Source organism: Oncorhynchus masou, chromosome 23 (genome assembly GCF_036934945.1).
Source record: "Oncorhynchus masou masou isolate Uvic2021 chromosome 23, UVic_Omas_1.1, whole genome shotgun sequence".
NCBI classification, from domain to species: domain Eukaryota; kingdom Metazoa; phylum Chordata; class Actinopteri; order Salmoniformes; family Salmonidae; genus Oncorhynchus; species Oncorhynchus masou.
In genome coordinates this window covers 27,216,834-27,288,922 of record NC_088234.1, presented here as the reverse complement: position 1 = coordinate 27,288,922, position 72,089 = coordinate 27,216,834, and the positions used below count along the sequence as shown (strand labels likewise).

The following is a 72,089-nucleotide window of genomic DNA, read 5'->3' as shown; positions in this document are numbered from 1 at the left end:
CTTTTTTTTCTTCCAATTTTCGCCTAAAATGACATACCCAAATCTAACTGCCTGTAGCTCAGGACCTGAAGCAAGGATATGCGTATTCTTGATATCATTTGGAAACAAAACGCGTTGATGTTTTTGGAAATTTGAAATTAATGTAGGAGAATATAACACATCAGATCTGGTGAAATGATAATACAAAGAAAAAGCATGAGTTTTTTATTGATTTAAAAAATATATATTTGACCATCTTTGAAATGCAAGAGAAAGGCCACAATGTATTATTCCAGTTTAGCCGCAATTTAGATGGCCACTAGATGGCAGCAGTGTGTGTGCAAAGTTTAAACTGATCCAGTGAACCATTACATTACTGTTCAAAATGTTGTATCAAGTCTGCCCAAATGTGCTTAATTGGTTTATCGATACATTTCCAAGTACATAACTGTGCACTCTCCTCAAACAATAGCATGGTATTATTTCACTGTAATAGCAACTGTAAATTGGATAGTGCAGTTAGATTAACAAGAATTTAAGCTTTCTGCCCATATCAGATATGTCTATGTCTTGGGAAATTTTCTTGGTACTTACAATGTCACGCTAATCACATCAGCGCAAGTTTGCTCAACCGGACACGCCCCACCGTGTTTTATTGTACCTGTACGTACAAAGGTAATAAACCCTTGCAAACACTAATTGTAACATTGCACTTACGGCTTTAGCCCTAACACAAATACAGTGTAAGGCTTAACAATACTTGTTACACTGTACTTACAGGGCTAATTATAGAACAATAACAATACTGTTAAGTGTGACGGTACCACATTGACCAAGATACTTGCGGATCTAAGCCTTAGGGGGATACCTAGTCAGTTGTACAACAGAACGCATTCAACTGAAATGTGTCTTCTGGATTTAACCCAACCCCTCTGAATCAGAGAGGTGCGGGGGGGCTGCCATAATCGACATATTCGTTTATACAAACATATACAAACACATATTTTTAGAAATTATTTGATAAATATTGTATTTTGCCAATAGAAATGCATTGAATAACACATTCATAAATGGCAAAACACACTGCTGCTGAGCGATTAGCGCTTTTTTAGGTTGGTTTTTGAAATGTTTGCAAATGTATTCAAAATAAAACACAGAAATACCTTATTTACATAAGTATTCAGACCCTTGTCTATGAGACTCGAAATTGAGCTCAGATGCATCCTGTTTCCATTGATCATCCTTGAGATATTTATACAACTTGTTTAGAGTCCACCTGTGGTAAATTCAATTGATTTGGAAAGGCGTGCACCTGTCTATATAAGGTCCCATAGTTGACAGTGCAAAACCAAGCCATGAGGTCGAAGGAATTGTCTGTAGAGCTACGAGACAGGATTGTGTCGAGGTACAGATCTGTGGAAGGGTACAAAAAATGTCTGTATCATTGAAGGTCCCCAAGGACACAGTGGCCTCCATCATTCTTAAATGGAAGAAGTTTGGAACCACCAAAACTCTTTCTAGAGCGGGCCGTCAGGCCAAACTGAGCAATTGGGGGAGAAGGGCCTTGGTCAGGGGGGTGACCAAGAACCCGATGGTCAATCTGACAGAGCTCTAGAGTTCCTCTGTGGAGATGGGAGATCCTTCCAGAAGGACAATCTCTGCAGCACTCCACCAATCAGGCCTTTATGGTAGAGTGGCCAGACGGAAGCCACTCCTCAGTAAAAGGCACATGACAGCCCGCTTGGAGTTTGCCAAAAGAAACAAGATTCTCTGGTCTGATGAAACCAAGATTGAACTCTTTGGCCTGAATGCCAAGCGTCACGTCTGGAGGAAACCTGGCACCATCCCTACGAAGCATGGTGGTGGCAGCATAATGCTGTGGGGATGTTTTTCAGCTGCAGGGACTGGGAGACTAGTCAGGATCAAGGCAAAGATGAACGGAAAAAAGTACAGAGAGATCCTTAATGAAAGCCTGCTCCAAAATGCTCCGGACCTCAGACTGGGATGAAGGTTCACCTTCCAACAGGACTAGAACCCTAAGCACACAGCCAAGACAATGCAGGAGTGGCTTCGTGACAAGTCTCTGAATGTCTGAGTCCGAACTTGAACCCGATCGAACATCTCTCGAGAGACCTGAAAATAGCTGTGCAACGTTGCTCCCCATCCAACCTGACAGAGCTTGAGAGGATCTGCAGTGAAGAATGGGAGAAACTCCCCAAATACAGGTGTGCCAAGCTTGTAGAGTCATACCCAAGAAGACTTGATGCTGTAACCACTGCCAAAGGTGCTTCAACAAAATACTGAGTAAAAGGTCTGAATACTTATGTAAATGTGATATTTCAGATTTTATTTTTAACAAATTAGCAAAAATGTCTAAAAACCTGTTTTTGCTTTATCATTATGGGTATTGTGTGTAGTTTGATGAGGAGATAAAAAAATAACAATTTAATCAATTTTAGAATAAGTCTATAACGTAACATAATATGGAAAAAGTCAAGTGGTCTGAATACTTTCCAAAGGCACTGTATGCTGTCTGACAAAATCACTATTTTTTTTAGTTCCTCAAAGTAAATAAGGCATACTTTTATGACTACTGAATACCAACTATCAATCACTTAGTGTATGTCTTCTCAGGTAGAGATATCTGGCGAAGCAACAGCTGCTCTTCAAATCCCCTCACGATCATGCATTCTTCTGCCTCTCCATAGCAGGCATAAAAAAATACAGACCGGACAAGTAGATGTGCAATGGATTATGGACCATGTTTAATACGCCAAACTATGTAGAATATTGGCCTGTTGGAAACGATAACTCCCTACTACATCACACAGTTCAGGCTGGATCTGATTTATGTTAGAGAAAATGTGCAATGTGCACATTGAGCGCACAGAAAAATAACGTGCTAAATGGAATTCAAATAATTGAACTGATGCCGGTCAATTCATTGTTTAAAAAACGAAAATTAACCGACATTTCTATATCTAGGAGATTAGAAAGCTCAGGTAATATTTTAGTTTTTTTGGACACACCTTTTTTTGTTGGCACCCTCATTCTGCCATATTTAAACAAAAAAAATGTACCTCCAAACGAGTTCTGTGACAGTTGTGGGGTTTGTAGAACCAAATGGATAACATCATCATGTTCGGGAGAGTCTCCCCTTTCCACAGTGGGGTCATATTAGTTTGTAGCCCAAACGGTTCGGAAGTTACAAACAGAACTTGGGATGTCTCCTCGTCTGACAAACAGTGGTGTAGCTGTGCCACTTTCCACCGCAGATGCGGAAGGCTGAAATACAATAGGTGGATGCGGTGTATTGACACGCAGAAAACAGATATCTCTTGCTTAATTAAACTGACAGATTTGGATTGGGATGTTTGTATTATGTTAATTCCATTGACGCACAGGTGTGTCAGTGAACTCTTAAGGTTATTAAATCTGCTCTCAGGCCGCAATTGGCCCGTGGGCCTGTAGTTTGAGACCCCTGCTTTATAATTTGTCTCATATGTGTCAGAATGATATACCATTATGTGAGTAGTTTGCATACAGTTATAGTAACATGGCTTAACGGGTGAGGACTTGCCTTTTGAATATAGGGCTACTGCTGAAATAACTGTGCTGATTCTCAATGTCTCAGTTCCGATGCATTTATAAACGTGACAAGCACAACAATCCCTAATTGCTGGTTGCTTTATCAATTTCACTCCACCCAAAGGCTGCTCTGTGCACTACTAATTAGTGGTAATTATATATCCCATACTAGAATGCACACAGAGGGCTTTATGGCAACACTGGCATGAGAATAGTGCCTTCATCACTGAAGTGTGAAAAAAGATGAATGGCACATTAGGTTAATTGAGCATCTGGTAAAACTCTAATCGCCTGTTGACAACAAAGCAATTGATAAGACTTGACATGGAATCCTTGATCCAAGCTGTCCCTCTTAGGTAATACAAATGTGATTTAGTATGACAACATTGAGTCAGGTACCTCTGAGATGGAAATGAACAAACTGTGAGACTTCATAACGAATTGATTTCTGTAGAAACAAGGAAACCCAGTGAGCGCAATGTCGACAACGCAGAAATACATTCACGCACGCATATGCAAACACACACGCACACACACATACTGAGTTGTCCTGTGTTTTAGATCAGTATAATCGTGTACACCCCTTGGCTACACTGGCATCCATTGCCCACTTAGTGTTTTCAAGGTGATTCAACCTGACTTCTCCGATCTTCACAGGAATATGGAACCATTGCATTGAGAAACGGTGATGTTAACCAATATGGCCAAAGCAGTTGAACGGTGCTGTGTGTTTCTGTTTAAGCTACAACAGAGAAGTATTAGCATTTTAGTGGCATGAGAAGGGCTCACTCCACAAGGGTTCAACGTGACCACATTATCACTCGCAATTCGGGATCAATGATCTCACGAAATGTAGTGAAAAATAAGACATTTTAACACCGAATCAGAAACATGTGCTCTGTGGAGTACTCATGGTCAGATTTGAGAGAAGTGCTGACTGTTCTGGAAAGTCTTGAGCTGTAGTACAGCCCGGAAATGTCTCCAAACCAAACTCACAGTGCTGTTTCTCCATAGAAAACCCTCCTTTGTAAGCCACGGCTGGCAGGAAGTCAATAGAATGTATTAAACTACCCATAATGCTCTCCAGTCATCGATAGCCCTAAGTGAGTGCATATGGTGTCTCGACATTGGATTCTTTTGATCAGGTTGAGATTTTTAATGGATTTTTAGCCGCCTCTGACTGACAAGTCTGTGGATTGCAGCCCGGCTCAGGGAAGACTACAGGCAGCCAAAGGGTCATCTGAACCTTGTGGTTTGGGCTCAGAGTGCTTAGACACAGAGAGCGAACGCTGCGTTCGCAACCGTCGGACACTGGGAGAGTCAGGAAGTCTGGCGACTGTAACCCCCCCCCTCCGCTTAAACATACACACACTCTCAGACTCATCACCCCACCCCAAATGTGCACGCGCACACAGACAATCGGGATCATATTACTACATTTGTGCATAAAACTTGCACTTTTGTTTTTGAATGCATGTGCCGTGTCAATCTGTCAATATTAGATAGCATTGATCATATTTATCCTAATTCATTAACCAAGACACTAAAATGTCTACTTTTCTTTTTTCTGTTGTTAAATGATGTTGATTATATCCCGGATTAAATGACAATATATTGCTTTAATCCACACATAAAAACAGCTGTGCTATTATAGCACAACTAATCTGAGTGTAACTAATCTGAGTACGGTACTAGTAGTTAGAGTTCTACTAGTACTATTCTGAGTTGGATTAGTAGAATAAAAATGTCTCCTGTTGGGTAAAGAGAAACTAAAATCCAATCTACCAGATTGGCTCCAACTGGATCAAGGAGCTATGACATGATTGGTATGGGATTCTGTTGAATGACTGAATGTGAGACTTGTGACATACAGCGTGGCAAAGCAATTCACTTTTTGTCCTGAATTCAAAGTGTTATGTATAGGGCAAATCTAATACAACACAATTCTGAGTACCACTCTCCATATTTTCAAGCATAGTGGTGGCTGCATCATGTTATGGGTATACTTGTCATCATTAAGGACTGGGGAGTTTTTCAGGATAGAAAAAGTAATGGAATAGAGCTAAGCACAGGCAGAATCCTAGAGGAAAACCTGGTTGAGTCTGCTTTCCACCAGACACTGGGAGATAAATTCACCATTCAGCAGGACAATAACCTAAAACACAAGGCCAAATGTACACTGGAGTTGCTTACCAAGAAGACAGTGAATGTTCCTGAGTTAGCTAACTACAGTTTTGACTTAAATCTGCTTGGCAAGATCTATGGCAAGACCATGGCAATGATCAAAAACCAGTATGACAGAGCTTGAATAATTTAAAAAAAAATAATGGGCAAATGTTGCACAATCCAGGTGTGGAAACTCTTAGAGACTTACCCAGAAAGACTCACAGCTGTATTTGCTGCCAAATGTGCTTCTACAAAGTATTCACTCTTATGTAAATGAAATATTTCTGTATGCAATTTCAATAAATTTTCAAACATTAAAAAAGCAAAACATGTTTTCACTTTGTTATTATGGGATATTGTGTAAAACATCTATTTAATCCATTTTGAATTCAGGCTGTATCACAACAAAATGTGGAATAAGTCAAGAGGTGTGAGTATTTTCAGAAGGCACTGTAGGCACAGACTCGTCTCTTATGTATTTATACACAGGGAACATGCATAAGGGAACTCTGCACTCATAAGGTCATTGGAAAACGTTCCACATTTTGACCTGCCCAATGAAAAAGCTTTCAAGTCGAAAGGGCAACAAATGATTTGTTATGTGCTAGTTTTGAGTTTAAAGATCCGTATTTAATCATGTGTAGACTGTTTTAGCACGGTGAAAGTGCTACATTGAAATAAAGTCCATTTGGTATTGGTATATGTGTTGCTCATGTTCACCCACAAAACACTGCAGATATTGTATTTACAGATTTCAACCTAATTCTCGGTCATAGGTCTGCACACACAACCTTAATTCATAGTATTATTTTTTACAATAAAAAGGCACTATAAAGTACTGGGAATTGTGTCTAAATATATCATTGAGGTTCACCCACTGATAATCCCAGTGTTCATGGTTGCAATAATGGGTGCAAGATAGGACAAATCCTATTAAATAGATGTTCCATTCAAACACAATGGTAATAAACAACCTTGTCAAGGTTTTCTTTTCATTTCACTTTCCATTTCACTTCGTATTTATTCACAATTTCAAAAGGGCCAACGTGCTGTTGGATTTCATATGTAGATATGTACAGTGTACAGTCTTTGTAAAGGGACGAGAGACGGGAATTTGATAGAGAAAACAACTGATTTGAGTGCAGACTAAGTGGTTGAGTGAACAGGTTAACGGTAGCAGGGCTGTGAGTGGCTGTGACAGGGAGAAAGCAGCGCGAGGCCCTACCACTGAAGGGGGAACTGACCCGGAAACACTGTGGAAGTGCAGCCAGCGTGGCCCTTTAGGAAAAATCTCTCCACAGGCATCTATTGCTGTTCCGAATGTAAATATGCATGCACCATATCTTTCCTTTTACTTTCTCTTTTTCGTTGTGTCTTTCTTTCCCTCACACACATGCAAGCACATAATACATACATACATGCACCGTTACACACACACACACACACACACACACACACACACACACACACACACACACAGAGAATCACAAGCAGGCAGAACATATTTAACATAGATCCTCATAAAAGCGCCAACACACACACACACACAGAATCACAAGCAGGCAGGACATATTTAACATAGATCCTCATAAAAGCGCCAACACACACACACACACACGACGAAATACACAAGGTTGCACATGAATTAAACATCATGTGTGTCTCCAATTCTGTCCTATATTGCAATAAAAAAAAAACTGCTTGGTTTTTGGGTAGTTCACAGACCTTCAAGTCAATTCCTGTCACTTCTCTTACCATTTAAGTCCAACTTGCTTATAGTAGTACTTAAATATAAGCATTAGAGCCCCACTCAATAGAGCTTGTCAGCTTGTAGTCCAAAAATACGCAAATGAATTTCCGCTGGTTTGTTCAGCCATTCCTATGGTGGAAAATAATGGGGGAAAGAATGGGGTTTTGGAATAAATGCCAAAAATAAGGTCTGACTTTAACACAGGCTTAGGAGATCTTATACATTTTGTTATATGGGATAGCATCAGTCAGTTAACATGACCTTTATGAATTATGAAGCCTTTATGTGCTTTATGTGCTTGTTTTGATTACATAAATGCTGCAAAATTCACAAAAAGTGACATTAGTTGATGAAAATTATCTTAGATCAAAACGTATAGGATCTCATAAGCCTGTGTTTACCACAGACTTTATTTTCTGTGTTTATCCCGAAAACCCTACAAACAAAATACAAAAAACATACATATCCCCGTAGGTTTTGGCCAACGAGCCATGGCAGAGTTAATTGCCTACAAAAAGACGCCATTACTATTTCCTCTCTATTGAAGCATAATATTACATAGGCAAGTAAACTGCAAAGTACATACATTGCTATGCTTACAACTGTTTTATCTGTTTGCTGCTGGCACAATTTTAAATATTTGCAAATAAACTGCTACTGGAGGTAAAATCATAACCTTAAGCAATAATGGTTGAGTAGGTGAACAGAATTAATTAAATGTTCCTTGATAATGCAATGAGCATAAAGATGTATATGTTTATATGTGTAACCACACAAACTGCAGACAGGAATCACAGCTGTACCTTCAAAATAAAGTTGGACCGAATTATCAAAAAAAAAAAACATTCAACGTGAATACTTATTGAAGCTTGCTGTATGAATGTTGAATACCTGATATAATATCCTGTAGCCTAGCATTATTATAGTCAAGACGTAATTCAACAAACTCAGTGATCGCAAATATTACAACATTTTATTGCATATTATCATCTTCATGATATAAGTCAACAGCTTTACAATCTGTCCTTTAAAATGCTATTAGATAATGAGATATAAAAAAAAGAGAGAGTATAAATGAACATGGAACTCCAAAAGTAAGGCCATATAAATTAAACTCCAATTAGACTGCACAGAGAGAAAGATATGTCAACAATGTAAGACTATAGCTACAATACTTAGAACATGTTACATGGAACTATATAGGAAGCAAGCAACAACTACTGGTGTGATAACAAACGTGGGCCTAATAAAGTGAACCAAAAGGTCAAAGATCAAATCCCAAACACAACATTAACATACATTCATTCAAATGTCATTACTGTACAAAATAAAATGGATCAAATAACAATAATGCATGCATAGATCATACTTTGGTATGGTGCGTAATCATTGATGAAATAGCTGTGGGAAAAGTAGAAATAATCATTATAATATACTTTATAATAATATAAAAAATAATAATAATAATAATAACGTGTAGGCTACACCGACTATATAGGCTCCCCTTGGGCCCTAATCTTTATTTCAACTCACCCAAAACCATATAACTTTGTATTAACTTAATTGTTTGAAATTGTGAAAGCCAGCATAAACTGAATAGCCCTATTATCTATGTATACGGAAGAAATGTGGCATATTCAGTGATGCTGAATTTGTATTAACATTCTTCAAAAATGACATTTATAAAAGTAAAACGTTATTACCATGTGTCAGTGGGTTCATCCATGGCAATCAAACGTTTTGGATTGCCATGGATGTCGACTGGGTAGCGCATTCCAGAGTAGGCTACATCCCTAAAAGTCATCCGTCTGCATCGAAAAGGCTAAAATATTTACCAGCATTTGAAAAATAAATGTAAGGCGCGCTGTTTCCTGGATACATAACAGGGAAAGGCATTGGTAGCAAACATCCGCCCAATATGTTGCTATCTTTGTAAAGAGTTGGTAATTGCACATTTTTCCCGACATCTGAAAAGTGGTCGACTGGAACTGGTCCTTCAATGTCCGTGGATAACTGTCGCTTCAATTTATTCCGACGATTCTGGAACCAAATTTTCACTTGGGTCTCGGTAAGTTGTAATGAATTCGCCAGACACCCGCGTTCTGCACTGCTCAGGTACCTTTTCATGTCAAAGGTAGATTCCAGCTGAAAAATTTGCCTCTTGGAGAATATAGTGCGTGTTTTCTTCTTTGCCATTGCTTTGGTTTTCGAGTTGCCTTTATGTTGCTCAGGTACATCGTCGCAGCTGCTAGTGCTCTCCGTCCTTGGACAAGTGTCAATCATCTTCGTCGCCTTGACGTCCTCCCCGCAGACAGAAAGCGCACGAGTGGAGGGATCGTGGCGGGTGCTGTTTGTTTGCGCTGTGAAATGAAGCGATAAAACTTGTTTTGATGCAATGGTGACAACAACTCGTATATCATCTGTCACACCCACTGGACCACAGTAAGTGTTATATGAAAAATGATATAACCCAGAGTTTGAAGTAGCCTAGGCTGGATAGTATTTTAATTGCTCAGCTGTTATAGTTTACCATAAATGAACACATGCAAAACCTAAATGGGCGATTTTAAGACAACCAAATAAGGGCTCACCTGTCTCGGCGTGTGTGTAGTTTGACTCATGCCTTCTTTCCACGTCGTAGTGCTCATATCGGTGGGTAAAAATATTTGTACAGCCGGCGTCGCTCTGCACTTTTGAGTCGTATGCATCCAAGTTGCTGTTGTTGTTTTGCTTCAGACTAAGAATATTGTCAATTGTGAATTTCAATGAAGCAGTCCGACAGGGAATAACCTCCTTGTTCATATTCCCCGACATTTGCAGTTTTTCTTGTGTTCTGAATGGTGAATTGAGGACCCCAAAACATCGAAGACTCCAGATACTCCAAGCACCATTGCTCCTCGATTGCAACTACACCAGGACGTAGGGTATCGTTTATTCAATGAACCGGAAGTATGTGGTTTAGCTGCTTTTGATTGGTGAGATTGTGAGGCAGCGTGAAGACAATAGGTGACGCCTATCAGATGAGAGCGGGAAGCATATTTAGGCAAGACTGAAGTTAACCTCCTTGATTGTTTCCTCGTGTTTTCTTGGGAATATTCACTTTATAGTTAATAGTGCCCAAACTATTTTGTAGATGTTCCAATTCTTTACACAATTAGGCTACATAAATAATTGGCATATAGCTAAAATAGGCTATATAGGTATTCCACTCCATATATGCCTAAGTGATGTCACATTCAAACAGTTGAGACTGATATTAACCAGTATCACTTTTTTTGCTCCCATTAATCATATTAATTGAAACGTTAAGGTGGGCACTGATATTACCTCTCCAACAGATTAGTCATAATGTCGTTTTGGAATTTCATTTGATTTTCAGTGTTACTCATTAGACAGCTATAGGGATATTGAGGTTTTAGAAATGTAGGCTATTAGGCTGATAAATTATGACAGTATATGAGGCCTAGCCTATATTCTAGACATTCTATTAAAATATTCTAATTTGACGAAATCAGTTTCCATTATGTCTAATGTAGTTAATTTCAACAATTTCATTTAATTAACCATTTTAAACAGCTTAATTAACGATTTCATTCAATTCAAAGTGTTAAAAAATGGAAATCTTTATTTACCCATGCCCCTATCCTGAGCTTTAACAAATAACCTGTTGAATAAGAAGAAATATATTTTCAGTCATCCCTTTAAATGTCTGCATCTTCTAAACGGTGGTGTGGAATTTCTAAAATAATTGTTCCTTAACTTTTTGAATTGCCTACCAAATAAGGCCTAAATGCGGGGGTATACATAGTTTGCTGGTCGTGAAAATATCCTGGTGAATGTTCAGGAATTTTGAAATGTAAAATGCGTATTGCTCGGGTTGGATTGGGCTTTCAGTGTTATTTTCGATGGCTGTAGGCCGAGGCCTAGCCACTGGTCAGATAGAGCCTTACCGAGACTGGCTTTCAACATAACAACAATTCGTGCTATAAATACAAAGCAGGCCTTTTAATCAACACAATAAACATCAAACATGGTGTGCACTTCATACATTTTTATTTACATTGATCGGACAACTCGTGTACAAAATGTCATATGAAACCCACTTTAAATAGCCTAAGAAATTAAAATAATACAGTCCCCGTAACTCCATGCTCGTAAAAAGTCTATCTACAGGTTACAAATGTTGTCATTTAAAAAGAATACAAACACACAAACTGGTTGACTAACCCTTGACAATATTCCATCCAGTTTCCATGTAAATAATTATATAAATCTAATGATATATGCTTAAGTTAACATCCCCAAATGTAGAATAGTGTCTGGCTTGAGGGATTCACATTTTTGTACACACTCAAATCAAGAAAATGCATGGCAATTGCAACTTGCATATTAAAATAGAGAAGTTGGGGCCTATGGACTAAACAGGTTGGTCAAAGTGTTGTTGCCTTATGAATGTGGCTGTGATTTTGGTGACTTGCAATAAAGTCACCGTCAGCAATTAATCCAAACGCGGAAACCTCGGGAGTCCAATGGGTGCACGTTTTGGTTTTTGCCCTAGCACTACATAACTGATTCAAGTAATCAACTAATCATCAAGCTTTGATTATTTGAATCATCTGTGTAGTGCTAGGGCAAAAATCTAAACGTGCACCCCTTGGAGTCCCCAGGACCGAGTTTGGTAAACGCTGCTCTACCATGTCCAATACGTTCATTCCATATAATACACCAATAATGTGTGTCTCACACAAGGCCTGTGATTTGTGATCTTATAAAAGACATGGGGTGGGTGAACTGGGAGACGGGATAATTCACAGTACTCGAGAAGGGTGGCGACACCTGTGCCAGGTTTGCGCTCAGTGTCCCAGGTGCTGCGTTCTCGTGGTACAGAATAGGAACCCTGACAATCCTTTGAGTCGAATACGAGATGCTCGTGGCCTCAATGTCGGCGGCTAGCTGTCTCTTCCACTTGTTCCTGCGGTTCTGGAACCAAATCTTGACCTGCGTCTCCGTGAGCTGTAGAGAGGCGGCTAACCCCGCCCGCTCAGTGCTGCTCAGGTAGCGTTTCATGTCGAAGGTGGACTCCAGCTGGAAAACCTGACTCCGGCTGAACACGGTGCGGGTCTTCTTCTTGCAAGCTGCTTTCGTATCAGGTGTTTCACTGTCTTCCCGGGCGAAGCAGGAAGACCCTGTTTCGTCATCCTTGTCGTCTGTCAGACTTCCATCTGCCCTCTCGTCCGGTTGGTCGTTGTCTTCCACCGGCTCCGGTAGAGCGGGAGAATCCCGGTTGCTGGTTTTTAGAGAGCCTCCGGGATCATCGGAGTTGCTGGAGTGGCACTGCGGACCTGAAATGAACGAGGAGTGTCATGAGCTACATTTTACGCACCGGCCAATAGGGATCAATAATTGCATGTATCTCGCAATCATGATATCAACCCCAATGGCAGTAGTGACAAGTGATTGCAGTTTTCGACGGTAGTCGATTTTTAAAGTGCTGCGGGCAGGCCATCCTGTCGCCTAACAAAACATAGAATAATGAGCTCTTAGCTTGTAATGAAACACGTAATGAAACACAGCCTTGCAATTGTATGATAAGCATAATTAGGGTGTATGAGATTAATTTCCAGTCAGTGTTACGTTTGAAATGTATCGAAGTGGAGTGCCATACCCGGTTTAAAGAGGAACCGAATGGAGAAGTTTTACGGGGTAAGAGCGAACACACGAGTGCTGTTATGGTTTGTTGCAGGATATATGGGCTATGCATTTTCTATTTTTACTGGCATGGCATGTATTGTGTATTGACATTGGAAAGAAGAATATAAGCTAATAGGCTATTACGCACAGGAACCTCAAAGCATTGTCGATAGCAGCTCTTTCACGTTGTTTTTGTCTGAGGAAATGCGTAACCTATTCTCAAATGCTCCTTTTTGTGAGAGCGGATCTGCCTAAGAAGAATGTAGGATGTTAGCTCGTAAACAAGCTACCCTACCTACAGTTGTGTGTGGTTATAGGCTACCCGTTATGTCGCTTCCATACATACACTACATAGATAGACATTTGGGAAAATTAACAAAAGTGACTCTAAGACCTACTCTGTAAATCACTGCAAGCTTTGTTTGGCGATGTCCCACACCAGTGGCGTTGGGTGTTTAATCCAAAGTAAGACACTTGACGCTCCACTTGGTTGCAGCGGCTCTCAATGACAGTGACTTGGTTGCAAGAGAGTCCCGTTTCCTTACAATCCCCCTCATCTTCGGTCGTAGACAGCCTGTCTGTAGTCCCGGTAGTAGACCGAAGTAAATTCTCAATGGAAAATGACGAGCTTCTTGACGTTGGACCATGATGTTGAGACTCCGGTGCCTTAACAAGCATATTTTTTGTCGTCTTCAAACCACCTAGTCACCGATAAATAAATGACTTACAAAATATTTACGTGCTGTTTAGACATTCTTGTGTGTCTCTTTTGCTTGGTCTTAGTTATGCCTAATCTTTCTCTCGAAGTCCGTCGAGCTATCTATGAGAGTTCGAGATAGAGCGCGAGAATGTGAGTGAATCCGTAGATATACTACTGTAAATTACATGGCGCGATCCACTCGAAGCAAAAAAACTGCCTCTTGCGATTGGACAGTGGAGGCAGCGAGCAAGATTACTTCAGAAAAATAAGAGAATTACTCGCTTTGAGCCCCCTACTATACACTGTGTGATAGTCTGCATTGAAGGGTTGGACGGGACCCCGTCTCTCAGATGCTTTATTTAGGTCAATTAGGGAACAAATCAAAGCCGAGATACGGCTGTGTCCCCGGGCTGGGATGCATGGTCGATGAGATGGCTTCTTGGAGAATGACACAGTACCTCCTATTGGTTACTTTTGTCTATGCACGCTCTAAATGTATTATACCATTTATATTTGCAATGACTATTCCAATTGATAGGAGGATGGACACGTGCAATTCATAGAATATCAATAGACTATCAATTCCACAATCAATGCAGTTTAGCTAAACATAACGTAACCCCATCTCTAACGGGTATAGACAGTCCAGGGTATAGAATTTGGATTTTGCAGGAATTCATTTTTCATTATGAGTCATTATTTATTTATTTGTTTATTTGGATACCCATTCGTTTTTTTGCAGAAGCAGCAGCTACTCTTCCTGGGGTCCACAAAAACAAAAACACAAACACTGACGCTGATCGGCAAAGACAGTCACACACATTTAAAATAGAACGATATACAAACAATCAAATAACCAAATCTGATGTGTGTGTTGGAGTGTGTCTGTGTGTTATGGCCGATAATTGTCTTGTTAAGCAGCATATAGCTATTGATCTGGGCCTAGTTTACCTCTATATGTAAAATAATTATTACATTAATACTAAGTTTAGTCAACATGTTTTTGTTTTTTCTTTGGCCTACTTTTGAAAGTTACTTTAGTGCCCAAAAAGTGTCCCAAGATATCTCATTCAAATAATGATATCGCTGTTATTGTATACCTACCTACCTCAGATTGTTTAGCCAAACTACCCAATATTAAATACATTTTTATAACAGGGTAAATTGAAGTGGTTTCCAATATAGGCATTTTAATATAATAAACGAACAGATATTATGCAAAACAGCGTGTGAAATATTGTCTTATTGGGCCTGAAATTCAAATATAAATTGTGCATTGTATTGTGTATTGCATTAAATTCATATGTGTTCATTTTCATTGAATGGTTTCAGGCAAGCAATGCTATGCAGCTTAAGAGAGTTTTGTATATTAGGGTGATGATTATGATGATTACGGTGATGATGATTATTATTAGGCTTTTATTATTACTATTATTATTATTACATGTTTTAATAAACTTAGCTATTCATCTAACTTTTAATTTGATTTCCAATTGCACATTATGCTCTAAACCTGGCCAGTAAAACGTCAAACAATCCCAAAACAGTTTCCCGAGTACCTTTAACCCAATATAGTAAAACTAAGCCCTCATTAATATTCTAAATGTTTATTGAATGTTATTGGTTTCGGTATTGAGCTTTAATAGAGTGAATTACTATTCAATATTCACTTTATCGTGATAAATGTTAGGTTAAAATCACATTTGCGTCGTAGAAAATTGGGCGTTACCCAAATAGACAGATATTTGAGGTGTTTATTTTGTATTTTGGACACCAGACCGTGCACTAGGACTGGCGTGGCGTGTTAGAGTAATCACAGAAATATACAATATGATTATTATAAATTAATGTATATTCAAGTTGATTAATAGCCCATAGGGTCAGTAATTTGAAGATTCACTAAAATGGATATCAAGTGTTCGTTGATTCATTGAAAAAACAAACCACTCAGAAAACAAATCAGAAATTTCTCTCATCAGTAGTTACAATATATAGACAAAATATTAATTTAAACTTCAATTTAAATGACTAGATTAAAGGTTTTCCCAATATGTTATTTTACATTGACTTCAAATGGATGTCTATGCAAACTTTTTTGGTTGAATTTAGGATTGTTGATCGACCACCAAGCTATGTCCACCTAATTCTGAAAAAGTAATCCCTTTTATTTCCTGTGCTTTGTAGGATGAACCTATTTTAGTTTAATTGACTAATATGTTTATTTGTTTTTAATTGTGATACGAACTGTGATAACCATTCAGACATCACACGTTTCATAATTATCTCACGATAAACATGTGACTAATTGTGCATTTTACCCACTGATGGACTTGAGAACATGTGACTCACCTCTAAGCAATGCCCCTATGGCCTATATCATATGTCATGGTCTGCAGCTCTTTGCATGATGCCAAAGCGTCTTGTGCTGGTTATCCTGTAAAGACTACGTAAGAAGGTGTAACTAGGGCTGCATAGCCTTCTCGCATCTATTAATATGCAGAATGAAAATAACTAAACTATAACCTTATACAGTGTCTTCACCTTAAAAACACCCATTGAAAAACACTACTGAGAGAAAAACCACAGGTGAAAAATACATTGGCTGTGGCACTTTACATTAAGTGGCTCTAAAACCTAGCCAGGCATGTATGCACATGTTTTTACTTACAACAGTGGTGTTCATTTGCAGTTTTTGTAATAAAACATTGGGTTTTATATGCGTTAGGTTTGTACACAAATTCTAATAATTGTGGAAACATATTGCCTCAATCTAGAAATATTGCAGTTTACATATCCTTTAAATTGTGCAAGCCACAAAGTATAACAGTTGAACTCTGCTGCATTTTTTCCCCCTATTGTAATTACATTGCATGTGTGACCCAAAATACAATATTATTTTAAAATCATGATGTTTTCAAACTGTAACGCTGTCACGATCGTCGTAAGGAGCGGACCAAAATGCAGCGTGGTATGTGTTCATGATGATATTTTTTTATTAAAGAAAGCACTGAACACTGAATACAAACTATACAAAACAATAAACGAATAACGACCGTGAAGCTATAATGAGAACTGTGCTGACACAAGCAACTAACATAGACAATCACCCACAAACCAACAGTGAAACCCAGGCTACCAAAGTATGATTCTCAATCAGAGACAACTAATGACATCTGCCTCTGATTGAGAACCATACTAGGCCGAAACATAGAAATCCCAAAATCGTAGGAAAACAAACAGACTGCCCACCCCAACTCACGCCCTGACCATACTAAATAACGACAAAACAAAGGTCAGAACGTGACAGTACCCCCCCCCCCCCCAAAGGTGCGGACTCCGGATGCAAAACCTGAACCTATAGGGGAGGGTCTGGGTGAGCGTCTGTCCGCGGTGGCGTCTCTGGCGCGGGACGTGGACCCCACTTCAACACAGTCTTTCTCCGCCTCATTGTCCGCCTCCGTGGCATCCTAAACACGGCGACCCTCGCCGCCGACCTCGGACTGGGGACCCTAGAAATGGGTCCCGAATGTACGGGAGATTCCGGCAGCGCCGGGGTGAAGGATGACTCCGGCAGCGCCGGACTGGTGGGGAGTTCCGGCAGCGCCGGACAGGCGGGGGGCTCTGGCGCCTCTGGACTGAGGGGCTCTGGCACCTCTGGACTGAGGGGCTCTGGCACCTCTGGACTGAGGGGCTCTGGCACCTCTGGACTGAGGGGCTCTGGACTGAGGGGCGGAAGCTCTGGCAGCGCTGGACGGAGGAGCTCTGTAGGGATGAGACGGAGAGATAGCATGGTGCAGGGGGCTTCCACCGGAGGGCTGGTGCGTGGAGGTGGTACTGGATAGACCGGACCGTGCAGGCGCACTGGAGCTCTTGAGCACCGAGCCTGCCCAACCTTACCTGGTTGAATGCTCCAGGTCGCCCTGCCAGTGCGGCGAGGTGGAATAGCCCACACTGGGCTGTGCTGGCGAACCGGGGACACCATGCGTAAGGCTGGTGCCATGTATGTCGGCCCAAGGAGACGCACTGGAGACCAGATTCATAGAGCCGGCTTCTTGGCACCTGGCTCGATGCCCACTCTAGCCCGGCCGATACGAGGAGCTGGTATGTACCGCACCAGGCTATGCACCCGCACTGGGGAACCGTGCGCTCCACCGCATAACACGGTGCCTGCCCGGTCTCTCTCGCCCTCCGGTAAGCACAGGAAGTTGGCGCAGGTCTCCTACCTGGCTTCGCCATACTTCCCATGTGCCCCCCCCCCATACATTTAAAGGTAATTTCGGATTGAGCTGACATATGCAGCGTTTACCGTGAATGCGGTCTCCGCTAACGCAGGAACATTGCAATCCTTACACTCGCTATTGCTCCTGGATATGACCATCGGATGATCAATCTCACTGATATGACTATGGCATAATATGATATGTGACCCCTGGTACACAAAACAAACACAGGCACACAGGCCCACACACATACAACTATAGATTGTTTGAGAGTGAAGGGGGTCCTACACGGCAGTGTTTACAGACATATTCAATCTCCACAAATTCCAGTCTGTTGTCCCCACTTGCTTCAAAGATGTCAACAATGGATTCTGTACCTAAGAAAGCGAAGGTAACTGAAAAATGACTATCGCCCCGTAGCACTCACTTCTGTCATCATAACGTGCTTTGAAAGGCTACTTAAGGACCATATATTACATAACCGACACTCTAGACCCACTACAATTCGCATATCGCCCTAACAGATCCAGTGATGACACAATCACCATTGCACTGCACACTGCCCCTATCCCATATGGACAAGAGAAATACCTATGTAAGAATGCTGTTAAATGACTAAGCTCAGCCTACAACACCATAGTGCCCTCCAAGCTCATCGCCAAGCTCAGGGCCCTGGGTCTGAACCCCTGCCTGTGCTGATCCCCAACACGCTGATCCTCAACACGGGGGCCCCACAAGGGTGCGTGCTCAGCCCCTTTCTGTATTCCCTGTTCACCCATTGCTGTGTGGCCACACACACTTCTCCAACTCAATTATCAAGTTTGCTGACAACCCAACTGTGGTAGGCCTGATTAAAAACAATGATGAGACAACCTACAGGGAGGAGATGAGAGCTCAGGCAGAGTGGTGCCAGGAAAATAACCTCTCCCTTAACGTCAACAAATTGAAGGAGCTGATCGTTGACTACAGGAGACCACAGAGAGAGCATGCACCCATATCCACAGGGCCGCAGTGGAAAGGGGCAAAAGCTTAAAGTTCCTTGGCGAGCATATCAATGACAACCTGAAATTATCTCTTCACACAGACATCGTGGTGAAGAAGGCGGAACAGCGCCTCTTCAACATCAAGAGGCTGAAAAAATTGGCGTGGCCCCTAAGACCTTCACAAACTTCTACAGATGCACCATTGAGTGCATTCTGTCGGGCTGTATCACCGCCTGGTACGGCAATTGCTGCTTCCGCAACCGCAGGGCGCTCCAGAGCCCAACGCATAACTGGGGGCACACTGCCTGCCCTCCAGGACATCTACAGTACCTGGTGTCACAGGAAGGCCAAGAAGATCATCAAGGACCTCAGAAAACCGAGCCACAGCCTGTTCACCCTCTACCATCTAGAAGGTGGAGACAGTACAGGTGTATCAAAGCTGGGACCGAGAGACTGAGAAACAGCTTCTATCTCCAGTCCATCAGACTGTTAAACAGTCACCACTAGCCGGGCTCCACCCTGTACCCTGCCCGGAACCTTAGTCACTGTTCTAGAAGGCTACCACCTGATACTCTACCCTGCACCTTATAGACTGGTGCCCTATGTACATAGAGTCATTGAACAATGGTCACTTTAGTAATGTTTACATACTGTTTCACCCACTTGTATATACTGTATTATAGTCATGGTTCATCCTATATACACTACATGACCAAAAGTATGTGGACACCTGTTCATCGAAAATCTCATTCCAAAATTATGGGCATTAATATGGAGTTGGTCCCCTCTTTGCCTCTATAACACTCTTCTGGGAAGGCTTTCCACTAGATGTTTGAACATTGATGCGGGGACTTCCATTCAGCAACAAGAGCAATAGTGAAGTCGGGCACTGAGGCCTGGCTCACAGTCAGCGTTCCAATTAATTCCAAAGGTGTTTGATGGGGTTAAGGTCAGGGCTCTTTGCAGGCCAGTCAAATTCATTTTCAATGACAGCCTAGGAACAGTGGGTTAACTGCCTTGTTCAGGGGCGGAATGACAGATTTTGTATCTTGGGGATACTTTTCCAACACTCTAACCACTAGGCTACGCTGCCACCCCCATTATTCCTCCTCCACCAAACTTTAAAGTTCGCACTATGCATTGGGGCAGGGTACGTTCTCCTGGCATCCGCCAAACCCAGATTTATCTGTTGGACTGCCAGATGGTGAAGCGATTAGATTTGATTTACATACAAAATTCCCTATTCTCGCGAAGTGAGATTTATTCAAATAATTTCGACAAAATATCACTATGAGACATTCTCCAGCACTATTAGTTTGAAGACCATGCACTGCATACACCTTCTTCATGCTCTGATAAGAAGCTAATGGTATGTTTCTTACTGTTAGTCGACTTGTGGATTTGCTATTTTTTCCCCCAATTTGCACAAAATACCAATACACCTATGTAAATTCTAAAGTTTCCATAAAAGCGTATGAGATCAGGGCATCCCGGGTGGCGCAGTGGTTAAGGGCGCTGTACTGCAGCGCCAGCTGTGCCACCAGAGACTCTGGGTTTGCGTGTATCGGAGGACGCATGACTTTCAACCTTTGTCTCTCCCAAGCCCATACGGGAGTTGTAGCAATGAGACAAGATAGTAGCTACTAAAACAATTGGATACCATGAAATTGGGGAGAAAACAATAATTCAGGGAGGAATGTTTTTATGCCCTTTCTTGCTTTATTTTCAAGAATGGCAGCCATGTTTGAAGTAACATTCTTCAAGGTGGCATCTCTGCTGTTTAACCTCCAAATTCAATAATGAAAAACTCTCCTTCACCCTTGCAACAGAACAATAAGCAAAGGAAAAAGTGCAAGAGAGGACAGGATCTTTGAGCTACATTTTCTTTGCAAAGCCTACTTAAAGTTAATTGAAATATTGTACTGTCTTGCTTGTGAAACAAAACCGAAAGAACATTGTAAAAAAACACCCACAAATCTTGTTGCTTAAAATTCTTAGTATTAAGTATCTAGTTATACAGCTTTTTTTTTTTTTACTCAACTTTTCGGTCAACATGTTAGCTGAATTTGATATTTTTTGTTGGACCTAACTTAGCTCCAACACGAGAAAACGTAGGTAAAAATTCAGTCAACTTAAAATGATGTGTTTGCCCAAGTTGTCTCATATGTTCATTCAACTAGAAATTATTATTTTTGGCATCTTACCTAAAAAAAAAGACGGTGGAGCTAATTACAAACACACGGCTTCTAACACAAAATGTTTTCAACTTACATATTTGACACATATGATTGCAATGTGCATGTTCATTTATACAGTCAGCTCGATGGAGACCTAGCTAATCATTCTGGTGGTTTTTAAGTTCAAAATCTCAAAATGAGCTAAAATTGCATTGAAACCTCAGGAAAGGCACCAGGGTATTCATGCAGTTCTTTACATCTATTCACAGTCATTAAAATCCTTGACACCCGCGGCCTTCCAAGACATGACATGAAAGGCACCCACCCTGACACCCTCTCCCTCACTGCTAGCTGCCAGGCAGGCGAATAGTGTGTACTGGACTGTCCACTGAAACGTAATTACCACTTAAACTTAATATTCAGCATCTCCGGCACCACCCCAGCATCAACATATATGAAAATGGCGCGTTTCTACGTTTTGTAGTAAAAAGATAGAGAAATGACATCATCAACCAATTAATGGACAATTGGTAGGCAATTAGTATGCAATGCTTACTCACAATTGGTCAAAATCACAAGACATACACCGATTATGTCAATGGAAACACTTAACATCCTCTATATTTTTCACTGCAAAACATAGAAAAGCACAATTTTCACGTTATGTTGATGTTGGAGTGGTGGTAGAGGTGAAAAATTGTGAAGTTTCCCTTTAATACTTTTTACCCAGACTTTTACACATCTTGGACATTTACTTTTGTAGTCGTAATGGGCCTTGAGGATGCGTCTCCCACGTCTGTGGGACTGCTGTGTGCATACAGAATAAATTAATGGACATGGGGTTAAGCTGTGACTTCTAAAACGCTGTAACAGAGAGGCTTACCCTGAAGGACAGACAAATGGACTTCAATTAAGGGTAGAGGTATGCTTAAATGCATGTTCCTTCTGGTTACTGGCCCAACGCTCTAACTACTAGGCTACCTTCTGTCCCAAATTGGAAGAATTGTAAATCCATTGTAAAAGGCTATGGAGTTTTTGCATTGCGTATTATTCGGATGAAATATGTCCATATTGGTATTTAAGTATTACCTATCAGTTGTAACTGTGGATGCTATATGGGTCTATGGCTGAGATAGTGCTGAGCAGTGTCATTTTGTCAGATGTAATGGAAATATTCCGCCATCACAAGCTATCACATGTCTATCTTGGCTACACTGCTATTTACATTTGGTGAAAATATTTGTCACTAGCTAGGTTTCCATTCAATTGGCGACAGATTTTCATGTGAATATAAAAAAAATCTTCATACAAAAAATATGCACATTTTCCCACCAGATGTGTGTTTCCATCTAACAGACTATTTAGAGGATAAATGTTGTGTGTTATGACATAGTGCACATAAAATCACTTTTGCTTTCCATGTATAAAAAAAACACAGGTTCAATGTGTTTCCATTTCATTTTCAACTCTACCAATGGTTTTGTCATAGAAACTGTTGCGTAAATAGCATACTTGTCCAACCTGGTTTTGGTGCATGCTCTATAGACAACAGTTCACTGTCAAATGGGAAAGGGTAGTTTATATGATGAAATATGGATAAAAGCAAGATCGTAAAAAATATATATTTATGTGGAAATTTGCATGAAGCTCATCACCGTGCACATAAACACCATAAATGATGAAATTCTGAAATAAGTTTTGAAGTTCATCATAACTTTTCCAACTGCCTATAAACTCTGCATGCTTTTCCATGTTGTGGTGGTAGTAGGCTACAACGAATTCATTGCATGACTCGAAGTTTACTGCAACATGATGTTTTTTTTAATCAATATTTGTGCATAAAAGCATTTCCTCTGCAATTGTTGCATTATCTAGCGACAAATTGTGAATTTTATATTTATATATATATATATATATATTTGACTCTTCAGGAAACTAGACGTATGTCACAGATCACTACTTCACAGGAGAGCCATTTGAATGTAAACTTTTTTTTAAATAAAAATGCGTTTTTTTAGCAGAAATGCCTTCTGGAACATGTGAACTTTCATATGCTTAAATTACAAACTTGTATGCCATCTGTAAATATTAATACAATTGTTAGATTATGAGCCGAGTTGGTTTAACCACAGAAAAAGACAGAAACCTTCCCACTAGACATGATTGGCTGAGATAATGAGTGGGCTGGACATGCCGAGAGATTGAGTTTTGAAATCAGTGGAATTAGAGTATGATAGCTAAGGAGATGGAGAAAGCCCCTGTATCCGGATTGCATCTTCAAACTAAGGGCAACAATGGCATCCCTGACAAAGGGAGAAGCGTCCATCCACAGAAATAGGTAAGATAGTCTACATTTTCAGATATGACATGTTTCTAATTTTATCAGAAAGTTGTTTTCATTACAAATTAGTGTACTGTTAGCTAGCTAACTAATGTTAGTTCTAGTTAACGTTACGTGTATGATCTGTGTAGTAATATTATTTTATCTAAGAGCCATTTGCTTTGCTAGTTATAGCCTAATGTTAGCTAGCTAACATTGAACCTGTTGGGTTAGCTACCTGCAGATTCATGCTAGGTAATAACATCATGAGTTGGGATTATGGTTCATTGTTTAGCTAGCTAGCTACAGGTCTTCACAAAAGATTCCACTATACAAGTATCCATTTCAATAGAATGTTCATGATGTCAATGCAACAACTGTTGACAGACGTAACTGGTAAATTTGCTCTGGCTATCTACTCTGATCTCAGAGCACTCTCTTCTGAGTGTGCCAGAGCTCAGAATAACTGACGAATGTACGAATGCTCAACACTCGTTCAATATGGCCGGTGTCAGTAAACGTTGGCAAAAAAGCCTAATTAAATTGTTGCCAGCAGCACAGTTGCAGTCACCAACACTCTGGATAACATAAAAACAGCCTAACCAGCTCTGTTAGGGCGAGTAAAAAGGTCAGAGTTAGCTGTTCTCTCATTTGTGTCTGGAATTAGCTAGAAACATAGCCAACGTTAGCCAGTTAGCTTGGGTGCTTGACTGCTGTAGTTAGGACAGAACACTCAGATCAATCTTACTCCACTTTTCCAACAGTCTTGAATGTATGTTATCATATGTTATCACATATGCTGATAACTTGTTGGCTGCTTTTCCTTCACTCTGTGGTCCGACTCATCCCAAGCCATCTCAATTAGGTTGAGGTCAGGTGATTATGGAGGGCAGGTCATCTGATGCAGCACACTATCATTCTCCTTCTTTGTCGAATAGCCCTTAAACAGCCTGGGGGTGTGCTGGGTCATTTTCCTGTTAAAAAACAAATGATAGTCCCACCAAGCACAAACCAGATGGGATGGCGTATCGCTGCAGAATGCTGTGGTAGTCATGCTGGTTAAGTGTGCCTTGAATTCTAAATAAATCACAGACAGTGTCACCAGCAAAGCACCCTTACACCATCACACATCCTACTTCATGCTTCAACGGTGGGAACCACACATGCGGAGATCATCCGTTCACCTACTCTGAGTCTCACAAAGACACGGTGGTTGGAACCAAAAATCTCACATTTTGACTCATCGGACCAATGGACAGATTTCCACCAGCCTAATTGCTTGTGTTTCTTTGCCCATGCAAGCCTCTTCATATTATTGGTGTCCTTTAGTAATGGTTTCTATGCAGCAATTTGACCACAAAGGTTTTATTCACGCAGTCTCCTCTGAAGTGTTGATGTTGAGATGTGTCTTTTACTTGAACTCTGTGAAGCATTTATTTGGGCTGCAATTTCTGAGGCTCGTAACTCTAATGAACTTATCCTCTGCAGCAGTGGTAACTCTGGGTCTTCCTTTCCCGTGGCGGTCCTCATGAGAGACAGTTTAATCATAGCCCTTGATGTTTTTTTCCGACTGCACTTGAAAAGAATTCCCGGATTGACTGAACCTCAGGTGTTAAAGTGATAATGGACTGTCGTTTCTCTTTGCTTATTTGAGCTGTTCTTGCCATAATATGGACTTGGTCTTTTACAAAATAGGGCTATATTCTGTACACCACCCCTATCTTGTCACAACATAACTGATTGGCTCAAACACATTAAGAAGGAAAGAAATTCCACAAATTAACTTTTAACAAGGCACACCTGTTAATTGAAATACATTCCGAGTGACTACCTCATGAAGCTGGTTGAGAGAATGCCAAGAGTGTGAAAAGCTGTCATCAAGGCAAAAGGTGGCTACTTTGAAGAATCTCTAATCTGAAATATATATATACTTTTTTGGTTACTACATGATTCCATATGTGTTATTTCATAGTGTTGATGTCTTCATTATTATTCTACAACGTAGAAAATAGTAAAAATAAAGAAAAAGTCTTGAATGAGTAGGTGTCCAACCTTTAACTGGTACTGTATATACACATCTTTTAAAATATATTTGGCTTCATTATTTTCCACTACCCATACCAGCCATCCCCTAATTGGAGTAAACTAATGAACAACAACACACAGGCCTCTACTTCCAGTTTATACATACTTATTACATTTTACAGACAAAATCTATTTTACAATAGTTATCTTTTTTTTTGTTTTTACTCCGATCCTTCTGCTACCCTCAACCCCTCCTATCTATTTCTTAAGACCATCCAGTTCTATTTGCCATATAATTTTAACCTTTATACATTTTACGGACACAGTATACTCTTCATTAGTCATCTTATTGTTATTAGTCCCACCCTCAACCCCTCCCATCTATCTCTTAACATCCTCCATCTTGGATTTCTATTTGCTGTATATTTTTCAACTGCGCTGTGAGGTTTCACAAAAATTCCGAACCTTTCTATTCTCATAGTTTATACAGATTTTAAATGAAGGATTTTTGCTAAAAGTATTATCAACATTGACATTTTAATTAATCCGCATGAAATGGTAGCCTATGTCACTCTGGTTGTTGGAGCTATCTGTTGTATGGTGAATTTGGGCTTAATAAAGGTTTATTTCTCAGTTAATCTGGCTTTGGTAAAAGCCTGTGCACCGACCTCACCACACGTCACTGCACCGGTATGGAAGTCATAGGCCACCAGACTTTTAGCTCCACCTTTGGAACACTATGGACTATCAACGCAGTTCCAATTGCTTCTGAAAGATTAGACACAAAGTGGTATAGAGAAATTGACTGGAATCTCAATACAGTCTCTTCAGAAAGTATACACACCCCTTTATTTTTACCACATTTGTTGTGTTTTAGCCTGAATTTAGCCTGTTTTGTCACTGACCTACACACAATACTCCATAATGTAAAAGTGAAAATATGTTTTTTATTTTTTTTATTTTTTTTATTTTTACAAATGTGGCAAAGAAGTTAACGCTTTGTATTCCAGATATAAAGTTATGTTTGGGGAAAATCCAGCACAACACATCACTGAGTAGCCTACCACACTTCATATTTTCAAGCATGGTGGTGGCTGCATCATGTTATGGGTATGCCTGTCATCGGCAAGGACTACCGAATAGAGCTAAGTGCAGGCAAAATCCTAGAGGAAAACCTGGTTCACTGGGAGATGAGAGGAAGGAAACCACACAGAGATTTTACCCATAATCCCAATGGTGACTTTAAAACAGTTACAGAGTTTAAAGGCTGTGATGGGAGAAAACTGAGGATGGATCAGCACCATTTTAGTTACTCAGTGGAAACGTGTTCTCTGTAGTGATGAAACACTCTTCGCTATCTGGCAGCCCAACAGACAAATCTGGGTTTGGTGGATGTCAGGAGAAAGCTACCTGCTCCAATGCATAGTGCCTACTATAAGGTTTGGAGGAAGAATATGCTGTTTATCATGGTTTGGGCTAGGCCCCTTAGTTCCAGTGAAGGGAAATCTTAACGAAAATGCATACAATGACATTCTAGACAATTCTGTGCTTCCAACTTTGTGGAAACAGTTTGGGGAAGGCCCTTTCCTGTTTCAGCATGACAACACCATTGAACACCTTTGGGATTAATTGGAATGCGTACTGAGAACCAACCACACTAATGCTCTTGTGGCTGAATGGAAGTAAGTCCCCACAGCAATGTTCCAAGTGGAAAAGCCTACCAAGAAGAGTGGAGGTTGTTATAGCAGCGAAGGAGGGACTACCGCAATATTAATGCCCATGATTTTGGAATGAGATGTTTGGCGATCACCTGTCCACATACTGTTTGTCCTTTAGCGTTATATATATATATATATATATATATATATATATATATATATATATATATATATATATATATATATATATATATATATATATATATATATATATATATATATCCCATTACAGAGCATATTATGGAGATTGTTGACAAAAAACTCAATCCATTTGAATCCCACTTTGTAACACAACAAAATGAGGAAAAAGTCAGGGGGTGGGAATACTTTCTGAAGGCATACTTTGTTTTATTTTTCATATTTTTTTATGATTTTTTTTTTTTACAAATGTTAAAATGTTTATTCCAATTTGACATTACAGAGTATTTGTAACACAAACAAATTTGTAATAAGTCAAGGGTGTGAATAGTCTTAGGTGGCTCCATATCTAAGGATGCGGGAACAGGCATACCAATCTATATCTTTTCAGGGTATGTACTGTACATCTACCTCTGTGCCAAATTTGGTGTTTTTATCACAAACTTTAGCTTTATTTACTGCTGATTCCACATTTCAGTTGATCCGTGCACCACTAGTATACAAAATATATATAATATTTAATTCATTCATATTAACATGGAAATCATTGTAAATTGTGTTTTATGTTGGTAACTAGTTGCTTGACAAATCCCAACATTTCAGAAGGATCAAAAAATGATTTATTTTTACACCTTGCGGTCAAAATGTACCCCTGTTTTTGCTTTTAGAGTTAATCTGCATGTTATCTCCTCTCCAGAAACTCAAAAGACCACTCCAGATCAGGCGGCTCATTCCCATTGAAACTGACACATACTTCTCCAAGTTTAATCCCCATTACCTTTCACCTCACTGCACACAGGACGCAATTTACCAGGACAGGCCAAAAGGCATTCTGGGATTTGTTTGGTTTAGTCATTAACGAAACACATTGCTAAATCCTAAACTGGACACATAACCGGCTAGCCAAAAAATAATATTACCACACAATTGTTTTATGTGATTAGGTGGGAATTTGAGCTTGTCATTTTTATGAAACTACAGTACAAATGCCGTTTGTTTAACCCTTTAACAGCAAATTAACCCCTGTTAAGGCCAGCTTGTCAGGTCAGCACAATAGAAGAAAAGGCTTGACATTATAAGCACATCACAGCTTAGTGCCAAGAGGTGCCCTCTCCCACAGATCATGTGTGTATGAAGTCTATGGCTGGGGAGATGGCAAGATTAAAGACCATGTTCTGAGATGTCAAATATCTATAAACACTAGTAGGACACATAAATCTATGTCCCCCCCCCCCCCCCAATGAAAGCCTGTGGCTGCATCAGGGGATCAGTTGTAATGAAAAAAAAGAGGAATGAATGTGGGAAAGATAATCTCCTGATAACGATCATTGGCCCAATAGAACTCAACTATTCACATAGATGACCCCTACAACTGTTTGTTTATACAAAGGCTTTATTAGTTAGCAATTAGGCTACTGCGTTCTGTTTGAATCATAACCTGTCCCTCCATGAACCCTCAGTGTATGGAAGGAATCAACATCAGCATAATTGTTGAGCTCCTTACCATATAGGCCTGGAGGTCGACTCAAAGCAAGGTTAATTTCGCTGTATGGGATAAGTGCAGGTACACAGGAAGCACGTTTTATCCCTCAGGGCTGGAACAAAGGAGCACTTCTGATGGGTTATGTAGTCCACTGGAAATAAATAGGCTTATGGGACATTAGATCAATGTGCGTATATTAGAGTTAGTTCCAAGGCATATTTGCCTCGCCATAATTCCACTAATGCCTTCAGCAGTGCCAGGAACTGGGGTCAAAATGTTAACACAGCACTTCTCATGTGGTTGGCATCACTTGCAGGTAGATAATTGCAGCACTAACCATTGTTTGAGATGGCGTTATCGGGTTAGATTAAAGGGAAATTTCTACTTTTCAAAATCATTCGCATTATCTCCAGCACAATACCTGTGTCTACGTACAGTATGTGAAAATGGCACATTTCTAAAATGTCTGCCTGATGACATCATCACAAGTTCAAACATTGTAAAAACAGTGTTTTTCAAATACTATGGCATTTGCGGTGATGTGAGGAGGAAGACAGTACCCTGCACCTGGCTAGAAGCTCGTTACAGGTTTCCGAAAAAACACAATTATTTCACTTTTAATGTGATGTCACAGAGAAGTGTTTTTTTTAGGACATTATCTTTTTAACCACAGATAATAGAAACACACTGATAACGTAGACACTGGTTTGGTGCTGGAGATAATGCATTTGAGGTTGTAAATGGGCTAAATTGCCCATTAAGGTTTATCTGTGTTGGAAGCAAACCCTGTATATTTCCTATACTAATCTAATTGCGATTTGAGACTTGGGGCCACAAGAGGAGCTTTTGATTAGGATTGGTAGCATCAAGCATCTGAACTTCAACAGCTTGCCCAACACATCCCATTCAAATGGACCCTGTAGGCTTTGTGGTTCAGCTCATACTTGAAATAACCCTGCTTAGTTGGGGAAAGGTACTCAACGACAGGCCTAATTCCTCTCAAATACAGGAATCGCGTGAGAAACGAGGAAAGCACACTCAAGATAACATGGAAAAAAAATGCAGCTAACTTGAAAGTACACTACCCCCAAGGTCAAAGCACTTCTGTCATATTAGCTTGGACACGAGGTCCATATTTTTCAATAAATCATGCTACGAAGCCATTGCTGAGAGTGTAGGCTATTAGGCGGCTGTGCATGATGTCTGTTTCCTCCAATGGGATTAATGAGGATGTTGATAATACATAATAAGTTAGTGCTATTTTTATAGGTCTTGTGAAACATATATGGTTGAGGCTACATTAAAGTTATAGGGTTTTACATGTGATAACTATTTCCACATTTGTTTTGTTTTTCGATAAGGAGCAAGCCTACAGCTGTTAAAATATATACATGTTTTACTATTAAATTAGAATAATGCAACTTTATGCCATGAAATGTGATTAAACTGGTTTTTAAAGAGTTTCCTCTGAAATGACAGATTCATTGAATAGGCCTAACAGTTATTGGGCTGCAATATAATATCCAAACTATGGCACATCATTTGGCCCGAATAAGTATTTCTGCCATGTCTGGATATTTGCATATTGCAATATTATGATTTGATGGGCAACACTGTCCCAAAATCGGTTGGTATTTATTTTTTATTAGTCCACTGTTGATACAGTCCCAACACATTCTGCATGTCAGCAGTCTAGTTTTCATGGTGATGTGTCTGGTGACACTTGGCTTCTTTAAAGTCCAATATCTTATAAACCTGACTGCTGTCATGCAAAAGACCTTGGCACTGTATAATCAGTGGACAAATGTAAAAAGTACCAAAAGTCCGTTTTTGAGTGAAGTTTTTCTTTAACTAAGTTAAGCCTACTCCTGAGATGTTTCACTGGGTGCCCCGCTTGTGTGGATATCGTTTGACGATCAGCCGCTTCATTTTACTCAGCTAATAAAGGGTAATTATTGATCAAGTATGGTGGGATCATTTGTTGCATTTGTAGTGTGGCCCGTAATTTAAAATCAAGTGATATCAAATGATATTGGGTTGCTTAAATATTCAAACAGCCTGATACTATTATACATTAAAGACTATCATAGTTTTCTTAAATAAGATTGCAAAAGTATTTGACACTTCCTCTTACAGTTGCAAGCATTGCTTGTGGTTTGGTTAAAGTTATAAACCCCAACTGAACCATTAATTAGGGTTTTAAAACAACTCAGTATATGGACATATACTGTATCTGGTGGACACATTCATTGTTTTAAGTTCATGTACTGTTAATACAAAAATGGAGGCTATTAGCATCAACAACAACAACAACAATAATAATAATAATATCTACTTATTAGTAGCAGCAGTTGTATTATCATTATTGAAATATAAGTAACATGTCAACATCTCCATGCTCTCTCTCTCTCTCTCTCTCTCTCTCTCTCTCTCTCTCTCTCTCTCTCTCTCTCTCTCTCTCTCTTTTTCTTCTTTCTCTCTCTCCAACAAACAATTATTTTATATTAAAAAGCCGAACAAAGATGTCATCCTGTAGCCTACTTCCTTTTTTTCAATCAATTTGGGACAATCTATTGATTCTCCCTACGGAGTCTACACTCAACGGAGGAGCATCTGATATGATTAAACATACATGGGCAAGGAGCAGGCCAAGATAACCAGAAGCGACATGAAAGATGAGAGTCCACTTTTAATGTGTGCCTGGAGGACACCCGAATGCCTGGGAAAGTCGTGTTTTCCCTGTGCTTGTCACGCGAGTCCTTTTTACTCCTGCCTCCACCGCCCTCGGTATCTTACCGCAACTCTGACCCGAATCTCTCTCTTTTGACAAGGTGATTTTTTTTATCGCTACCGAATCCATTCAAGGATAGCAACGACAACTGCCCTCGATTTGAGCACATTTAAAGTGCTTTTTATTAATTCATAATAGACTGCCAAGAGCGGAAGTTGGTTTTAGCCTATATAGGCTGTAACGAGGAGCCCTGAGTAGGCCTAGCATGAAACTATGAGTAAACGCACGAATTAAAGGATACGAATAAGGATATTACTATGACATGCCCAAACGTATAGAAAACAATGAATGCATTTGTATTGTATAAGCTGCGGGTCGAAATATCTTTAAAACTAGTGAAATAGCTATGGGATACTGCAGATATAAACATGTTTGCATTTGCAATCTCAGGTGATTTAACAGTGACTTGGCTGGCCACATGTGAGTTTATCATACAAACTGGAGTAGAAAGTAGTAAAAATATGTTAGGAAAGAGAATGAAAACGATTGGGAACTTTAATTTATGGACTAAAGTTTGAGTGAACTTTATTCAAGGTTATGCCTACTTTAGCGACCAGTCCGAAGCGCTTGTTGTATAGTACAGGCTACTCTAAGATTAGTAATTGGGGGCAAATGAATGCACACATATATATAATGGCCCGCATAGGCATTCAATAGGCTATATCCCTGTATTATACAGATTATATTTATGCACATAATTACACATGCATTACAATGTGATGTCTTCATTTGAAATGTTGGACATGAAAAATATTATATGAGGCTGCATGACATCTTTTGCAAAGTAAAGGTGGAACTCCAGCCTCCCAACCGAAAGAATGAGTTCCAACAGTAGGCCTGCATCAATACTCGACCACTAAACACTTCAGCACTTTTAGGATGGTAGAACCCCTGTATCTGGGATGTTAATATTTTCAGCCTATTCCTGATAATACTACTAATAATAGTAATATTCATACTTTCCGTAATCTAAAAATAATATCATCTCAACACAGTTAAATGCAAAAACTAAAGGCCCATGGAAGTACAAGTTCTGATGGTGAACTGTCCTAACATACCTCTGATTTGTCTGATTTGTCGGGGTTAATTCACAATAGCCTACAAAGAGAAGTATGTTTTGTGTACAGTTCCAGAAAGGAAATAGCCCATGTTGCCCCAATAACTGGGTGCAGAGGGGAAACATTGATCCATGACGTTCTGGTTCAAAGATAGTGTACCCAAGACAGAACAAGAGAAAGATAGAGACAAAACAATTACGTGTCTTCCAATTTTTCGTTGTTATTTAACCGGTTTTAACAGCAAACGTTGAAATGGAACTGTCTCTAGCGCTATTACCGCAAAAGATCTCGAAGAATTATAGACTAAGGCATAACACAATTATTGAGTTTACACAACATAAAAATATGCAAACAATTTTGGAGCGCTCAAATTCAAACAAAGTGTCAATTTGTGAACGAAAATGTGGGCTATTCAATTAATTTGATATGATTCTTAGGCTTACACACGTCTAATTTAACATTGTATATTTGGCCTAGCCTACAAGTCGGCTCATACAAGCAGACGTAGACAACATATTACGTTAATATATATTCGGAATTTAGGTAGTATAGACCTACTGAGTGGTTTGATCCACGCAAAGGCCTAAACCGATATACTTACACCCTATTCTCACCGATCATTAATACATTAAAATAGTGATTAACTTACCTCGTTATGTGCCAAATAAATTGTTGCAATAGCCTAATTTCCTTGTTGCCTATTTCTCCCATACGTCTAACTTAAAATGAGTGAGTTGGCCTAGAGAATAAAGCTAGGTCGCTGGCTATGAGGGGTGGAAGTCAAAACATAGGGCCGAGAAGATGCAAATAGGTAATTTATTAATTACAGAACTGGTTCTTATTTTTTGAAACTGAGAGGCTTTAGGGGGAACTCAGATGTCAGCACTGATTTTCTTGCTCACCTGAGCGATTTATTTTTTCGACCAGGCAAGCGCGTTTCATGCTGCTTGATCAAAAACAACGGTGTCATCCCCACTTACTTTGACACTGGAACAAAGGGAAACCGAAAATTGTTTCCGAAAGCCTCTTTTCAAAGTAAAGGGCATGCACTCTAATGAACTAAAAGTAAGGGCCTATTCCAACAGGATGCTGAACTAGAATCACCACATTACTGGGATTCAATGTGCTAATGGCGTCGATTTTGCCTACATTTTTTTATCTTATATTTTAAGGGAATATTTTCATTATATTTCGAGTATAGTGTTGAACTTCATTCAACGAACTTACGTGTGTAGCTTAATATTGGGGTCAATTCCCTACATGGCATTAGACCGAGCTAAGAAATGTGCTCTCTATGCCATGTGTTTGTAATGAAGCCTACAGTCATAGCACTATTGTGGCAAATTCATGCTGGACTTGGGAGACGTAAGCCAAAAGTCGCAGAGCACTCTCCAATTTGACCCTTAAAAAGTTCACCGTTTCCAATTAATAAAGTCCAACAGGGATAGGGTAAAATGCTTTAATGGCGCTGTAAATCTCAATCATGCATAGAAATGAGTATAAGTAGCGTACATCCTCTTTTCATTAAATGGTTAAGTAACGTGAAGGCAAAGATACTGAGGGACACTGACAGGATATACAGTGTCTCATTTTCAAGTGCTTATTTAAAACATGTTGCAGTAATGTTGTAATATTTGATTGCAGGATGATCCTGAGCAGTCTGTGGACAGCAGGTGTCAAAAGTTAAGATGCTGCAGATTAAAAGGTTGGCTTGTTGTTATTACATGAGTTGCCGTTGGTCAAAGGATGTGTAACCCAGCTTTCCTGTATCAAAAGCCCAACAACACACATGGATGTTGTCACGACACCATCTGGATAGACCTATATCCACAAATGGCTGGGAATCATAAGGAGGATCTGTTCATTGTTAACAGTGTCTCCGTGTCCTCACTGTTAAACGAGTCACCCTGATACACTCATCTGGAGCCCATTGAGAATACACATAATTTGCAAGAAAGTGCAATAAGGCCAATGTCATGTCTAACTCTGCTGTTAATCCATTATGGCTCAAAGCCCAGGAGCTACAGTATACTGTTGGCACAGAGCTATAGCTAGATCTCAGAGACCAGTAGAGGTCCCAGTAGTGAGAATGACTGTAGTGAGAATGAAATAATGTAATTCTTTAGTCAGAAGAGGGCAGCAATGTAGCCTCTACTACCATTTTGCATAGAGCATGTCTTTATGGTGGCCACAAAATCTATCTAGTCCTCAGTGGTGTAAACTACTTAAGTAAAAAAAATAATTTAAAGTACTACTTAAGTAGTTTTTTGAGGTATCTGTACTTTAGTTTGCTATTTATATTTTGGCCAACTTTTGCTTCGCTACATTCTTAAAGAAAATAATGTACTTTTTACTCAATACATTTTCCCTGACACTCAAAAGTACTCGTTACATTTTGACACGAAAATGATCCAATTCACACACTTATGAAGAGAACATCCCTGGATATCCCTACTGCCTCTGATCTGACAGATTCACTAAACATATATGCTTTGTTTGTAAATGATGTCTGAGTGTTGGAGTGTGCTCCTGTTTATCTATCAATTTAAAAAAAGATTAAAAAATTGTGCTTTCGGGTTTGCTTAATATAAGGAATTGTAAATGGTTTATACTTTTACCTTTGATACTTTAGTACATGTTAGCAATTCCATTTACTTTTGATACTTAAGTATATTTAAAAACCAAAGACATTTAGACTTTTACTCAAGTAGTATTTTGCTGGGTGACGTTCACTTTTACTACTCATTTTCTATGAAGGTATCTTTACTTTTACTCAAGTATGACAACTGAGCACCTTTTCCACCACTGCTAGTCCTTCAGGGTGTCCAGGCATTTGATCCAGCCCAGAACATACACACCCTGATCAAGCTAATCATGTTTTTGATTATGAAATTAATCAGGATTGTTGGTGTTTGGTTGGAACAAAGGCCTGAAAACCCTAACTCTCAGGTGACCACTTCTCATGTGGTAAGGCACCATCTTATGTCCTAGTGTTGTTTCTGCCAGTACAAGACAATAGGCTATTAGTGTATACACATGTTATGCTTCCAAAATATATTTATTTATGTCAGTACCATAGGCAGGTACAGTGTAATTTGACATTGTTACATAATAATTATAACAAATCAGTGTGACCAGTGCTGTACTGTACCTGTGTAACTACCATAGATATCAGTGACACGTATTGTTAAGTGGGGGCCTCACAACACTACTCTACTGTAAATCATTTTAGTTTGTCCAGCAAGAGGGCTTTCATGCCCAATTACAAAGACAGAGTGAACTAATTTTACTAGGCCTGTTTACAATGTCTATCTTCTGCCACTGGGTGGCAGTATTGCACTATTACAAATCATGTAGAATTCATTTCATCATTCAACGGCTTTCAAACTATAGGGGATTGCATAATGACTACAGTATGTCCATAGCATACTATGGAACAGATGTACTGTCTACCCAAGTAAATATAATAGGTAAAATATTGAATGATAAAAGTTTATAAGGAAGGACAACTATGTTGTACAAGATAGAAATACAGTAAGTAGTGGCACAGACGAATACAGGAAACGAGACGTGATCACCAACGGCTTTTAGATAAACAGCTACAATATGATGCTAGCTCTGTGCCATCTCATTATGTTGATATTTCATTTCCCTACAGACCTGGCATTGGTATAATCTCAGCAGCCACCAGTGAGAAGCTCATTAATAGATAATTCACTTGAGGGAATTGTTTAGGGCTTATTTATCAACAAAGCATTTTGGAACTGCATGGGAACAGAATTATATTATCATACACTAACAATCAAAAGTTTTAGAAAACCTACTCGTTCATGGGTTTTTCTTTATTTGTATTATTTTCTACATTGTAGAATTATAGTGAAGACATCAAAACTATGAAATAACACATGGAATCAGGTAGTAAACAAAAAAGTATTAAACAAATCTAAATTGATTTTATATTTGAAATTCTTCAAATAGCCACCCTTTGCCTTGATGACAGCTTTGCACACTCTTGGCATTCTCTCAACCAGCTTCACCTAGAATGCTTTTCCAACAGTCTTGAAGGAGTTCCCACATATGCGGAGCACTTTTTGGCTGCTTTTCCATCCCAAACCATCTCAATTTGGTTGAGGTCGGGTGATTGTGGAGGCCAGGTCATCTGATGCAGCACTCCATCACTCTCCTTGGTAAAATAGCCCTTACACAGACTGGATGATAGTTCCATTAAGCCCAAACCAGATGGGATGGCGTATTGCTGCAGAATGCTGTGGTAGCCATGCTGGTTAAGTGTGTCTTGAATTCTAAATAAATCACAGACAGTGTCACCAGCAAAGCACCCCCACACCATAACACCTCCTCCGCCATGCTTTAAGGTGGGAAATACACATGCAGAGATCATCCGTTCACCCACAATGCGTCTCACAAACACACAGCGGTTGGAACCAAAAATCTCAGATTTGGACTCCAGACCAAAGCACAAATTTCCAACAGTCTAATTTCCATTTCTGGTGTTTCTTGGCCTAAGCAAGTCTCTTCTTATTATTGAAGTCCTTCATTAGTGGTTTCTTTGCAGCAATTTGACCATGAAGCCCTGATTCACACAGTCTCGTCCGAACAGTTGATGTTGAGATGGGTCTGTTACTTGAACTCTGTGAAGCATTTATTTGGGCTGCAATTTCTGAGTCTGGTAACTCTAATGAACTTATCCTCTGCAGCAGAGGTAACTCTGGGTATTCCATTCCTGTGGTGGTCCTCATGAGAGTCAGTTTCATCATAGCGCTTGATGGTTTTGCAACTTCACTTGAAGAAACTTTCAAAGTTCTTGAAATTTTCCACATTGACTGACCTTCATGTCTTAAAGTATTGACAGACTTTTCTCTTTGTTTATTTGAGCTGTTCTTGCCATAATATGGACTTGGTCTTTTACCAAATAGGGCTATCTTATGTATACCCCCCTACCTTGTCAAAACACAACTGATTGGCTAAAACACATTAAGAAGGAGCGAAATTCCACAAATTAACTTTTAAGAAGGCACAGCGGTTAATTGATATGCATTCCGGGTGACTACCTCATGAAGATGGTTGAGAGAATGCCAAGAGTGTGCAAAGTTGTCATCAAGGCAAAGGGTAGCTATTGGAAGAATCTCAAATATAAAATATATTGAAAAAATATTTTGATTAGTTAAACACTGTTTTGGTTACTACATGATTCCATATGTGTTATGTCATAGTTTTGATGTCTTCACTATTATTCTACAATGTAGGAAATAGTAAAAATTAAGGAAATCCTCTGAATGAGTAGGTCTTCTGAAACTCTTGACCGGTACTGTGTGTCGCCAAGATAATCACTGAATATTTATTTGCTGAAAATGTATTATGTTGCAGCAACATTTTGAAATGATATTTGCAGAAAAGCAGGACTGGTGGGGGAGAGAGAGACTCAGATGCATGTAATCAAGATATATTTACGCAAATAACACTGGTATAATTGCTATAATCTAGAGATATGGTTTTCCATCTTTGATTAGCTTGTTATGGGAAATACTGACTCAGTGGCCTTGTGGTTTGAGTGTCTGTCCTGAGATTGGATGGTTGGGAGTTCAATCCCTGGCTGAGTCATACCTACAAATGGACTGTGTGTCTGATTGGCATTGAGGAGATATATTGATAACATAATTATTGTCTTTAGGTAACATTCCTTTATGAAAAACAATGACAATGCTAGCTATTCTCTCTTGGAATTTGAAAAGCCTACATTTTCCTATCAAATGTTCCAGCTGTCTTGATATCCTAGCAAGAAACCTTATTGATATAGCAATGCTCCATGAAACACACCTGCTCCATAAGGACGCACATAGAATGCAGAACCACTTGTACCAACTACAGTAGCTGCTTTTTCATCAGCCCCAAGCAAAACAAAAGCTGTAATCGTAATGATACATAAGAAACTCAAAATCAGCATCTCGGGTAAAGGCGAAGACCAAGAATGCAGAATCACTTTCCTTAAATGTATCCATAATGGAAAGAAAATTGCCATTATTAAAATGTGTACGTTCCAAATGCATATGATCCTATGTTTTTTGGTTCTCTGAATAGCATATGGTTAGAATTAATGGAATTCCATCTGGTTATTGGGACAGACATGAATGCCATTTTGGACATGCGAGACAAATCTAATAACACCAACTAGAGTGCATACTCAACCAAGGCTCTCCAGTATATACTCTCTGGTCACAACTTCTGACACCTGGCGAGCACATAATCCTGAAGCAAAAGAGTACACTTTCTACAAAAACAGGCATAAAACAGTATCAGAAATCGATGTCATACTATTATCTACCCCTCTATTTTCTTGAATCAACAAAATAGAATTTCAACATTTGAGCTTGTCTAACGTCTACTACTGCCAACTTTAAATCTTAGAATCGACTAAAACAGCCACAAGATGGCGTTTCAACGTTTCATTACTACAAAATTCTACATTCTGTGATCAATTGAACTAAATTCATTCATAATGATCAATACAAATGCAGTCGATGAATCCTGGATTCTATTGGATGCCACCAAAAGTTTTATTACAAACAATGCAACTGCATTTGCATCTGTCTTGAATAAATCCCAATTAAAGAAGATTGGAAATGTTGTTAATTGCATTAGAACGTTCTCAACAAACAGTCCTTTCAGACCAGGTAGCATCTACTCTTTCCAAAGTCAAGACAGAATGTAGTTTATTGATAAGACACAGAGCAGAATTTGCCATCCATCTAGTTAGACTCAACCATTACATCCATGATAATCGTTCTAGTCGTTTACTGGCCAAAAGCTATGTAGTATTGATCAATTAGCAGATATAGCAACTATTGAATCTGAAACAGTGGAGTTATTATCAGAACCCAAAATAATCAATCAAAGATTCTCCCGCTTCTATAAAGAACAGTACACCTCTGATTGTAAATCCACACCAAGCCAGACATAAAACTTTTTAGGGATATAGGACAGTATTTGGAAGTTTGGATGGCTGAGGTGCCAAAAGTAAACTGCCTGCTACTTAGGCACAGAAGCTAGGATATGCATATAATTGATAGTATTGGATAGAAAACACTCTATAGTTTCTAAAATTGTTCAAATAATGTGAGTATAACAGAACTGATATGGCAGGCGAACATCCGAGGAGAATCCATCCAGATTAAAAAAAAAATTGTGGTCACCACTCATTGAAATGGCTGTCTATGGGAAAATCAAAGGAATACCTCCCAGATTGCAGTTCCCAGGGCTTCCAGTAGATGTCAACAGTCTTTAGAAAGAGTTTCAGCCTTGTTTTTTTTAATTAGCTAGAATTTGTAGTTTTTCTAGGTGGCTCCCATTTTGGATGTAGTATTGTGGCGTGCGTGGATGAGGGCGCGCACTTCGTTTTGTTTATCTCCGGTAATGAACATACTGTAATGACCCTGGGTTCATAAGAGCGGAAATCGACTCTGCCGCACGAGCATGCTTTTGCGGCACAGTCGATAGCGCCACGGACCTCGGGCTCGAAGGTCGAGGGTACGAGACCTACTCCCTGCTGTTTCATTACATTGATGTCAGAAGTGATCGGACTCCACAACAGTGCGTGTGCTTGGCCGGTGAGCGTGTTCCTGTAAGACGTAGAGCCAAAAGCTAGCGCACTCTTTGAAAGGAGGGAGTAGTGTAACGACCCTGGGTTTATAAGCGGGGAAATCGACTCTGCCACATGAGCATGCGTTTGCGGCACAGTCGATAGCACGCCGGACCTCGGGATCAAAGGTTGAGAGTTCAAGATCTGCTCCCTGCTCCCTGCTGTTTCATTACAATACTATTCTCCATCTTAAATTTGATCATTTATTGACATATTAGGGTACCTGAGGATTGATTAGAAACATTGTTTGACTTGTTTGGGCAAAGTTTATTGGTAACATTTTGGATTCCTTTGTATGCATTTTGAACGAGGGAAACCGGTGGATTACTGAATCAAGTGCACCAACTAAACGGACTTTTTTGGGATGTAAAGAATGACTTTATCGAACAAATCGACTATTTGTTATGTAGCTGGGACCCTTGGGATTGAAAACAGAGCAAGATCTTCAAAGGTAAGTGATTTATTTTATCGCTATTTCTGACTTTCGTGACGCATCTGCTTGTTTGGAAAATGTTTAATGCTTTTGTATGTGGGGTGCTGTCCTCAGATAATTGCATTGTATGCTTTCGCCATTAAAGCCTTTTTGAAATCTGACAAAGCAGCTGGATTAACAAGAAGTTAAGCTTTTAAACGATGTAAGACACTTGTATTTTCATGAATGTTTAATATTACACATTTTGTATTTTGAATTACACGCTCTGCAATTTCACCGGATGTTGGCGAGGTGGGACGCCCACCTAGCCAAAAGAGGTTTTTAAGTCCTTTCTAAAAAAATTAAGTACTTGTCTTCTCTCAACAGAAGAGGCCAAATTGTCTGGAGCCCAAATCTCTCTCAATGAACTCAAAAGGGCATGAGTAGAGGCAAATCACCTGGATGGGATGGTATTCTTCCTGAGGTCTATTTAAAATGTTAGAATCAATTAGGCCCACTACTGCTTGAAGTGATTAACACAGTCGTTCACAAAGTTTCATTTGGGAGAGATGTGAATACAGCACACTTTTCAATGTTATTAAAAAGAGGTATGGATGCCAACTCCGTGCTTCACGGTTGGGATGGTGTTCTTCAGCTTGCAAGCATCCCAATTTTTCCTCCAAACATAACAATGGTCATTATGGCAGTTCTAGTTTTGTTTCATCAGACCAGAGAACATTTCTCCAAAAAGTATGATCTTTGTCCCCATGTGCAGTTGCAGTTGCAAACCGTAATCTGGCTTTTTTATGGCGGTTTTGGAGCAGTGGCTTCTTCCTTGCTGAGTGGACATTCAGGTTATATCAATATAGGACTCGTTTTACTGTGGATATAGATACTTTTGCACCTGTTTCCTCCAGCATTATCACAAGGTATTTTGCTGTTGTTCTGGGATTGAATAAACTTGTCGCACCAAAGTACGTTAATCTCTAGGAGAGCGGTAGGACGGCTGTGTGGTGTTTATACTATGGTGTTTATACTTGCATACTATTGTTTGTACAGCTGAACGTGGTACCTTCAGGTGTTTGGAAATTTCTCTCAAGGATGAACCAGACTTGTGGAGGTCTACAATTTTTTTTCTGATGTCTTGGCTGATTTCTTTTAATTTTCCCATGATGTCAAGCAAAGAGGCACTGGGTTTGAAGGTGAAATACATCCACAGGTACACCTCCAATTGATTCAAATGATGTAAATTAGCCTATCAGAAGCTTCTAAAGCCATGACATCATTTTCTGGACTTTTCCAAGCTGTTTAAAGGCACAGTCAACTTAGTGTACGTAAACTTCTGACCCACTGGAATTTAAATACAATGAAATAATCTGTCTGTAAACCATTGTTGGAAGAATTACTTGTGTCATGCACAAAGTACATGTCCTAACCGACTTGCCAAAACTATAGTTTGATAACAAGAAATTTGTGGAGTGGTTGAAAAACGAGTTTTATTGACTCCAACCTAAGTGTTTGTAAACTTCCGACTTCAACTGTATAAATATATGGACGAGCAATGTCAGAGCGTTATAGTTTAAGATACTGTAGAATGGAATAGAATACAGTATATACATATGAGATTAGTAATGCAAAATATGTAAACTTTATTAAAGTGACTAGTTTTCCATTTGTTAAAGTGGCCAGTGATTTCAAGTCTATGTACAGTATATAGGCAGCATCCTTTAATGTGCTAGTGATAGCTATTTAATAGTCTGATGGCCTTGAAATAGAACCTGTCTCTCAGTCTCTCAGTCCCAGATTTGATGGACCTGTACTGACCTCGCCTTCTGGATGATAACCTGGTGAACAGGCAGTGGCTCGGGTGGTTGTTGTCCCTGATGATCTTTTTGGCCTTCCTGTGACATCGGGTGCTGTAGGTGTCCTGGAGGGCAGGTAGTTTGCCCCCGGTGATGCATTGGGCAGACCACACCACCCTCTGGAGAGCCCTGTGGTTGCGGGTGGTACAGTTGCCTTACCAGATGGTGATACAGCTCGACAGGATGCGCTCAATTGCGCATCTGTAAAAGTTTGTGAGGGTTTTAGGTACCAAGCCACATTTGTTCAGCCTCCTGAGGTTGAAGAGGAGCTGTTGCGCCTTCTTCATCACACTGTCTGTATGGGTGGATCATTTCAGTTTGTTAGTGATGTGTACGCCGAGGAACTTGAAGCTTTCCACCTTCTCCACTGCGGTCACGTGAATGTTGATAGAGTGGTGCTCCCTCTGCTGTTTCCTGGAGTCTCCTTTGTTTTGTTGACATTGAGTGACAGGTTATTTTCCTGGCACCACACTCCCAGAGCCCTCACCTCCTCCTTGTAGGCTGTCTCGTCATTGTTGGTAATCAAGCCTACTGCTGTTGTGTCGTCTGCAAACTTGATGATTGAGGTGGAGGTGTGCGTGACCACGCAGTCATGGGTGAACAGGGAGTACAGGAGGGGGCTGAGCATGCACCCTTGTGGGGCCCCAGTGTTGAGGATCAGCGAAGTGGATGTGTTGTTTCCTACCTTCACCACCTGGGGGCGGCCTTCAGGAAGTTCAGGACCCAGTTGCACACGGTGGGGTTCAGACCTAGGGCCTCAAATGCTGAGCTGAGCTATAGTCAATGAGCAGCATTCATACATAGGTATTCCTCTTAACCAGTGCGATGTCGATTGCATCATCTGTGGATCTATTGATGCGGTATGCAAATTGAAGTGGGTCTAGGGTGACAGGTAAGGTAGAGGAGAGGAGATAGGCTCCTGCTCCTATGAGCCGTTCTGGTTCACACAAGCAAAGACTTGGTCAAGGCTAATTATTTTACGGATGAGAAAGATTGCTTATTTGAGATAATCAGAGTTTTCTTCCATACCCCGACCTCAGAAACAAATTCAATGCATCTCTTAAACGTTAGCCTAATCCCCAGGCTCAATTGCTATGCACAGAGAGAGAGAGAGCCAGCTGGTGGTTAAGATGACTCAAAACATGAATAATTCAGTTATATTGTGTTGTAGAGATAAGAGTATGGTTGCTTGGCTCTACTATGAAACAAATGTAAAAATCACTGTAGTCTAATTTCAAGTTTCACAGGTACAGTATCAGAGGAACATTGGCAATAATATTAATACATTATCATTCCACTTCATTATCATTATGAGCCCAATTAGCTAGAGAGGGATGGAGTGCCCTTTGAGAATTTGATTCCTGCTAAGGCTTTCTCTCAGTCAATTCTAGGAAGTCTGGGATGAAAAGTGTATTGAGTCTGTTGTATTTTGTACCTTTTTGTACCTACAAATGCTATAAAGGTGTTGCAACATAAAAGTGGCACAAATTGGAGAAGATGAATATGAATGAATATGTATTACACTCTTTGAAAAAAGGGTTATTTCGGTGTTCTATATTAGAACCTTTTGGGTCTTTGGATGAGATTAAAAAACATTTTACTAATAATGGTTCTATATACCCAGTAAGTGCAATGAACCTTGAGGGTTCTATCCCTAGTCCATACCCCAGAGTGTAGTGGGGATTTCTGAAATAAACAGCTAACAAAAGCTTACCCAGTCACATCAAACTCTCAAATGACAGCTAACGCTCTTTTCCATTGACGTTTATATTATATTAATGATCATATTAATGATGCTGCTGCATGATATTGCCTAGTCAAATTGCTAGGTGATGTCCGACACCACTATGTCAAGGGGAAGATCAAATTCATATTTTGCAACATTGTTGTCAAGGTCTAAGTGGCAAACAGCAAGGTTCATACAAACCTGTACTGTTGCAAACTAAATGCTAGCTAGAATAATACTGTGATTAATAAAAGCATACGCTTTTGGATAGACAAGGTGTTCAATATATTTTGAACATAAATATAAATGCAACATGCAACAATTTTGCTAGCTGTAGATAAATAAAAAAAATCCCAATTACACTCTGGGGTATGGACTAGGGATAGAACCCTTAAGTTTCTTGGCCCTTACTGGATATATAGAACCTTTTTTAGTAAAGGGTTCTTTACTCTCGTCCAAAGGACCAAAAGGTTCTACGTATATAGAACACCGAATGATGAATAAAGTTGAAACGTTATTAGAATTTGAGCAGGTTTGTAAGCTAGCTCGCTAGCTAACTTAGCTAACTAGCTAAACAAAACAAGCTGATTAAACAGCATGATCATTACGCAGGTGCATATTGTGCCAACACAATGCCACAGATGTCTCAAGTTTTGAGAGGGCATGCAATTAGCATGCTGACTGCAGGAATGTCCACCAGAGCTGTTACCAGATAATTGAAAGTCAATTTCTCTATCATAAGCTGCATCCAATGTTGTTTTAGAGAATTTGGCAGTACATCGAACCGGCCTCACCACCACAGACCACGTGTAACCACGCCAGCCCAGGACATCCACATCCGGCTTCCACATATGTGGGATTGTCTGAGTAGTGGGGGGGTTCCAGAGGAGTATATCTGTCAGTAATAAAGCCCTTTTGTGGGGGAAAACTATTTCTGAATGGGCGGATCTGGCTCCCCTGTGGGTGAGCCAGAGATGAGGGTCTAATGCATATATTTCAATTGGCTGATTTCCTTCTATGAACTGTAACTCAATAAAATCTTTGAAATTGTTGCATGTTGGGTTTATATTTTTGTTCAGTATATATAAACTACATTACCAAACGTATGTGGACACCTGCTCATCGTACATTTCATTCCAAAATCATGGGTATTAATATGGAGTTGGTCTACCCTTTGCTGCTATAACTGTCACGCCTGCTCCCGCTCCCCCTCCCTGGCGCACAAAGGCGCCAGGCTCCCCATCATTACACCCTCCTGCCACCATCATTACGCACACCTGCCTTCTCCCGTCAGCAACATCAGCAATTATTGGACTCACCTGGACTCAATCACCTGTGTCATTACCTCCCCTATATATGTCTGTTCCCATGCCCTGTTCCCTGCTTCAGGATTAATGTTTGTATGTCGTTGTGTTACCCGTGTGCTGATGCTGTTCCTGTCTTGTTCCATGTCTGTTCCTCATTAAATGTTCCCCGTACCTGCTCCTCTACTCAAGTGTCGGCCCTTACAAATAACAGGCTCCACAATTCTGGGAATCGGATGTTGGAACGTTGCTGCGGGGACTTTATTCTATTCAGCCACAAGAGCATTAGCGAGGTTGGGCACTGATATTGGGTGATTAGGCCTGGCTCACAGTCAATGTTCCAATTCCACCCAAAAGTGTTCGATGGTGTTGAGGTCAGCGTAATCGTACTGAAGGTAGTGAAAGAGTCAAGCGCAGGAGAGCAGAGATGTCAATGTAGCGTCTTTAATAGGCAAGTCCCAAAACGGTACAGGTACAATGTCCATAAACGCCCAAGACATGGGAACACACAGTTACTCACGGAAGGATAAAAACAACGCTCCTTACTATACTTAACACACGGTACACGTGAAGAAACTGAGGAAGCAAAACCTCAACAAGCAACATGGAAAATAATCCCGCAAACCCTAAGCGGGGAACCATATACACACAGAAATTAAAGCAAATGAAAACCAGGTGTGAATGAACCAAAGACAAAAACAAACGGAAAAGGAAAAATGGATAGGTGATGGCTAGTAGGCCAGCGACGCCGACCGCCGAGCACCGCCCGAACAAGGAGAAAACCCACCTTCAGTGGAAGTCGTGACACAGCGCTCTGTGCAGGCCAGTCAAGTTTTTCCACACCGATATCGACAAAGCATTTCTGTATGGACCTCGCTTTGTGCACGGGGGCATTGTCATGCTGAAATAGGAAAGAGCCTTTCCCAAACTGTTGCCACAAAGTTGGAAGCACAGAATAATCTAGAATGTCATAGTATGATGTGGTGTTAAGATTTCCCTTTCCTGAAATTAATTGGACTAGTCCGAACCATGAGAAAAAGCCCAAGACCATTATTCCTCCGTTAAATGCAGATGGTGAAGCTTGAGTTATCCTTCCAGAGAACGCGTTTCCACTGCTTCTGAGTCCAGTGGAGGTGAGCTTTACACCACGCCAGCCGATTCTTGGCATTGCGCATGGTGATCTTAGACTTGTGTGCTGCTGCTCGGCCAATGAAACCCATTTCATGAAGCTCCCGACAAACAGCTATTGCACTGACATTGCTTCCAGTGGCAGTTTGGAACTCGGTAGTGAGTGTTGGAACAGAGGACATATGATTTTTACATGATACGCGCTTCAGCACTCGGCGGTCGCGTTCTGTGAGCTTGTGTTGCCTACCACTTCGTGGCTGAACCGTTGTTACTCCTAGATGTTTCCACTAAACAATAACAGCACTTACAGTTGACAGGGGCAGCTCTAGCAGGACAGAAATTTGATGAACTAACTTGTGGCAAAGGTGGCATCCTATGACGTGCCAACTTGAAAGTCACTGAGCTCTTCATTCTGGCCATTCTACTTCAAATGTTTGTCTATGGAGATTGCATGGCTGTGTGATTGATTTTTTTTACACCTCAGCAACGGATGTAGCTGAAATAGCCGAATCCACTAATTTGAAGGTGTGTCCACATACTTTTGTATATACATATATACAAGAGAGCTTCACGAATATATATATATATATGTACAGTGGGGCAAAAAAGTATTTAGTCAGCCACCAATTGTGCAAGTTCTCCCACTTAAAAAGATGAGAGAGGCCTGTAATTTTCATCATAGGTACACTTCAACTATGACAGACAAAATGAGAAAAAAAATCCATAAAATCACATTTTTAATTTATTTATTTGCAAATGATGGTGGAAAATAAGTATTTGGTCAATGACAAAAGTTTATCTCAATACTTTGTTATATACCCTTTGTTGGCAATGAAAGAGGTCAAACATTTTCCGTAAGTCTTCACAAGGTTTTCACACACTATTGCTGGTATTTTGGCCCATTCCTCCATGCAGATCTCCTCTAGAGCAGTGATGTTTTGGGGCTGTTGCTGGGCAACACGGACTTTCAACTCCCTCCAAAGATTTTCTATGGGCTTGAGATCTGGAGACTGGCTAGGCCACTCCAGGACCTTGAAATGCTTCTTACGAAGCCACTCCTTCGTTGCCCGGGCGGTGTGTTTGGGATCATTGCCATGCTGAAAGACCCAGCCACGTTTCATCTTCAATGCCCTTGCTGATTTAAGGAGGTTTTCACTCAAAATCTCATGATACATGGCCCCATTCATTCTTTCCTTTACACAGATCAGTCGTCCTAGTCTCTTTGCAGAAAAACAGCCCCAAAGCATGATGTTTCTGTCAGGATTTGGCCAGGGTTGTTCCAGTTGTTTGTCAGTAGATGTCCCCATTGTGCTTTTTGTCCCTGTGTTTTTCCCTTGATCCCCATTATTGTTTGCACCTGTGTCTCGTTTCCCCTGATTGTATTTAAACCCTTTGTTTCCCTCAGTTCTGTGCTCTGTGTTTGTATGTTAGCACCCTGCCCTAGTGTTCTGTGTGCTCTTGTCGATTCCGGGTAACGTTCTTGTGGTATTCTGTTTTTTGTTTTTGTTTAGTTTTGGTGAGTTTCTTTTTAGGTCTTTTTGTGTTTTACCTTCCACCTTTTGGATTTGCCATTTTTTATTTTAGGATTTTTCTTTATTAAATACACCGTCTTAAGTACTGCTGTGTCTGCCTCATCTTCTGGGTTCTGCTGTCTATTCGTGGCTCAGTTGGTTAAGTGACTGTTTCTCACTCCGGAGACCCAGGTTCGAAACCGGGTCCTGACAGAAACACAGAGCCAAAAATGAACCCAGAGGCAGCCAGTTCCCAGGACCTTTTGCCACGCTGTCCCACCACCAGGAGACTGTCCAACGCCACGAAGCCGCCCTGGTTCAGCAAGAGGCCTTAATGGCTAGACATTCTCATCTTCTGTCGGAGATGCTGACTTCCATTAAGCAAATATCTGATTGACTTACCCCGGCAACAGTTCCCGTCCCAGTACCTCAAGTTCACGTACCCATGGCAGTTAACCCCCTGGCTGAACCTCGTCTTCCACCTCCCCAACGGTTCTCAGGTGATCCAAGTGCTTGTAAAGGGTTTCTCACTCAATGTTCTCTCTCCTTTGAGCTGCAACCCTCGTCGTTTCCCACCGACCGGTCTAAGATCGCATATATCATCACCCTGCTGTCGGAAAAAGCCCTGGCCTGGGCTACTGCTGTGTGGGATGCCCATAGTTCCTGCTGTGCCAGCTACTCTGCCTTTGCTGAGGAATTCAAACGAGTGTTTCAAGGCCCAAGCAGTGGTTCTGACTCAGCCAAACAGCTCCTGACTCTCCATCAAGGTTGGCGCAGCGTGACGGACTATGCCATCCAGTTCCGCACGGTGGCAGCAGCGAGTGGCTGGAACAACGAGGCGCTCACGGTGTGCTTTCTGAAAGGCCTTTCCGACACTATCCAAGATGAACTGGCCACTCGGGAACCACCGGACAATCTCGAGTCCCTGATCAAGTTGGCCTCACGCATTGACCAGCGTCTGAGAGAGAGAGAACTCAACCGTAGACCTCTAGCCCCTATCAGTCCCAGCTCCGAGTCCCCACCTTTATCATCACTGGCTCCACCGGAACCCATGCAGATTGGACGCATCTCCCAGGCTGAGAGAGACCGCCGGATGAGGGAGCGACGCTGTCTATATTGCGGCAAACCGGGCCATTTCCGTTCCACGTGTCCCGGGCTCCAGGGAAACGCTCTGTCCCGTACAGACCGGGGGAACTGTAACGGGAAACATAACCTCCTCCCATCCGTCCAACTCCCGTCTGCTCATTCCAGTCACCCTCTCCTGGGACAACCACAAGCTTCACCTTCAAGCCTTGGTAGACTCTGGAGCCGCAGGTAACTTCATGGATGGTGTCTGGGCGAAGGAGAATGGCGTTCCCTCTGAACCTCTAAGTGACCCCATGAGGGTTACTACATTGGATGGAAGCCCTTTGGGATCTGGACTTGTCACTCACGTCACTACCTCCTTGAGACTTTCAGTTTCACAACACCAGGAATTGATGAACTTTCATTTGATCTCCTGTTCCGAGTTCCCTCTCGTCCTTGGATACCCCTGGCTTCACAGCCATAACCCTCACATCGACTGGTCTGTGGGCACTATCAAGCAGTGGGGTCCTACGTGCCAAGCTACTTGTATTTTCCAGAATTCCCGAGTTCTACTCCCGAGTCTTTAGAATCCATCGACCTGACCCGAGTTCCCGAGTGTTACCATGACCTCAAACTGGTGTTTAGCAAACAGAGGGCCACCATGCTACCACCCCATAGACCTTACGATTGTCCCATCGACCTGTTTCCGGGCACTTGCCCCCCAGGGGTCGGATCTTTTCCCTATCTCCACCCGAACGAGCTGCTATGGATACCTACATCAAGGACGCTCTGGAAGCAGGCCTCATGCGTCCATCCACCTCCCCGGCGGGAGCAGGGTTTTTCTTTGTGGCCAAGAAAGACGGTGGGTTACGTCCTTGCATCGACTACCGGGGACTCAATGACATAACCGTCCGTAACCGTTACCCGCTACCCCTTATGGCCACAGCCTTGAGCTGCTCCAGGAAGCAGTTGTTTTCACTAAGCTTGACCTGCGGAACGCATACCATCTTGTGCGGATCAGACCTGGTGACGAGTGGAAGACCGCTTTCAACACGCCTACTGGTCACTATGAATACTTGGTGATGCCCTTCGGCCTGACCAACGCCCCAGCGGTGTTCCAAGCGCTCATAAACGATGTGCTTAGGGATATGCTTAACATATTTGTGTTCGTTTACTTGGATGACATCCTCATCTTTTCGAGCTCCCTTCAAGAACACACTAAGCATGTCAGACAAGTACTCAAACGCCTCCTGGACAGCCATCTGTACGTTAAGCCGGAAAAATGTGAATTCCATTCATCCCGAGTACAATTCCTGGGATTTGTAGTGGAACCCGGTCGAATCCAAATGGACCCTAGGAAGGTAGGGGCGGTAGCGGATTGGCCCACCCCCAAATCCGTTAAGGATGTTCAGCGTTTCCTGGGCTTCACAAACTTTTACCGCAAGTTCATCAAGAACTTCAGTTTGGTGGCAGCTCCTCTCTCAGCTTTAACCAAAGGTGGCAATGCAAGGTTTTTTTGGGGAAGAGAAGCTGAGACGGCCTTCCAAGGACTCAAGCAGCGCATCCTCTCTGCTCCCATCCTGATACTACCGACTACGGATGAACCATTTGTGGTGGAGGTAGACGCATCAGAGGTTGGTGTTGGAGCTGTCCTGTCTCAGAGGGTGAAGACAAGAAGCTTCATCCGTGCGCTTTCTTCTCACACCGGCTTACCCCGACTGAGAGGAACTACGATGTGGGGGATCGTGAACTCCTAGCGGTTAAGATGGCATTGAAGGAATGGAGACACTGGCTCGAGGGGGCTTCTCACCCGTTTCAAGTGCTTACGGACCACAAAAATCTGGAGTATATCCAGCAGGCGAAGCGATTGAACTCTAGACAAGCTAGATGGTCTCTTTTCTTCAATCGATTCCAGTTTATCCTCACCTATCGACCCGGGTCGAAGAATCTCAAACCGGATGCCCTGTCCCGAGTCTACGCTCCTGCCATTCGAGATGACACGGACATGCCTGTCCTTCCTGCTGCTAAGATTGTGGCTCCGATCTCGTGGCAAGTTGAGGATACCGTGAGACGTGCTCAAGCTAGCGAACCGGACCCTAAAGGAGGCCCTGCCAATCGGTTGTTTGTCCCCAAGGCAGTGAGGACTCAGGTCCTTCTGTGGGGGCACTCCTCTCGCCTCACCTGTCATCCGGGCGTAGGTCGCACCTTGGAGTTCATCCAGCGTAAGTTCTGGTGGCCTACCATAAGAGAAGACGTTGCCACTTTCGTCAATGCCTGCCCCGTGTGCTGCCAGGGCAAATCTTCTCACCTCCGCCCTCAAGGACTCCTTCACCCTTTACCTGTTCCCCACAGACCCTGGTCCCATATCTCATTGGACTTTATTACTGGACTTCCTCCATCCCATGGCAATACTACTATCCTAGTCATAATCGACAGGTTTTCAAAGGCGCCAGGTTCGTCCCTCTGACTAAGTTACCTTCTGCCAAGGAAACGGCTGAGTTGGTAATTAATCATGTGTTCCGAGTCTTCGGCATTCCTCAAGATGTGGTTTCTGACAGAGGTCCCCAGTTCGCCTCAAGGTTTTGGAAGGCCTTCTGCCAACTCATGGGGGCTTCTGCCAGTCTATCTTCAGGGTACCATCCGGAGTCCAACGGCCAAACAGAGAGGATGAATCAAGAGCTGGAAACCACCCTCCGATGTATGACTCGTGACAACCCGTCCACATGGTCATCCTTTATTGTTTGGGCCGAATACGCGCACAACACCTTGCGCTCCTCCTCCACTGGTATGTCCCCGCACGAGTGTCAGTTTGGCTATGCTCCTCCATTGTTCCCGGACCAGGAGGCAGAAGTCAGAGTGCCTTCAGCCTTGAGATTCGTCAGACGCTGTCGGCTTATGTGGAGGAAGACCCGTCTTAATCTGATGCGTTCCTCACAGAGGTATCAACAACAAGCCAACAGACGTCGCCGTCCCGGGCCTACCCTGCGCCCCGGCCAGAGAGTCTGGCTCTCCACAAGAGACTTACCTCTACGGGTGGAGTCTCGCAAGCTGTCCCAAAAATACATCGGTCCCTTCAAGGTTGCCAGGAGAGTTAACCCAGTTTCTTATCGCCTACACTTACCCAGATCCCTTAAGATTAATCCCACATTTCATGTGTCTTTGTTAAAACCTGTTGTTTTTTCTCCCCTTGTCTCGGCAGACAGACCTCCCCCTCCGCCTCGTGTCATTGGAGGCCAGCCAGCTTATACCGTCCACCGGATACTGGATTCCCGCCGGGTGCAGCGGTCCTGGCAGTATCTGGTGGACTGGGAAGGCTACGGTCCTGAGGAGCGCTCCTGGGTTCCTGCCAAAGACATCCTGGACCCTGACCTCATTCGTCAGTTCAGGGTCCTCCACCCTGAGAGAGCTGGTAGGAACGTCAGGAGCCGTTCCTAGGAGGGGGATTCTGTCAGGATTTGGCCAGGGTTGTTCCAGTTGTTTGTCAGTAGATGTCCCCATTGTGCTTTTTGTCCCTGTGTTTTTCCCTTGATCCCCATTATTGTTTGCACCTGTGTCTCGTTTCCCCTGATTGTATTTAACCCTTTGTTTCCCTCAGTTCTGTGCTCTGTGTTTGTATGTTAGCACCCTGCCCTAGTGGTCTGTGTGCTCTTGTCGATTCCGGGTAACGTTGTGGTATTCTGTTTTTTGTTTTTGTTTAGTTTTGGTGAGTTTCTTTTTAGGTCTTTTTGTGTTTTACCTTCCACCTTTTGGATTTGCCATTTTTTATTTTAGGATTTTTTCTTTATTAAATACACCGTCTTAAGTACTGCTGTGTCTGCCTCATCTTCTGGGTTCTGCTGTCTATTCGTGGCTCAGTTGGTTAAGTGACTGTTTCTCACTCCGGAGACCCAGGTTCGAAACCGGGTCCTGACAGTTTCTACCCCCATGTTCACAGTAGGTATGGTGTTCTTTGGATTCAACTCAGCATTAACTCTGGGTATTCCTTTCCTGTGGCGGTCTTCATGAGAGCCAGTTTCATCATAGCGCTTGATGGGTTTTGTGACTGCACTTGGAGAAACTTTCAAAGTTCTTGAAATTTTCCAGTTTGACTGACCTTTATGGACTTTTGTTTCTCTTTGCTTATTTGAGCTTTTCTTGCCATAAGTATGGACTTGGTCTTTTACCAAATATAGCTATCTTCATTATACAAACAGTACATTGTCACAACCCAACTGATTGGCTCAAATGCATTAAGAAGGAAATACATTCCTCAAATTAACCTTTAACAAGGCACACGTGGTAATTGAAATGCATTCCATATGAAGCTAGTTTAGAAAATGCCAAGAGTGTGCAAAGCTATCATCAATGCAAAGGCTAGCTACTTTGAAGAATCTCAAATATAAAATATATTTGGATTTGTGTAACACGTTTTTGGTTACTACATGACTACATGATGTGTTATTTCATAGTTTTGAGGTCTTTACTATTATTCTACAATGTAGAAAATGGTAAAATAAAGAAAAATCCTTGAATGAGTACGTGTGTCCAAACGTTTGACTGGTACTGTATATATTTCAAATAATCGCATTTTGTATTGTGGGATATGCCAAATGAAGCTACAGATCCAGCCCGACATTGGCAATTAGCTAATTGTTTCTTTCATGTCAGTAATTAAGTGTGGAGTCCATTGAGGCGACGAGCTTATGTTTCATGAAGCCATTAGCAGACTGTTGCTGAGTGAAAGGAGGTATGTTTGAATTATTTATAACAAAATCTGTATAATAAGTCTTGCTGATTCAATAGCCTATTTAATCATTACATGACTTTTAACACACTAGCTACGTTTTGCCCCGTCTGGCAGTAACCAAGAACTAAGAGGCAGAGCGTCTGTCTTTGGGCTGCTGCTGACAACTTCATGTAAGTTGTTTTTCTATATCATAATAATGATATGTCTGTATAGCATTTTGTGTTCATTTTGGCAAATTAACTCATGCTTCTTTCTGATGATCAACTCATGTTTTCGCTCCTTTTCTCTTCGTGTCTGAAACCAGTCAAGCAGGTAGCTCAGTGGTTAAGGAGTTGGACCTGTGGCCTTTTCAAATCCAGGGCCGGGAGCTGGGGGAAAAAAACGGGCCGAATTGATCTGACAACTGGAGGGCTGCTGAGTTCACATCCTCAAAACATTTCCCTATCGTGGGGCCCTTGAGCAAGGCCCTTAACCCCACAACATGCTCTTCATCCAGGGGCGCACTGCATGCAGCTTGAACCTGTGCTCTTCTCAACTGTGTGTGGTCTGCTGTTTGAGGGGGGGGGGGGGTTGAGAAAGGAGCAGAAGACACATTTTTGTTGTTCACTGTCACTAATGGACAAAATATATTGTATTGTTTTGTATGGAAAAAAAGTCAGCCCGAGTTGATGTGGGCCATCATTCAAAGAAAGAGATGCCTCCTGGCTACTAGTGCATATTTCCAAACTGTGTTTGCATATAATGACATTAAATTCTAAAAACTATTCTGGTATCCTTTTGAACATTATTCAATTGTTTATTAAATTATATTCTTCGCTCAAAATTTTGCCATAATTCATAAATGGCACCATGCAGGGTTCTATATGGAACCATTTAGGTTCAGTGAAAAATAACCTCCAGGGTTCTGATCAAAGAACCCTATAAAAGGGTTCCATATATGAAGCAAGTGATGGAACCCTTTTTGGTTCTATGAGTGTATGATACATTTATAGTGTAGATGATATTACTGTGGCAGCAATAAGGATACCTTAAGTCTGAGTGTAATAACAACCTTAAGTCTGAGTGTAATAACAACACTTAAAATAGATCACCACACTTGTAATTTTATGTTGTGATAAACCACATTTCCTGTATGCTGAAAGGGGATTCCTAACCAATTTAGTACAGAGAGCCCTGTGCTATCCAAATGCATTCCCCCTCATCTCAAACCAGAACATAAGACGTGCAGCATTACAGTATATTGTTCCCAAAGGACAAGCCTGCTAGATTAAAAGGTAGAGTCAGCGATATTTCGTAGATGCAAAAAGTAAACAGCATAGTGTCAATTTCTGCAAAAACTAAGGACCTTGGAGGGCAAGGCTAAATTGTCCACTGTTTTCATGTAAGAGCATGAAGCGAACCCGTATGCAGATACTGTGTGTGAGCCAAGTCTTACATTTTGCCCATCACAATAGCTGCAGTGCTGTAACGACCGTTGGTGGAGGCAGGTGAGGACCAAAGTGCAGCGTGGTACATGTTCGTCATTTATTAAATAGAACTGAACACTAAATACAAAGTAACAAAAAGAACAACCAAAACAGCTCCGTCAGGTACAAAACACAAAACAGAAAGCAACTACCCACAAAACCCATGTGGGCAAGAGCTACCTAAGTATGGTTCTCAATCAGAGACAACGATAGACAGCTGTCCCTGATTGAGAACCATACCCAGCCAAAAACAAAGAAAAACCAAAACATAGAAAAGGGAACATAGAATGCCCACCCTAGTCACAACCCGGCCTAACCAAAATAGAGAATAAACTCTAATAAACTCTGACTCTACCTTTAACCCAAGACAGGAGCATTTGGGTCAAGTTTTAAAATCATCACTTCAGACGGGGGTAGAAGAAAGGACATCCAAGGGGTTGGGTCTGAAGCAAGTTCAGCAGTCTCTCTTGAAAGAAGAGCCCATGTGGGTACTTTCTCAGCCCCATTCCCTCAACACTTCTGCTTTAGGCAACTCTCCATTCATTGCTATGGCAATGTCATCCTTTGTTTTGTTTATGTGTTTTATGTAAAACTCAAGTATACCTACCATGTAGGCTGTGTAGCCAAGGACTACTATTGTTATGTTTGTTTGTTTATTTTTGAAAAAAACAATTCCAATATATGTATTACTTTTAATATATGCAAATGGCAATTAAACTACTACTACTACTACTACTACTACTACTACTACTACTACAGGCATTGATTTCACACTGGGGAGAAGCCCTGGCTGCTGAGGGCATTTAAAATAATTCACCATGCATAATGTACAGTTTAATCCATTAGACGGAGAGTCTGAAGGCTCCTTCTCATGCAACACGCCACACACCGCCTCTTCTCCTTGTAAGGGTCTCGCGCCGAAGAAAATCAAATATCGTTGAGAGGCTCAATCCCGCTTCCGAAAGGCAAACACTTCCACCGTAATGCAAATGAGTGTTGGTGGGCTTTCACTTCAAATGGATCTCAAAATCAATGTGCGAGTAACATAAGTTCTGTTGGCAGCCAGTTCCTGGGAGCCCAGCTAGAGTACAGTCATTTACATAACCTCCAGCTGTCTGTCTCCTTGATCTAAACCCCCTGCATGAGTCAATTCTTTGTTTCATATTCCAAATATGCTTGCATTCAATAAAAGGTCTTATGTATTAAGAGAGAAGGCAGTATGGTGTATTGTACCGTAGGCAGTACATACTGTCTGTATACACAGACAACAACGACTGTGTTTACAGTACAGACTCCAGATTAGGCACAGTACATTGACACATGTAACCAGATATGTCACCAAGATGTTTGTGATTGGTTTTGATAGGCCAATTAAGTGTGAAACTACACCACTTATTTGGTACAGCAAAATAATTATGTTAGGCTACTGAGGGATGCCCACTGCTTAGGACCCAGTAGACAGCAGTATATGTTCATAAAGTATGTATGCCATGCCACTCCTTGCCCCCACACAAATCTTGAACTTGGTGTTCCCACCTCCATCAAAATATAAGGTCCTCGACAGCACACTTTCCCCATCATAAAGCAGGGGGCATGGAATTGACCTTGGCTCGAGGTATAGATCATCGCCTCCTTCCCAAACAACAAAGGTCTATCAACATCACTCCTAAACAGAGGCCTATTTCCTCCCTCAAATGTCTCCCATTCAGTCCCCAACCAATCCCAACCCCGCTGGCCTTTTGGCATTCAAAATCCCCTATTTTCCTCTGAAGATTTGTTGTCTCCCGCGCAGATAAATTGAAGGCGCATTGCTGTAGATCACAGCCAATTGAGGCTTTGCCACCATAGATCATCTGGTGGCACAATGCCCCCATGGCCTTTACTTCCTTATCAGTCTCGCAGATGGCGCTGAGGCTTAGCCCCCCATCTCTATTCACCCCTGTTATTCCCCAGCTAATAGCAGAGAATGCGTGTGTGTTCATCTCAGTCTGGCATAGATAGAACAGGGAAACGGCTGCGGTGATGCAGACTACAGGCGCCAAAATCCTGATCATAGACTCATAATCCCCGTGTGGCTCCTCTCTCTTGTCCTCACAATAGTGGGTTCTGCACTGGCTCAATCTGTAGTATTGTGTCTGTAGTATTCTCTCTTGTCCTCACAATAGTGGGTTCTGCACTGGCTCAGTCTGTAGTATTGTGTCTGTAGTATTCTCTCTTGTCCTCACAATAGTGGGTTCTGCACTGGCTCAATCTGTAGTATTGTGTCTGTAGTATTCTCTCTTGTCCTCACAATAGTGGGTTCTGCACGGGCTCAGTCTGTAGTATTGTGTCTGTAGTATTCTCTCTTGTCCTCACAATAGTGGGTTCTGCACTGGCTCAATCTGTAGTATTGTGTCTGTAGTATTCTCTCTTGTCCTCACAATAGTGGGTTCTGCACTGGCTCAATCTGTAGTATTGTGTCTGTAGTATTCTCTCTTGTCCTCACAATAGTGGGTTCTGCACGGGCTCAGTCTGTAGTATTGTGTCTGTAGTATTCTCTATTGTCCACACAATAGTGGGTTCTGCACTGGCTCAGTTTGTAGTATTGTGTCTGTAGTATTCTCTCTTGTCCTCACAATAGTGGGTTCTGCACTGGCACAGTCTGTAGTATTGTGTCTGTAGTATTCTCTCTTGTCCTCACAATAGTGGGTTCTGCACTGGCTCAGTCTGTAGGATAGTGTCTGTAGCATTCTCTCTTGTCCTCACAATAGTGGGTTCTGCACTGGCTCAGTCTGTAGTATTGACTCACCGAAAATGTAATACTTTTAGTCATCTAGGAAACTCTTTCCACCTGTGAGGAATAATGTATTATGAATGTCACGTAGAGTAGGCCAGAAGGCTAAACTGGATAACCTAACCTCTATCAAAATAAAAAGATGGCGGAACCGCAAAAGTTCTTCTGTGCAAAGGTGTTTATTTACAAGTGATTCCGGAACAAAAAACAACAGTACTGCCATCAAAGTCTACCTTATGGGACAGCTTAAAAACAATGCTGCCCCATCCACAGCTCAATCCAAACTGCCTCTCCATGACTGAAAGAGAGGCTCCTTTTGTAGGGCTAGCCCCTCCCCTCAGAACAATTAACCCTAATTAATTAATCAATTAACAATACAAACCTACATTTTCCATGAACTAAACATACTAAAGGATATACATTGCAACATGGTATTAAACAATATCACAACATAACATTTACAACATTACATCACTACTGACAATATCTTTCAATATGCCCATATGCATTAATGAGCCATTTGGGACAGGCACTATAAAGCCAACCCAATTCCCTTAGCTCGGGTCCTTTTCCAGCATACCCGGAAGCTACAGAGATGGAGAGAGAGGAACAGAACAAACAAACAATGCGCTCATCCACAACATTGATAAGTATAATAATTATTGTATCTCTCAAATATGAACATTGACAAGTGTGAAATGCATGCACCAAGACAGAAGTTAATTTGTGTGTCGACCCACATTGTTAACTTATCTTATAATGGCGCAGGGAGGAGTGATGAATATGTGTGTGCGTTAAAGAACCAAATGCTGCCCGCGGCCAGTGACGGACTTCTACGTCACAATGAATATGGAGCCATTATTTGTTGTGACTAACTTATACCCAGGCTTACACAGGCGGTTCAATAAAGTACAACTTTAAAGGGGAAGTTCAGTTTTTTAGAGTAAGGAACCATCTAACACTATGTTGTAAAATACTGAACTTCCCCTTTAAAACTAGTTGAATCCGTACCTTGACTCTGATTGTACTGATTGAGTCAAACAGGGAACAGGACAATAGCAGGTATTTAACAGCACCAGTGGCAGTGGGTTCAATCATCAGTCCATCACCATCATTACCGTTGCCCCAACTAAACCTGGAGGTGTTCTTTTCCTCGATACTGAATTATTCACCAATGCCCTCCTCCCATCCTGACAAGAGTTGTGTGGATGAGGCCATTGAGGTAAAAAAAAGACTGGTCTGACACACATACACGTACACAATGCTGTTACATTGCTGCCAGAAGATTTTAAGTGAAACAACAATCCCTTTACGTTTGCTTGTCAAATGGCATCTTTAATAAAAACCTAAACTCTCAATTGCCCTCCATCTAACGGCGCTTCGAGACCTTTCACAAGTCAACATCTGCAGGAAACACTGAACGAATTGAGGATTCTGTAGAGATTACAACACCCACACTGAATTCGTTGTATCTACACTACTAATAGCTGTACCCCGGAGGGGAGAAAAAGCAATATCAAATCAGGCAACAAAATGAGTTCACCCACACACTGAAGAGCATCAGATGTCTGGTCCCGAGGAACTCAATTGGAAGAAGTTCTCAGTTTGGAGCAAAGAGTGAACACCTTGTACCCTTAAAAAGTGAGACATCAAACTGGTGCTGATGATATGGATGGATCAGGGAGTCAAGGGTTAATGTATTAAACACTTTCCAAATATCCTCACTTCATCAGCATACATCTCAGGTCTATTCTTTATGTCACTGATTGGCAAATCAATAGTATTCCACACACTATCTAGTTCTTAGTCAAAGTGATCGTGGCCCTGGTTGTAACTTCTACTCTTTACTTCATCGTAGCCTAAGGACCTCATCGGAGGCCAGCCAGACAACTATTTATTTAAGTAGCCTAATGATCCATCATCAGGAGCTAGTCAAACATAAATAGCTTGTTCATGAACTCCCTTAAAACAGTTAGCTTCACTAACCTCTTGAACAAACTCTAGAACAAACATTGTCCTGACTAGACATTCACTTCATTGGCTTGGAAGGGAGGCCAATCACCAGACAGAGAACATAATTGATAAGAGTGGATGTGGTGTTGTCATGGACAACAGCATCGATCCAACCTCTTTAACATTAGCCAGTGCAAGTAGAATAAACAATATATCAAATGACAATCACATTAATGGATTTTCCAATAAAGTTCATTATTGCTGATATACTTGTTTCAAATTAATGGAGTTACAAGGGAATTGAAGGTTAAATAAAGGTTCAATAAAAAAACTAAAAAGAATGTAATTGCAACTTTAATTGAATGTGCTCTATAGAGTTCATTGAATATTCTATATTTATTCTAAGATGTACAAAGAAAACCATCAGATGGCAAGTGATGCGTTTCAATAAAACTCTATTGATGGAAGCACTGTAATTGTGAACTTTCTTTTCAAAATGTGTAATTGGTTTGAAGCTGAAAAGATTATCCACCATTTTAGCCTCCATTATCAAGATATGATATAGTCTGTGATGCTCCGAAATGATTTCATTTATGACAACAGGCTTGGCAATCAGAACTATCCCATTGGGATTAAAAAGTGCTGAACAATGGGATAGTTCTGATTGCTAAGCTCTTTGACTGGAAAATGATGGTCATGACTGGCTTCTTCCATACAGTGCACTCAGCATGTAATATAATAGCGACTGCTTTCTCACCCGTTATGGCTCTGTCCCATTGTTTCATGCTGAATATACAGTTTTAATGGTTTATAGCTAGTTGGAGATGCCATCAGAGATGTTTTAACATAGTAAATGTAATTTCAGTCTATTTGAAATATCACTGTTGTTTCCACTGCTACAGGGCCAAATTTGGGGCCCCGGGGCACCTACCTCCAGGGTCACTAGAGCTGTTTGATGTGACTGCCTGGCTATAGGCAACCACCCATGCTCAGCTTCTGTACTTTACCATTTTCAAAAATGTCCATGGCATGTCTACAAGGCCTTCCTGCTGGTAAACAAGAGACTTTGTAGGTCATGATTAAAAGACTAATTTGTCTTCCACACTCCATCTGCTCAGCCTCAACCTACCAGGTAATTAGGCAGCTATGGGACACCGAGGCTGTCTCCCAAATGGTACTCTATTCCCTATTTAGTGCACTACGTAAGGGAAAGGGTGCCACTGGGATGCAAAGCTGAATAGTGGATGGCCTCAGGGGGGTTTCAACCCTACTTTCATGCACCTATTAGGAACCCCTGGCAATGCTTTCCACATGTGCAATTAATGTGTTGTGTATTTTATGGGAGTTCTACTGCAATTGATAATTGATGGCCTTATATATATATACAGTACCAGTCAAAAGTTTGGACACACCTACTCATTCAAGGGTTTTTCTTTATTTGTACTATTTTCTACATTTTCATCAAAACTATGAAATAACACATATGGAATCATGTAGTAACCAAAAAAGGGATAAACAAATAAATTTATATTTGATATTTTATGCTCTTCAAAGTTGCCACCCTTTGCCTTGATGACACCTTTGCACACTCTTGGCATTCTCAACCAGCTTCACCTCTAATGCTTTCCCAACAGTCTTGAATGTGTTCCCACATATGCTGACCACTTGTTGGCTGCTTTTCCTTCTCTATGTGTTCCAACTTATCCCAAACCATCTCAATTTTCCTTGAGGTCGGGTGATTGTGGATGCCAGGTCATCTGCTGCAGCACTAAATCACTCTTCTTCTTGGTCAAAAGCCCTTGCACAGCCTGAAGGTGTGTTGGGTCATTGTCCTGTTGAAAAACAAATGATAGTCCCACCAAGCGCAAACTAGATGGGATGGTGTATCGATGCAGAATGCTGTGGTAGCCATGTTGGTTAAGTGTACCTTGAATTCTAAAACCATCACAGACAGTGTCACCAGCAAAGCACCATCACACCTGCTCTTACATGCTTCATGGTGGGAACCACACTGTCACGCCCTTGCCTTAGTATTCTGTGTTTTCGTTATTATTTTGGTTAGGCCAGGGTGTGACATGGGGATTTATGTGGTTTGTTTTGTCTGGGGTTGTTTGTAGTTATGGGATTGTGGTTAGAGTAGTACTCTAGGTAAGTCTATGGTTGCCTAGAGTGGTTCTCAATCAGAGGCAGGTGTTTATCGTTGTCTCTGATTGGGAACCATATTTAGGCAGCCATATTCTTTAGGTCTTTTGTGGGTGATTGTTCCTGTCTTTGTGGCACTAGATGAGGGCTGTTTCGGTTTTTTCACGTTTCTTGTTTTGTAGATTGTTGTATTTTCATCTTCATTATATATGTACAAAACTAACCACGCTGCATTTTGGTCCGCCTCTCTTTCACCAGAAGAAAACATTTACACATACATGCGGAGATCATCCATTCACCTCGTCTGCATCTCACAAAGACACAGCAGTTGAAACCAAAAATCTCAAATTTGGACTCATTTAGACCTAAGGACAGATTTCCACAGGTCTAATGTCCATTGCTCGTATTTCTTGGCCCAAGCAAGTCTCTCCTTTTTATTGGTGTCCTTTAACCTCTTGAAACTCTGGGGGCGCTATTTCATTTTTGGATGAAAAACGTTCCCGTTTTAAACAAGATATTTTGTCACAAAAAGATGCTCGACTATGCATATAATTGATAGCTTTGGAAAGAAAACACTCTGAATTTTCCAGAACTGCAAAGATATTGTCTGTGGGTGCCCTAGAACGGGAGCTACAGGCAAAACCAAGATGAAACGGCAACCAGGAAATCAGCAGGATTTTTGAGGCTCTGTTTTCCATTGTCTCCTTATATGGCTGTGAATGCGAGAGGAATGAGCCTGCCCTATCTATCGTTTCCCCAAGGTGTCTGCAGCATTGTGACGTATTTGTAGGCATATCATTGGAAGATTGACCATAAGAGACTACATTTTCCAGGTGTCCGCCCGGTGTCCTCCGTCGAAATTGGTGCGTCATTTTCAGCTGCTGGTATTTTTCCATGCGATTCTGAGGGGAAAGCAGGCTTCCACGAACTGCATATCAATGAAGAGATATGTGAAAAAACACCTTGAGGATTGATTCTAAACAACGTTTGCCATGTTTCGGTCGATATTATGGAGTTAATTCGGAAAAAGTTTGACGTTTTGGTGACTGAATTTTCGGTTTGTTTCGGTAGCCAAATGTGATGTACAAAACGGAGCAATTTCTCCTACACAAAGATTATTTCAGGAAAAACTGAACATTTGCTATGTAACTGAGAGTCTCCTCATTGAAAACATCCGGAGCTCTTCAAAGGTAAATGATTTTATTTATTTGGTTATCTGGTTTTTGTGAAAATGTTGTGTGCCTAAATGCTACGCAAAATGCTAAGCTAGCGTGCAATACTCTTACACAAATGCTTGATTTGCTATGGTTCAAAAGCATATTTTGAAAATCTGAGATGACAGTGTTAAGAAAAGGCTAAGCTTGAGAGCTAGCACATTCATTTCATTTCATTTGCGATTTTCATAAATAGTTAACGTTACGTTATGCTAATGAGCTTGAGGCTATAACTGGATACAGGTTTTTTTCATAGCCAAACGTGAACAAAACGGAGCGACTTGTCCTACACAAATAATATTTTTTTGAAAAACTGAACATTTGCTATCTAACTGAGAGTCTCCTCATTGAAAACATCTGAAGTTCTTCAAAGGTAAATGATTTTATTTGAACGATTTTCTTGTTTTTGTGAAAATGTTGCTGGCTGAATTCTAGACTTATAGCTATGTTAGCTATCAATACTCTTACACAAATGCTTGTTTAGCTATGGTTGAAAAGCATATTTTGAAAATCTGAGATGACAGTGTTGTTAACAAAAGCCTAAGCTTGAGAGCAAATATATTTATTTCATTTCATTTGCGATTTTCATGAATAGTTAACGTTGCGTTATGCTAATGAGCTTGAGGCTATAAATAGAATCCCGGATCCGGGATTGCGCGACGCAAGAAGTTAATAGTGGTTTCTTTGCAGCAAATCTACCATGAAGGCCTGATTCACGCGGTCTACTCTGAACAGTTGATGTTGAGATGTGTCTGTTACTTAAACTCTGTGAAGCATTTATTTGGGCTGCAATTTCTGAGGCTGGTAACTCTAAACATATCCTCTGCAGCAGAGGTAACTCTGGGTCTTCTGTGGCGGTCTTCATGAGAGCCAGTTTCATCATAGCGCTTGATGGTTTTTGCGACTGCACTTGAAGAAACTTTCAAAGTTCTTTAAATTTTCCACATTGACTGACCTTCAGGTAAAGTAATGATGTACTGCCATTTCTCTTTGTTTATTTGAGCTGTTCTTGCCATAAAATGGACTTGGTCATTTACCAAATAGGGCTAGCTTCTGTATACTAACCCTACCTTGTCACAACACAACTGATTGGCTCGGTCGCATTAAGATGGAAATAAATCCAGAGATTTGGTCTTAGTGGTCTTAGTGGGACAATCAATTGTTTTTCAACACGACAATGACCCAACACACCTCCAGGCTGTATAAGGGATATTTTACCGTGATGGAGTGCTGCATCAGATGACCTGGCCTCCACAGTCCCCCGAACTCAACCCAATTGAGATGGTTTGGGATGAGTCGGACCGCTGAGTGAATGAAAAGCAGACAACAAATGCTCAGCATATGTGGAAACTCCTTCAAGACTGTTTGAAAAGCATTCCAGGTGAAGATGGTTGAGAGAATGCCAAGAGTGTGTGAAGCTGTCATCAAGGCAAAGGGTTGTTATTTGAATAATCTCAGATGTAAAACATATTTTGATATGTTTAACCCTTTTTTGGTTACTACATGATTCCATATGTGTTATTTCATAGTTTTGATGTCTTCACTATTATTCTACAATGTAGAAAATAGTACAAATAAAGAAAAACCCTTGAATGAGTAGGTGTTCTAAAACCTTTGACCTTTTAATGTATAATAATAAACCTTTTGTGAACCAACACTCACACATGACTCTTTTCCCTCTTACTTTGAGGAGAAATGTACTTACTATGACTGAGATCTGTGGTTGTCCCACCGAGTTATCTTAAGATGAATGCATTATCTGTAAATCACTCTGAATAAGAACATCTGCTAAATGACTCAAATAAAAAATCAGCTATGTCTAAGCTGCAGACATCAAAAGCCTAGAGTCACAAACACAGATACCCTCTCAGGCATGAACAGGGGAGTGAATCTATTCATTTATTCATTCATCGGCAGCCAAGTGTGCAGGTGAAACCAGCATTGTGGCTATACAAAAATCAGATGGCAGCAGGAAACCACCGAAATGTATGAACTGATGACACAAAGGAAATCCTCAGAGGTGGCGGCCATTGATGTTTCATCCCATGGTGTCCCATGGCCATCGTCATCAGTAAAGCAACTCATTTCAGAGGGGACATTTGAATTACATTTTTTGGTTTCTATTTTAGGTTGGTCAGGGCGTGAGTTGGGTGGGCATTCTATGTTTTGTGTTTATATTTCCATGTGTTTGGCCTGGTATGGTTCCCAATCAGAGGCAGCTGTCAATCGTTGTCTCTGATTGAGAACCATACTTAGGTAGCCTGTTTTCTCACTCTTGTTTGTGGGTGGTTATTTTCCGTTTCAGTGTTTTTCACCATTCGGGACTGTTTCGGTTTTTCTTTATTCGCTTGTTCGTTTGTTTCCTGTGTTCAGTGTAATAAATATGACAAACACTTACCACGCTGCATATTGGTCCGATATTTCCTACACTTCCTCAGAAGAGGAAGATGACAACTGTTACAGAACCACCCAACACAACCGGACTAAGCAACGTGGTAACCAGGAGCAGAGGGTTCTGGACTCCTGGACATGGGAGGAGATTTTGGATGGTAGGGTAAGAGCTGGAGGCAGCTAAAGCCGAGCGGCGGTGTTATGAGGAGTTAGCCCAACGTCTCGCAACAGGGATGAGAGGCAGCCCCCAAAATGTCTTGGGGGAGGCACACGGGGAGTGTTGCTAAGTCAGGTAGGAGACCTGAGCCAACTCCCCGTGCTTACCGTGGCGAGAGGTGGACCGGGCATGCACCGTGTTATGCCGTGAGGTGCACGGTGTCCCCAGTGCGCAGGTATAGCCCGGTGCTCTACATCGCAGCTCCTCGTATCGGCCTGGCAAGAGTGGGCATCGAGCCAGGAGCAATGAAACCAGCTCAGCGCATCTGGTCTCCAATGTTTCTCCTCAGTCTGGGTTATATGGCACCAGCCCCGGTTCGCCAGCACAGCCCAGTGCGGTCTGTTCCACCCCACTGCACTTGCCAGGCTACGGGGAGTATCCAGCCAGGGCAGGTTGTGCAGGCTCGGTGCTCGAGACCGCCATTGCGCCTCCATGGTCCGGTCCATCCGGTGCCTCCTCCATGCACCAGGCCTCCTGTGGCAGCCCCACACACCAGGCTGTCTCTCCGTCTCCTCCCTCCAGGTGCTCCCGCCTGTCCAGCGCTTCCAGAGTCTTCCTCCTGTCCAGCGCTTCCAGAGTCTACCTCCTGTCCAGCGCTGCCAGAGCCGCCCGTCAGTCAGGAGCTGCCAGAGCCGCCCGTCAGTCAGGAGCTGCCAGAGCCGCCTGTCAGTCAGGAGCTGCCAGAGCCGCCAGTCAGTCAGGAGCTGCCAGAGCCGCCCGTCAGTCAGGAGCTGCCAGAGCCGCCCGTCAGTCAGGAGCTGCCAGAGCCGCCCGTCAGTCAGGAGCTGCCAGAGCCGCCCGTCAGTCAGGAGCTGCCAGAGCCGCCCGTCAGTCAGGAGCTGCCAGAGCCGCCCGTCAGTCAGGAGCTGCCAGAGCCGCCCGTCAGTCAGGAGCTGCCAGAGCCGCCCGTCAGTCAGGAGCTGCCAGAGCCGCCCGTCAGTCAGGAGCTGCCAGAGCCGCCCGTCAGTCAGGAGCTGCCAGAGCCGCCCGTCAGTCAGGAGCTGCCAGAGCCGCCCGTCAGTCAGGAGCTGCCAGAGTTGCCCGTCAGTCAGGATCTGCCAGAGCCGCCGTCAGTCAGGATCTGCCAGAGTCGCCCTTCACTCTGGCGCTGCCAGAGTCGCCCTTCACTCTGGCGCTGCCAGAGTCGCCCTTCACTCTGGCGCTGCCAGAGTCGCCCTTCACTCTGGCGCTGCCAGAGTCGCCCTTCACTCTGGCGCTGCCAGAGTCGCCCTTCACTCTGGCGCTGCCAGAGTCGCCCTTCACTCTGGCGCTGCCAGAGTCGCCCTTCACTCTGGCGCTGCCAGAGTCGCCTTCACTCTGGCGCTGCCTGGCCCTTCGCTGGCGCTGCCAGAGTCGCCCTTCACTCTGGCGCTGCCAGAGTCGCCCTTCACTCTGGCGCTGCCAGAGTCGCTCTTCACTCTGGCGCTGCCAGAGTCACTCTGGCGCTGCCAGAGTCGCCTTCACTCTGGCGCTGCCAGAGTCGCCTTCACTCTGGCGCTGCCAGAGTCGCTGGCGCTGCCAGAGTCGCCCTTCACTCCTGGCGCTGCCAGAGTCGCCCTTCACTCTGGCGCTGCCAGAGTCGCCCTTCACTCTGGCGCTGCCAGAGTCGCCCTTCACTCTGGCGCTGCCAGAGTCGCCCCTTCACTCTGGCGCTGCCAGAGTCGCCCTTCACTCTGGCGCTGCCAGAGTCGCCCTTCACTCTGGCGCTGCCAGAGTCGCCCTTCACTCTGGCGCTGCCAGGCGCTGCCGCCCTTCACTCTGGCGCTGCCAGAGTCGCCCTTCACTCTGGCGCTGCCAGAGTCGCCCTTCACTCTGGCGCTGCCAGAGTCGCCCTTCACTCTGGCGCTGCCAGAGTCGCCTTCACTCTGGCGCTGCCAGAGCTCTGGCCTTCACTCTGGCGCTGCCAGAGTCGCTCTTCACTCTGGCGCTGCCAGAGTCGCCCTTCACTCTGGCGCTGCCAGAGTCGCTCTTCACTCTCTGGCGCTGCCAGAGTCGCCCTTCACTCTGGCGCTGCCAGAGTCGCTTCTTCACTCTGGCGCTGCCAGAGTCACTTCACTCTGGCGCTGCCAGAGTCGCCCTTCACTCTGGCGCTGCCAGAGTCGCCCTTCACTCTGGCGCTGCCCGCTCTTCACTCTGGCGCTGCCAGAGTCGCTTCTTCACTCTGGCGCTGCCAGAGTCGCCCTTCACTCTGGCGCTGCCAGAGTCGCTTCTTCACTCTGGCGCTGCCAGAGTCGCCCTTCACTCTGGCGCTGCCAGAGTCGCCTTCACTCTGGCGCTGCCAGAGTCGCCTTCACTCTGGCGCTGCCAGAGTCGCTCTTCACTCTGGCGCTGCCAGAGTCGCTTCTTCACTCTGGCGCTGCCAGAGTCGCCCTTCACTCTGGCGCTGCCAGAGTCGCGCTGCCTTCACTCTGGCGCTGCCAGAGTCGCCCTTCACTCTGGCGCTGCCAGAGTCGCCTTCACTCTGGCGCTGCCAGAGTCGCCCTTCACTCTGGCGCTGCCAGAGTCGCCCCTTCACTCTGGCGCTGCCAGAGTCGCCCTTCACTCTGGCGCTGCCAGAGTCGCCTTCACTCTGGCGCCTTCACTCTGGCGCTGCCAGAGTCGCCCTTCACTCTGGCGCTGCCAGAGTCGCCCTTCACTCTGGCGCGCTGCTTCACTCTGGCGCTGCCAGAGTCGCCCCTTCACTCTGGCGCTGCCAGAGTCGCCCTTCACTCTGGCGCTGCCAGAGTCGCCCTTCACTCTGGCGCGCCTGCCTTCACTCTGGCGCTGCCAGAGTCGCTTCACTCTGGCGCTGCCAGAGTCGCCTTCACTCTGGCGCTGCCAGAGTCGCCTTCACTCTGGCGCTGCCAGAGTCGCCCTTCACTCTGGCGCTGCCAGAGTCGCCTTCACTCTGGCGCTGCTGCTTCACTCTGGCGCTGCCAGTCGCCTTCACTCTGGCGCTGCCAGAGTCGCCCTTCACTCTGGCGCTGCCAGAGTCGCCTCTTCACTCTGGCGCTGCCAGAGTCGCCCTTCACTCTGGCGCTGCCAGAGTCGCCCTTCACTCTGGCGCTGCCAGAGTCGCCCTTCACTCTGGCGCTGCCAGAGTCGCCCTTCACTCTGGCGCTGCCAGAGTCGCCCTTCACTCTGGCGCTGCCAGAGTCGCCCTTCACTCCGGCGCTGCCAGAGTCGCCTTCACTCTGGCGCTGCCAGAGTCGCTTCTTCACTCTGGCGCTGCCAGAGTCGCCCTTCACTCTGGCGCTGCCAGAGTCGCCCTTCACTCTGGCGCTGCCAGAGTCGCCCTTCACTCCGGCGCTGCCAGAGTCGCCTTTCCCATCTATTCGGCGGCGAGGGTTGCCGCTCCTAATTCGCCAACTAAGTGGGCCGAGACTAAGGTGGAGTGGGGTCCACGTCCCACGCCAGAACCGCCATCGCGGACAGATGCTCACCCAGACCCTCCCCTATGGGGTTAGGTTTTGCGGCCAGAGAATTTGAATACGTCCAACCGGCCTCAGAACCACAGACCACGTGTAACCACACCAGCCCAGGACCTCCACATCTGGCTTGTTCACTTGCGGGATCATCTGAAAGCAGCCACCCAGACAGCTGCTGAAACTGGGGGTTTGTACAACCAAAGAATGCAAATGCTCACCTTTGATGGCCACTGCTGGCGAAGTGTGTTCTTCATGGATGAATCCCGGTTTCAACTTTACCGGGCAGTATGGCGTCGTGTGGGAGAGCGGTTTGCTGATGTCAACATTGTGAACAGAGTGCCCCATGGATGGAGGTAGGGTTACGGTATGGGCAGGCATAAGCTATAGACAACGAACACGATCGCAATTTGAATGCACAGAGAAACCGTGACGTGATCCTAAGGCCCATTGTCATGCCATTCTCCCTCTGCCATCCCCTCATGTTTCAGCATGTTAATGCACTGCCCATGTCGCAAAGATCTGTACACAGTTTCTGGTAGCTGAAAATGTTCCAGTTCTTCCACGGCCCGCATACTCACCAGACATGTCACCCATTGAGCCTGTTTGGGATGGTCTGGATCAACGTATACAACAGCGCGTTCCAGTTCTGGCCAAAATCCAACAACTTCACTCAGCAATTGAAGAGGAGTGGGACAACATTCCACAGGCCACAATCAACAGCCTGATTAACTCTATGCGAAGGAGATGTGCCATACTGCAAGAGTCAAATGGTGGTCACACCAGATACTGACTGGTTTTCTGATCCACACCCCTACTTTTTTTTAAAAGTTAACTGTGACCAACAGATGCATATCTGTATTCCCAGTCATGTGAAATCCATAGATTATGGCCTAATGAATGTATTTCAAAAACTGGTTTCCTTATACGAACTGTAACTCAGTAAATCTTTGAAATTGTTGCATGATGCGTTTATATTTTTGTTCAGTGTAGTTTATTATACCTGTATCAGTGAAGAAAAGTATTTTTCTGGGGAATGTGCCATAATCATAGCTTCGTCCAACAGCTTGTGAAGAAGGCGTTCATGAGGTCCTTTATAGCTCACATGGCGCTTGTAACACCAGGGTAGTGGGTTTGATTCCAGGAACTACCTATACGTAATATGTATGCCCAGATTTGGATAAAGCATCTGCTAAATGGCAGACATTATATTATTTGAAATGCCACAGTATCATTATTCAATTGGCACACAAACAAACTTCAGCAAAACATACACTATATACAGTTGAAGTCGGAAGTTTACATACACTTAGGTTGGAGTCATTAAAACTCGTTTTTCAACCACTCCACAAATTTCTTGTTAACAAACTATAGTTTTGGCAAGTCGGGAAGGACATCTACTTTGTGCATGACACAAGTAATTCTTCCAACAATTGTTTACAGACAGATTATTTCACTTATAATTCACTGTATCACAATTCCAGTGGGTCAGAAGTTTACATACTCTAAGTTGACTGTGCCTTTCATGGCTTTAGAAGCTTCTGATAGAATAATTGACATCATTTGAGTCATTTGGAGGTGTACCTGTGGATGTATTTCAAGGCCTACCTTCAAACTAGGTGCCTCCTTGCGAGACATCATGGGAAAATCCAAAGAAATTAGCCAAGATAGTAGACCTCCACAAGTCTGGTTCATCCTTCTGAGCAATTTCCAAATGCCTGAAGATACCACGTTCATCTGTACAAACAATAGTACAATTATAAACACCATGGGACCACGCAGCCGTCATACCGCTCAGGAAGGAGACACGTTCTGTCTCCTAGAGATTAACGTAATTATGTGTGAAAAGTGCAAGTCAATCCCAGAACAACAGCAAAGGACCCTGTGAAGATGCTAGAGGAAACAGGTTCAAAAGTATCTATATCCACAGTAAAATGAGCCCTATATCGACATAACCTGAAAGGCCGCTCATCAAGGAAGAAGCCCTGCTCCCAAACAGCCATAAAAAAGCCAGACTACGGTTTGCAACTGCAAATGGGGACAAAGTACTTTTTGGTGAAATGTCCTCTGGTCTGATGAAACAGAAATAGAACTGTTTGCATAATTTCCATCGTTATGTTTGGAGGAAAAAGGAGGCTTGCAAGCCAAAGAACACTATCCCAACCACCAAGCACGGGGGTGGCAGCATCATGTTGTGGGGGTGGCAGCATAATGTTGTGGGGGTGCTTTGCTGCAGGCGGGACTGGTGCACTTCACAAAATAGATGGCATCATGAGGGAGGAAAATGATGTGGATATATTGACGCAACATCTCAGACATCAGTCAGGAAGTTAAAGCTTGGTCGCAAATGGGTC

The 72,089-nt window shown here is 42.3% G+C and overlaps 1 protein-coding gene across 1 annotated transcript; it reads right to left on the bottom strand.

The window, feature by feature from the left end:
- Positions 1-12,108: 12,108 nt before the first annotated feature.
- On the bottom strand, positions 12,109-46,965 carry LOC135510088 (homeobox protein HMX1-like). Its single transcript, XM_064930881.1, has 2 exons — positions 46,890-46,965; positions 12,109-12,825 (listed from the first exon to the last, which is right to left on the bottom strand). The coding sequence occupies exons 1-2, from the start codon at positions 46,963-46,965 to the stop codon at positions 12,224-12,226; spliced, it is 678 nt and encodes a 225-aa protein (XP_064786953.1). The 3' UTR covers positions 12,109-12,223.
- Positions 46,966-72,089: the final 25,124 nt, after the last annotated feature.

What these genes read in the sequence shown, in the direction of transcription:
- LOC135510088 (XM_064930881.1), bottom strand. Translation starts at nt 46,965, where the DNA reads ATGGGTTTCATTGGCCGAGCAGCAGCACACAAGTCTAAGATCACCATG. An exon ending in CAAGAATCGGCTGGCGTGGT is followed by an intron (nt 12,826 to 46,889) that starts GTAAAGCTCACC and finishes CGTTCATTTCAG; the next exon opens with GTCCGCAGTGCCACTCCAGC.